Genomic DNA, 72,089 nt, shown 5'->3' on the forward strand with positions numbered 1-72,089 from the left:
ACATTATCCATAATTTATAGATGATCCAAATCTGCTGCCCCGAGGCTTCCTCCATTGGCAGATCTTGGTGATTGTGCATGCTGGATCTGTTAGCGGCTTCTCCTCTCCCCATAGCGGCACACTCAGAACGCACGCCTGGTGAGATGTTAGTGGAGGTGGAGGACCACCGTCCTGAAAATTAAAGTGGTTTCCCCAAAGATTTAAAGGGGTTTTCTGTGATTTTTTTATACTGATGACCTATCCTCAGGATAGGACATCAGTATCTGATCGGTGGGGGTCTGACACCCGGGACTCCTGCCGATCAGCTGTTTGAGAAGGCGCTGACTTCTCTCTGCTCGCCAAGCACAGCGCCGTACATTGTATAGTGGCTGTGCTTGGTATCACGCTCAGCCCTATTCACTTCTATGGGGCTGCGCTGCTCCTAGGCTATATGATCAATGAACGTGACGCCTCTGGCCTATGGAAAGCTGAGGTGCTGCAGCGAGTGCCGCTGCTTTCTCAAACAGCTGATCAGCAGGGGTCCCTGGTGTCGGACCCTCGCCAATCAGATAGCGATGACCTATCCTGAACCGAGGAACCATCAAGTGTGGAGCGTCTGCGATGGTTTGGTACAGTGAGGATTCCTCCTTGCTGCTATTTTATACCCTCAGCTTTGTCAAAATGTTAATGGGGTTGGAAACTGTTGAATGTGTCTGAACAACCACATCCAATTTCTGCTTCCAGAGACAAGAAGGCCCAGAAGAACCGCAGCTGGAAAGCGACATTTACAGACTATTACGTGGATCTGGGAAGGTATATTCATCACTATGCCAAGCTGAAGGCGGCCTGGGATGCCCTGAAGGCTTATCTGGGTGAACACTGCCCCAGAATGATCACCTCTCTTAAAGGTAATGAGTTTCTGGCATTAGTAATGTGTTAAATTATCTTACTTTATAGTCACATCCAGAGCTGCATTCAGACTTCTGCTGTAATCAATCTGCACAGTCTGTGCAGCGGATGTCGATGACTGTTGTATAGCGCCTGGTGTCCACCTTCCGTCCTCACTGCACCACAGCGGAGAATGCTTCTTCCAGACTGATCAGCAAAGTTTTAGTAGGCTATAACTGGCAGAATGCTGAACGCAGCTCTGGATGTGAATAGTGGCTGTAACCCAAGATGATCAGGTAGCAGATGGAGACCTCCCTGCTATTATTCAGAGGGGAGGAACCATCCCTTTAAGCTGGCCTCTGATGTTCTTGTGGTTTACGCAGCCGGCGTGCAGGAGGAAGATCTTAACGCCATAGAAGAAAGAATCGGCGCCAAGCTGCCTGACGATTATCGCTGTTCCTTGCGTATTCACAATGGACAGAAGCTTGTGCTACCTGGGTAAGACCTGACACTTGATGGCACCCGCTGGTGTCATTTAGGCCTCATGCGCACTACATGAATGGGTCCGCATTTTTTGCGGATCGGATGTGGACTCATTCATTTCAATGGGGCCGCAAAAGATACAGACAGCACGCTGTGTGTTGTCCACATCTGTCTGTCCGTTCCATCTCCCCGCAAAAAAAGATAGAACATTTGCTATTCTTGTCCGTTTTGCAGACAAGGATAGGAAATTTCTACAGTTTTGGTGAAAAAAAAAAAAAATGGCAGCATGCACACAGCCGGGATCCATGTTTTGCGATTTTTGCGGACCGCAAATCATTTGTGTGAGCAGTCGTAAGTCTCCTACCCCATCCATTGTCTTTGCTCCTTAGGCTGATGGGCAGCATGGCGTTATCCAACCACTACCGGTCTGAGAACCTGCTGGACGTAGACACAGCAGCCGGCGGCTTCCAGCGCAGGATTGGGCTCAATCGGTGCCTTCCAGTCACCTTCTGCATCCACACTGGTCTCAGTCAGTACTTGGCTCTGGCTGACGTTGAAGGGAGGTGTCGCAATGAGATATTCTATCAGTGTCCGGTAAGGCTTGGTCATGTCTCCTCCTACAGCAAGGGTGGTGAAGAGACTACAAGTTCCAGCATGCCAAGAGCGTTGTAGCTCTTATGGCATGCTGAGTCTTGTAGTTTCACAACAGCCACAGGTTGCAGATCACTGATGCAAGAGATAAGCCCCTTAAAGGGGTTGTGCACTAAATTGTAGACCACTCAGCCTGGCAGGACCCGCATTGGTGATCATACTTACCTGATCCTCCACACTAGGTCCTGATTCTTTCACTCCGCGGCCTCTGCTGCATGTCTTGGGTCACTCCATATAAACTTCCTGTTTGATGCCGCTGCAGCCAATCACTGGCCGCTGTCCCTTTGTGTCATGTCAAATGGTCACGTGACACAAGAGGAGCAGGTCGCCGCTGCAGCGGCATCAAATCAGAGGTTTACGCGGAGGGACCCGAAATGAGCAGCAGAGGCCGGAGAGTGAACGAGCCATGGCCGGGAATGATCACCACTGTGGGTCCCAAGAGAGGTCTGCAAATTAGTGCACAGCCCCTTAAGCAGGGGCGAATTGGCCATAGACCCTACAGGGAAATTTCCTGGTGGGCCGATGCCCCAGGGGGCCACCTAAGTCCACTTAACGGTAACGATGTGTGAATTAGGTTCTCTTCAACTGCTGTGGCCCTCGCCTTCTAAGCCCCTTCTCTATATGATCCTTCCCAGGTGAACAGTGCTCAGGGAATATATTTCGGAGAAGTGTTCTTTTTAGGTGATATTTTTTGGGACGTGTGTTAGGAAAGTTTTCAGATGCTTCTCCTAGATAACGAGGTCTTTCGTTTGTGTTTTAGGACCAGACAACACATAACCCTGCTGCACTGGACATGTTTATTACAGGTAGGACCTGTGAGTGGCGGACCGGCCATACACGTTGGATAGCTCTCGGCTGTATACGTGGCCAAGCATGCATGTGACGGGAGGGGGGGAGAAAGCTGGTGCCAGCAGACTCCTTATCTTCCTGACACCAGAAGGATTGGGCAATTGAAATCTAGCCACCAGATCCTTATCTCCCAAGACATCTGCAGCCGTCAGGATTGGGAGGCCCCTGTACACATTAGACAGTCTGCTGGTTCCACCGAAATGAGTGGGTTCAGATAACTTTTATCTGTGGCTACTTTCACACTGGGGTTTTTTGGCTTTCCGTTTGTGATCAGTTTTGCCCTAATGCATTCTGAATGGAAAAGGATCCGCTCAGAATCCCTCAGTTTGCCTCCGTTCCGTCTCGTCTCCTTTCCGCTTTGGAATGACGAAACTACCGATCCGCACCAAACGCGAGTGTGAAAGTAGCCTAATGTGTGTGGCCAGCTTTAGATTGTTCAGCCTTGACCCTCCCATTACCTTATAGCTTTGGCTCTGCGTAACTTCAGGTTGTGATATCTGTAGGGGGCTCTGGGATGGGACTGGTAAAAATTCAGCCCATTAGAGACTCGAGGCCCTTTACACGGACCAAGAATCCTAAAGTTAATCGGTAATGAGCGTTCATAGGAGTGCTAGTTCGCGATTATCTGGCAGTGGAGATGTATTACTGATTTCCCGATGAATGAGTAAAACGCTCGTTAATCTGATCGATTGTGCGTACACAAAAATCGATGTTTGCCTTCGGCAGATTGTGGTGTGTAATCACACGACGAGTCCTTATGGGGAAGAGCGATGGCATTAGTGATCGCCCCTCCCCATACTCTGCATGTAAATGCAGCGATCTCCTCCACCAGCGAGCAGCAGATTGTCCGTAAAGAAGCGTTTCTTCCCGACAATCTGCTGCTCTGTTGTCCCATGTAAAGGGACCTTTATTTCCATATACGTTGAGTCCCTATAGACATTAGAATATTGGAAGATCCCTCTGAAATCTGTGACGACCCGACCATACACATGAGATGAACTTAAATAAGTCTTAAGGTTATGAGCACTTTCTCTGATATTGGGGAAGAGGGATCAGCCATGTTGGATTTTAACATGCCCAATCCTTTGTACCCACAGAAGATAAGCAGCTGCCTGAGAAGGTCATAAATCTCTAGTGCCGACCCTCACATTTTACTTTCTTGTGTTTCCTCTGTCTCAGGTACCTCTTTCACCCAGTGGTTTACGTCGTATGTGCAGCATGTTGTCTCAGGTGACTATCCCATCATCAGGGACCAGATTTTCAGGTAGCGTGGACTGAACACATCACTACTGTAGAGGTGTAAGTGTGTGCAGGTGTTTGCATGCCTGTGTGTGTTTTTTAATTTAGTGTTTTTCCTGATGAGAGATTATTTTTATATATATATATATATATATATATATATATATATATATATATCTCAACACCTCTGCTTGCTGTCAGCCAATGGATGTGTTCTTGTGTACATCCAGAGGCTGAAAATCCTGATCATTTCCTGCAGGTGCCTAGAGTACTGTTAGCGTCCATGCCAATGTCGCCTGGCTACTTCCAGAAGCCGCTTTGAGTTGCGTGGCTTGTGCAGGTGAAAAACATGATTTTAATGTGAATGACCCCCAATCAGACCTCAGATTAGAGCCCCAATATAAATAAGACCCCCCCCCCCCATTCAGACCTCAGATCAGCTTCTCATGCCCCCTCCTGCTCTGGACCCTGGGGACTTCCAGGATCAAGCTCTCTTCTTCTTCCTGCCATCGGCTGTGCTGTGACCTGACGCGCACAGGGTCAGGTCACACAGTGTCCTCACACTGTGCGCAGTCACATCACAGCCGACAGCAGAGAACCAGGAAGCGGTGAGTACAGAGCCCGAGGAGCGCTGCATTTACCTCTCCATGGTCCTCTGGTACTAATGAGCGCTTCCATAATGGAAGCGCTCATTAGTATTTTCCAGATAAGATGCAATTACATTTTTCCGCCACTGAATACGGTAAGTACGGTGATACATTTCCTGCTTCATTAAAACGTCATACGTTTCCTATACGAGCTGTATGGCCTAGGGGTGCACCGAAATTCCGGCAGCTGAAAATATCGGCCGAAATTGCACCTAATCCATTTCGGCCGATATTGTTACATATCGGCCGAAAATATGGGGTGTGGGATTTGTCACCCACCAAGTAGCTCACCATCTGCGGGCGGGCGGTTTACTTTAAGTCACTGCATCTTTATTTTACCTTACAATCGTGACGCTCCAGTAACAACTCTGCAGGCAGAGCGGAGGCCGGCGTAACGTCACTTACTCACATGACGCGCCTGCTCCGCCTCCTTCATTCATAAAGTGGGCGGAGCAGGTGCGTCACGTGAGTAAGTGAAGTTACGCCGCCCTCAGCTCTGCATGCAGAGTTGTTACTGGAGCGTCACGATTGTAAGGTAAAATAAAGATGCAGTGAGTGATTAGTCTGCTGTGAGCAACAGGGCCGGGGCTGTTATGGGTAGGGGGATCGGTCTATGGCACTGCTATGGGGAGGGGGGGGATCTGTGCACTGCTATGGGGAGGGGGGGGGATCTGTGCACTGTTATGGGGAAAGGGATCTGTGCACTGTTATGGGGAAAGGGATCTGTGCACTGTTATGGGGAAAGGGATCTGTGCACTGTTATGGGGAAAGGGATCTGTGCACTGTTATGGGGAAAGGGATCTGTGCACTGTTATGGGGAAAGGGATCTGTGCACTGTTATGGGGAAAGGGATCTGTGCACTGTTATGGGGAAAGGGATCTGTGCACTGTTATGGGGAAAGGGATCTGTGCACTGTTATGGGGAAAGGGATCTGTGCACTGTTATGGGGAAAGGGATCTGTGCACTGTTATGGGGAAAGGGATCTGTGCACTGTTATGGGGAAAGGGATCTGTGCACTGTTATGGGGAAAGGGATCTGTGCACATATCCCCTTTCCATAACAGTGCACAGATCCCCCTCTCCATAACAGCGCCGCCCACAGATCCCCCTCTCCATAACAGCGCCGCCCACAGATCCCCCTCTCCATAACAGCGCCGCCCACAGATCCCCCTCTCCATAACAGCGCCGCCCACAGATCCCCCTCTCCATAACAGCGCCGCCCACAGATCCCCCTCTCCATAACAGCGCCGCCCACAGATCCCCCTCTCCATAACAGCGCCGCCCACAGATCCCCCTCTCCATAACAGCGCCGCCCACAGATCCCCCTCTCCATAACAGCGCCACCCACAGATCCCCCTCTCCATAACAGCGCCGCCCACAGATCCCCCTCTCCATAACAGCGCCGCCCACAGATCCCCCTCTCCATAACAGCGCCGCCCACAGATCCCCCTCTCCATAACAGCGCCGCCCACAGATCCCCCTCTCCATAACAGCGCCGCCCACAGATCCCCCTCTCCATAACAGCGCCGCCCACAGATCCCCCTCTCCATAACAGCGCCGCCCACAGATCCCCCTCTCCATAACAGCGCCGCCCACAGATCCCCCTCTCCATAACAGCGCCGCCCACAGATGAATTTCATTCATGAAAAAGAATTATTAATAAAATCATTAAAAAAAAAGTATTTGGGCAAAAAGGCAGTTTCGGTATCGGTTTTCGGTCAAGGGCATCCTGAATTTTCGTTTTCGGTTTCGGACCAGAATTTTCATTTCGATGCACCCCTAGTATGGCCAAACCGGAGCAGTTTGCTGTGGTATTTGCCTGTGCGGCTGCTGCGTGGACTGGCAGCAAATGAGCTGTGCATCGGTGGCAGTTAGACATAATCAAGATGGGATTTCAGCCTCTGGATGTGCAAAAAAAAAAAAAAGAGGTTTCCATTCATTGACAGCAAGCAAAGGATTGTGAAAATGATGAAGAATTGAAATGCCAAATATATTGCGAAGTTTTACCACTTATAGTTGCAGCCACCTGTCCATTTAGGGCTTATGCACACAGCCGTGCTCAGTCCGGGAAATACGGCGGCTCTTCTGACCCGAACTGACTGCATCACAAATCACTGTGATGCAGGCAGTTTGGGTCAGGGGAGCCACCGTCGGTCTGAAAGATGTGGCCGCCACATGGTCCGTGTTCCCTGGACCGAGAGTATGGTTATTTGCATTGGCCCGATTCACACAACTGTATCCCTTTTGCGATCAGCAAATTGCGGATCCACAAAATACAAATTTTGCGGACAGGTATCAGACATTTTCTATTTTCAGAACGGACATAAGGATGCAGAAAGCACTCGGATCATCTGTGTTCTTTCAGCATCCATATGTCCGTTCCACAAAAAGATAGAATATGTCCGCAAAATGCAGACCACTGAACCATTGAAAACAAAGGGACTGCAAATAAAAGGAGGACGGCACACGGGCCACATTCGTATTTTGTGACTTGACTGCAAAACGGATACGGTCGTGTGCATGGGGCCTAAGCCTTTACTCTCAGCTTGGACACAGCAGCCACCTCGCTTGGCAGTTTAGAGGTCCATAGACCCTGTTCTGACATGCATGTCTCAAAGCTACCTCCACCTTTTAGACAGGGCTTGTGTGGGGAGAAAACCCTTTATATTCTGGTTCATCAAAAAAAATTGCAGTTTTTGCTTTAATACGGGGATCGTCAACCTTCGGCACTACAGCTGCTGTGAAACTACAGTTCCCAGCATTTTCTATGAGAGTTCTTAGAAGAGCAGAGCAAGTGTGCATGCTGGGAGTTGTAGTTTCACAACACCTGGAGTTTGCCTACCCCTGCTCTAATGGCAGATGTCCGATCCTTGACCCCTGTGAGGGTGGAAACCTGAAAGATTGTGGGATGCTATAAAGGGATTATCCGGATTTTTCAAATTGACCTGCCCTTAGGATAGACCATCAATACTTCATTATTGGGGGTCTGTCTCTCGCCACCCGCAGTGATCAGCTGTTGGATGGCACCATAGCGCTCATAGTAGCTCCACGTCCTCTCCATGGTCTACAACACTCTGCACAGCGCCATATGTTTAGTAGTGGCTGACCCTGGCATTGCAGCATTGTCCAAGCACAGTCACTACTAAGGCTACTTTCACACTCGCGTTTGGTGCGGATCTGTCATGGGTCTGCGCACAGGCGGATCCGTTCAGATAATACAACTGTCTGCATCCGTTCAGAACGGATCTGTTTGTATTATCTTTAACATAGCCAAGACTGATCCGTCTTGAACACCATTGAAAGTCAATGGAGGACGGATCGGTTTTCTATTGTGCCATTGAAAACTGATCCGTTCTGACACACAATGTGGCTCAGTTTCTTCAGACGGACACCAAAACGCTGTCCGCCTCCAAAGCGGAATGGAGACGGAACGGAGACAAACTGATGCATTCTGAGCGGATCCTTTTCCATTCAGAATGCATTAGGGCAAAACTGATCCGTTTTGGAACCACTTGTGAGAGCCCCGAACGGATCTCACAAACGGAACGCCAATGTATGTATGTGATATAGTAATGGTCATATCTTCTAGGCATCCATGTCTTATCTAATAGCTCTTCTCTGTACCAGGTATGAGCATGACAAGGACTGTGTGGCCATTACTGATGAGGTCACCACATCAGTCTCCACTTCCTTTCTGCCCGAGTTGAGCTCTATCCACCCTCCACATTACTTCTTCACCTACAGAATCAGGTGAGTACTCCACAGCCCAATCTGAACGTATACGGCCATAGACCTGGTATATGGCGTAAAATGCTTTTCTCAAAATTAAGAAATATGAGTTTCAGTCTTGTCCGTCCCCCCCCCCAAATCTATAATCGGAGAAGCAAAGGTTCAGACATGTTGGATATTAACCTGCTTGAACCTCTGTATCTTTCGTCTGTCAAGCGTATATGGCACCAATTATCAGCCAAGCCCACGTAATGCAAAATGAGCATATGTGGAGCGCTGTCCGTGGCCAGCTGCTTTGGACAGAATGCTGCACAGCGATCCATTTTCTGTGGTCTTCCTTCATGGAAAACAGACCTACAGCATCAGTGGTGATCCTAACATTAGAGGCTGATGGCCCTACAGGTAGAGTGGATGCCGTGTTTTTAGAGGATCTGTACCCAGGTGGTTGTAAGGAGTCACAGAAGCTGGCACATTTGGGGTTCATTTGTTTTTTTGCTCCTATTTCCTAGGATGGAGATGGCCAAAAACGCTTTGCCAGAAAAAGCATGCCAGCTCGATAGCCGCTACTGGAAAATCACAAATGCAAAGGGAAACGTGGAGGAGGTACAAGGCCCGGGAGTGGTGGGTAAGTCACCAGAATGCACATATCGTATCAGGCGTTCATTTCCTAACGGGAGACCAAGTTATTAGTTCTAGATCTCCGAGCCGTGTTGTCATTCTCTTTTTGAGAACCACTGCAGTCAAGGTAAAGCTAGTATAATGCTAAGTAGAGCTGTGGTGTTCAGATCCGTGGATGCCCCGGCATTCAGGATCCCTACAGATATGCACAGACCCTGGGATGTATAAATAAGGTGTAGTCCACATTGCATCTTCTTTATCCCAATCGGTCAGTGGTTGGCCCAGGAGAACTTGCTCCAGAAGCAATATGGACAGCCGGCTTCTGTGGTGGGGGTGAGAATCGTCTGTGTAGCACCGCTCATCTCTTTATAATCGTTTGCCAGGTATGTCAGTGGAAGGCATGTCAACACTCCTGGAAGATCCCTTTGAATGGGGTTGTCCTTTCTGGACATTTGTGGCATTTCGATAGAACGCAAATGTCCGATGGGAGTGTCCAGAGGTGGCTTCTGTTTCACGAACAGGACCCCGCTGTGAATGCTGAACATATGCAGCATCCTCTCCGATCACTGCTATGGGGCTTCCAAAAATAGCTGACTATAAGTCCTATAGCAGTGAATGGAGAGGAAGAGGCACATATGCGGCCCCCCTGTCATTTGTCTCCATGGCTCTTCTGATAATAGCCGAGCAAGGTCCCATAAAGGTGAATGGAGAAAGCCGCGCATGCTCTTTTCACAGCGGGGCCCTGTTCTTGATCTAGGAACAGGTTCCACAGGTGGGACCCGCACCTATCGATAGGTCATAAATGTCCAGATGGGACAACCCCTTTTAAGGTCTGCTTCATCGGTGCGGTCCACTTCATGTCTTCCTTTTATTCTTTTAGGAGATTACCCCCAGCTGAGGGCGGGTAGAGTGTACGAATACACCAGCTGCACTACATTCTCCACAACCTCGGGATACATGGAGGGGAGTTATACGTTCCACCGGCTTGACAACAAGAACGAGGTCTTCAATGTCACCATCCCTCGCTTTCACATGAAATGCCCCACATTTCGAGTGTCCGACGTTGCTACAGTAGGTAACATTATGGCTCCTGCTCATCTCAAACAGCTGATCGGTGGGGGTCCCGGGTGTCAGACTGATAGGTCATCAGTATCAAAATCTCAGAAAACCCCTTTAAAGGGGTTTTTCAGTCCCTTTAATATTGATAGTCTATCCTCAGGATAGGCCATCAACATCTGATCGGTGGGAGTCCAGCACCCCACACCTCTGCCGATCAGGTGGTCTGCAGTAGCTCCAGAGCCGGACCTTTGTGTGTAGTGGACTCGGTATACCCCTAATTGGGCCAGAGCAGAGAACCTCAAGAATAAGTGGCTCCTACTCTGGTGGACCTGGCCCTGATGGTCATTCCTTTGAATAGCCTGTATATCAGGGATCAGCAAACTTTGGCACCTCAGCTGTGGTGAAACCACGACTCCCAAAAAGCACACTTGCTTAGCTGTTTGCAGAACTCCCATAGAAGTGAATGGAGCATGCTGGGAGTTGTAGTTTCACCACATCTGGAGTGCCGAAGGTTGCTGACCGCTGCTCTATATAATTTAATACTGCATTTTCCACTGCTGCAGAGATGTCTAGCGGCAACTTCCTCTCCAACAACAGTTGTTCGTTGGAGCTTTCACAAGATGGACGTGGCGTAATCGGCTAAATTGGGCAGTTTGCTTAAAGGGGTTGGCCACTATATAAGTACGTTCCACTATATAGTGGGAGGTAGGGTGAAATAGTTTCCTAATATACTTTTATAAAAAAAATCTGAATGGTAATGTTTTTATAATGAGCCCTGCTCTGCATGCAGCCAGTTCGTCCATAGCTGCACGCGACATGGAAGAGCTTTAGAGAAAGCTCGTCCATGGCTTTATTCTAACTGCACATGCGCCGCTTTTCCTAATGAGAGCAGCGCATGCCCAGTCTGGGATGAGGCGCGCTCTTACTTTTGTTCCTGCTCCGAACTCTGACAGGAATAAGCCGTTTGTAGAGACCGAGTCGGAGCAGGGAGCGCGCCAGTGGCAGGGGCAGACTGGGCATACGCTGCTCCTGTTAGGAAAAGCGGCGCATGTGCAGTTAGAATTGCGCCATGGACGAGCTTTCTCTAATGCTCCTCTATGTCGCGTGCATCCATGGATGAACTGGCTGCACGCAGAGCGGGGCTCAGGTGGCAGGGCTCATTATAAAAAACATTACCATTCAGATTTTTTTTAATAAAGTAGAAACTCTTTTTCACCCTACCTCCCACTATATAGTGGAAAGTACTTATATAGTGGCCAACCCCTTTAATTTCAAGAAGCCAGTCATAAACATGAAGACCACTTTAGCCAGGCATTTATCATGTAGGTAGTTAAAACAAGTGATTCTGGCTTAATTCATTTTTCCATCACATTATACACTGCTCGTTTTTATGGTTACGACCTCCCTCTAATCCAGCATTGGTGGTCGTGCTTGCACACTATAAAAAAAATTAAAAGCCAAAATCTCTGGTGGACAGGACCGTGGGAGTGAGCATAGGCCGATGTTCTTTCCTATAGTGTGCAAGCACGACCACCGCTGCTGCATTGCAGTATGGTCGTAACCATGGAAACGAGCAGTGATGGAAAAAGGAATAAACAGCCAGCAGAGGAGGCAATATGGAGAATCACAATACATTAGTAAGTGCCTTGTATTAACTTTCTCTACATCATAAATGCTATTTGCTGAAGTGAGAGAACCCCTTTAAGGGTATGACCACTTGGGACAAAAGTTCTACTGCAGAATTTGTCACTTTTTTTTTTTTATGCAGCAAAATCCACCCTTGTTAGGCTACATGCACACGAACGTTGTTTGTTTCCGTGTTCGTTCCGTTTTTGGTTTTTTTTGCGGATTGGATGCGGACCTATTTATTTCAATGGGTCCGCAAAAAATGCGGACAGCACTCCATCAGTATGTCCGTTCCGTAGCCCCGCAAAAAAAATAGAACGTGTCCTATTCTTGTCCGTTTTAGGCATTGTTACAATGGATCCGCAAAAAAACAAAAACAAATGGCATACGGATGTTTTGTTTTTTTTGTGTGCATGTAGCCTTACATGCGGATTTTGCAGCAGATTTCAGCCCAGCCATTTTAAATAATGTAATCCACGGTGGAAAGCCGCAGCATAAATTGATATGGTGCGAGTTAAAAACCCTCACCGCAGGTCAATTTTCGCTGCAAATTTTTATATATTTTTTTGAGCGCGAGGATAAGATTTCCTACAATCTCACCGCTCTGCTGGTACTGTACAACACATGCAAATCCGCAGTGATATAGCATCATACCTATCCTGTGTGGCCGTATCCAAAAGTAGACGGAAACCTACTTCCTGCCTCACCTGTGGTTCAGCCTGCTGTCCTTTCTTCCCCCCTCGTTACCCACTTGTGACGCCCCCCCATTACTGACAGGACCTGTAAGATGGGGGGGCAGCACCTGACGGCATGTTTCTGCATTGTCTATCGTACAGGAAGAGAGCTGCAATGATTGCTTTCTACACGACGACGACTCCACAGACACGGATGAATATGAAGAGAGGAGGAGAGTGCTGGACATGCCGAATCCTCCTGTCCATTGCCCACGCTTCACCTGAGTGCCACCGCCTGCATCTGCAGAAGACCAGCGGGGTCGTCCTGCCAGGATCCTTTTTTATTTGCATTCTTCTGCTCTTGGCGCTGGCCCGGGCTCCTTGCCTGCCGCCCGCTGCCTGTATCCGCGCTGCGACATCCTGTTTGTGTATCTGTCACTTGCCGCCACGAAGGGAGAGGTTGCCGCCTGTTGCAAGCCGTCAGCGCTCCCATTGGCTTGTCCTGAGCTGGCAATCATGGCTTCACAGCGGTCCTTATTTTTATAATTTACATACAAATCTTACGACGACCGCAGCGTTGGCGCAATCTTCAGCGGAAAGAGACTGAGTATCTGGGCATTTTCTTTTTTTTTTTTTTTAAGAATCTTCATTATTCAGGGGAGTTTATCGTGCGTGCAGGACGCTGGGTTTGAGACTTTGATAAGACCTATGTATCGGCATGGCCATTTGGGTTTGTGGAGGCAGCCATTTTGTGGACTAGGCCATAATTCTTAAAGGGGGATGTCCAACAAGGCCACCCTCTTATGTTGCCACTGTCTGATATTGGGAGACCATGTAAGACAGTATTTACACCTGCGTCTGACGCAGATTCTGTCACATTTGACTGAACAAAATAGCCTTTCATGCAGCGCCAACAGTTAAAAAGTCAAAATCGTGATGCGCCCCAAAACAACCACTTTTGGGTGCGGTTTCTATAAGCCCCCCCCCCCCCCTTCCTTTTTGCAACCCTAAACATGAAATTATAGTGACAAAATCAGGACTGTTCAATAAAATGCGCACTATTTTTCCTGTCAAAATGGTAGACACCTTAGCAGAACCTGATCTAAGTCAATGGGGTCCATCAGGCAATGCTGGCGTCCATTATGTGACGCGTCTCTCACAGCGTTGTGGCTTCCAGATTTTGAGACTGTCTTCATAGCAACCAATCACAGCACAGCTTACATCTCTGTCAGTGCTGTTGAAAAAATGAAAGCTGCGCTGTGATTTGTTGCTGTGGGCAGTAACTGAGGCAGACATATGTAAACTGACTAAAGGGAAAAAAAATCTGCTTGTTGCCCACAGCAACCAATCGGAGCACAGATTTCAGTTGTCGAGAGCCCTAGAAGAAATGAAAGCTGTGCTGTGATTGGTTGCTGGGGCAGATATATGAAAACAGTCTAAAGGGAAACCTGTTTGTTGCCAATAGCAACTAAGCGCAGCTTTCAATTTTCAAGAGCTCTAGAAGAAATGAAAGCTGCACTGTGATTGGTTGCCATGGGAAATCTCCCCCAATTTAATTGTTTTCTATCTTCTGTTATCCCTAATTTCAGGAAAGCTGGGTGACCACTAATTTATACTGACGGAATAAAAAAAGAGACTGTAAATATTCCCTTTTTCTCCTTTTAGACCCCAATTTTTTGGTTTTGACACACGCCCATTGCGCACTGTGTAAGGCTGTGTCCGCAACACATCACGTGACCAAAGATCGCCGTTGATCTGAATGGTTCTGCGACCGTGACCCCAGAATCGCCAAATAATCCAGAAGTTCTGGGGTCACAGTCGCGGCAACTTGAAAATCGGATCGTCGTGGTCACTGATCACAGCCAAGACCAGGCCTTGCAGTCTTCACCCAGCTTTCCTGGACTCCTGAATGGCAAGAATGCCCACACATGCAGTGACTGGGGAGGGATGGGCTACATCACTGCTGGGGGAGAACCATTATTGCTGCCGTAGAGCTTTTGCCAAATCTCAAGCAGCAAATGCACTTAAAGGGGTTGTCCAAGGATTAGAAGAACATGATTGCTTTCTTTCAAGAACAGCGCCACACCTGCCCACATGCTCTGTGCGGTATGGCTGCTCAGCCCCTTTCACATCTGTGGCTAAACTGCAATACCACTATTGGCCTGTAGACTAGTGAGGCGCTGTTTTATATTATAGATCTTCTGCAAAAGCCACTCTCTGTGAACTGAATCAGCGTCACTCTCAGGAATGAATGGTCCAGCCCTCAAAATGGCCGTTCTGCTGTTGGTAGGACATGGCAGTGCATCGCTGCAGTGTCCCCCCGTCCCCCCCCCCCCCCCTAATATATGTATTTAGCTATGGAATCTGTGTCTTGTAGCAGCACCGGTCGGCTCATGCAGTTTTCATTCGGGTTAGACCCGCTCGCTTTGTTTCCTCCGTCTTTACATAATTTATATGGTATAATTTTATGATGCGTATGATATAATAATTTTGGTAAAAGGAAATAAACAGCGAATTGGGGTTAAAAACGCTGTGTCCGTCTCTAGTGTCCTATTTTATATAGTAGAAAAAGGAATGAAAGCAGCACACGCGGTCTCATCGGATCACCAGAATGCATCAGCCGCCAAAAAAACGCGGATCCACAGCGGTCATGCCAGAAGGTTGAAGTAGAAGAGTCACAGCAGCAGCTCCGTTTTTTTTTCTTTTTTCTTGCAAAAGCTTCACAACATGTATAAAAATAAAGTGCGACGTTTCGGCTGTAACCAGCCTTTATCAAGCATAATCCAACTGTGACATCTACCAACATTAAATAGGATGACCCCCACCCTCCTCACATGACATCAGCCAATAATATGCGTTCACCTGCCACACAAAACCAATCCTGATTGGTCACAATAGTAATCCCTCTTTTGCTTAAATCAATTGTCTCACCTGGGTAGATTACGCCCTAGAAACACTTACTCCCGCCCGACAATCGCGTCCCCGCCTCTGTACTGCGCAGACTCGCGCTACTCACTGTTTACATGTCCCCACGGCAACCGTGATGCAGATCTCGCGGAAGTCCCGCGTGAGCACGGCGCGCTGCGTAACTATACAAGCTGCAGGCACCAGGATAAACAGTCGTGCGCAAATGTGACATCACACTGCGTCACCGTTGCCAAGGTAACATATAAGGCTTTGCGGACGTAGCGAAAACTGAGCGCCGGGAGCAAGGGTCCATCTATCCAATAGTACATAACCTATACATTACCACCTCCAACAAATTGGGGCAGAACACATATATGACAGTGATCACATAATATATCTAGAACAAGCTGATCACACGTATCATTATAGAGGATATAACAAACGTATACATATTTATTTATTTTAATCTCTAGGATTATACAGAATACGGAGGATGACCTCAATAAAGTTCTTATACACTGCTCAAAAAAATAAAGGGAACACAAAAATAACACATCCTACATCTGAGTTAATTAAATATTCTTCTGAAATACTTTGTTCTTTACATAGTTGAATGTGCTGACAACAAAAATAAAAAAATGGAAATCTAATTTTTCAGCCCGTGGAGGTCTGGATTTGGAGTCACACTCAAAATTAAAGTGGAAAAACACACTACAGGCTGATCCAACTTTGATGTAATGTCCTTAAAACAAGTCAAAATGAGGCTCAGTAGTGTGTGTGGCCTCCACGTGCCTGTATGACCTCCCTACAACGCCTGTGCATGCTCCTGATGAGGTGGCGGACGGTCCCCTGAGGGATCTCCTTCCAGACCTGGACTAAAGCATCGGCCAACTCCTGGACAGTCTGTGGTGCAACGTGACGTTGGTGGATAGAGCGAGACATGATGTCCCAGATGTGCTCAATTGGATTCAGGTCTGGGGAACGGGCGGGCCAGTCCATAGCATCAATGCCTTCGTCTTGCAGGAACTGCTGACACACTCCAGCCACATGAGGTCTAGCATTGTCTTGCATTAGGAGGAACCCAGGGCCAACCGCACCAGCATATGGTCTCACAAGGGGTCTGAGGATCTCATCTCGGTACCTAATGGCAGTCAGGCTACCTCTGGCGAGCACATGGAGGGCTGTGCGGCCCTCCAAAGAAATGCCACCCCACACCATTACTGACCCAATGCCAAACCGGTCATGCTGGAGGATGTTGCAGGCAGCAGAACGTTCTCCACGGCGTCTCCAGACTCTGTCACATGTGCTCAGTGTGAACCTGCTTTCATCTGTGAAGAGCACAGGGCGCCAGTGGCGAATTTGCCAATCTTGGTGTTCTCTGGCAAATGCCAAACGTCCTGCACGGTGTTGGGCTGTAAGCACAACCCCCACCTGTGGACGTCGGGCCCTCATATCACCCTCATGGAGTCTGTTTCTGACCGTTTGAGCAGACACATGCACATTTGTGGCCTGCTGGAGGTCATTTTGCAGGGCTCTGGCAGTGCTCCTCCTGTTCCTCCATGCACAAAGGCGGAGGTAGCGGTCCTGATGCTGGGTTGTTGCCCTCCTACAGCCTCCTCCACGTCTCCTGATGTACTGGCCTGTCTCCTGGTAGCGCCTCCATGCTCTGGACACTACGCTGACAGACACAGCAAACCTTCTTGCCACAGCTCGCATTGATGTGCCATCCTGGATAAGCTGCACTACCTGAGCCACTTGTGTGGGTTGTAGACTCCGTCTCATGCTACCACTAGAGTGAAAGCACTGCCAGCATTCAAAAGTGACCAAAACATCAGCCAGGAAGCATAGGAACTGAGATGTGGTCTGTGGTCACCACATGCAGAACCACTCCTTTATTGGGGGTGTCTTGCTAATTGCCTATAATTTCCACCTGTTGTCTATCCCATTTGCACAACAGCATGTGAAATTGATTGTCACTCAGTGTTGCTTCCTAAGTGGACAGTTTGATTTCACAGAAGTGTGATTGACTTGGAGTTACATTGTGTTGTTTAAGTGCTTCCTTTATTTTTTTGAGCAGTGTAGATCTCCTAACTGGGGGATCATCTTAATCGATCCCTGCCACACTAAAATCCAAATGAAGACCATGTGGTTGTAGGGATCGCAGGGTATATATCCGCTTCAGTTCTTTTTTCCTTAGGATTTTTTCTCTATCTCCCCCCCCTTCTAAGGGAACCCACTGCATCGATGACTCTAAACCGCAGCTGATTGATAGAATGTCCGCGCGACCGGTTTATCCAGCGCACCTTTCCTTATTCTGCTCTTATGTTTGTTGATCCTTTCTCTCACCTCCATTGTAGTCTCACCCACATAGATGAGACTACAAGGGCACTGGATCATATAGAGAACATCTTTTGATTGACAGGTAAAAAAAAACATTAATTTTAAACGTCTTCCCACTATAGGGGTGTGTAAATGTATCACCCTTCATTAAATTAAATGTATCACCCTTCATTAAATTGCTACAATTGCAGCATGACAGGTCATTCTTTTTAGGGGCCAGATATAATTGTCGATCCACCTTTGGACCACCCACAACACATTTCACCAGCTTATCCCGTAGATTGGCATTCCTTCTGTAGGCCATAATTGGAGGGACAGAAAATTCCTTAATCTCGGGTAACCCCCGTTGTAGAATATGCCAATCCTTTCTCAGGATATTGGCAATCACACCACTGTCCTGTCCAAAAATGGAAACAAAAGGGATCCTTCCCATAGTCCTGTCACCAGATGTCTCAATGAGTGTGGACTCTATCAATTCCCATGATCTTTTTCTTTGTTTTCAATAGCAATTGTCTAGGGTCGCCTCAATCAACAAACTTATTGCACATTTCATCAACTCTCCTAGAGAAGTTCCCTTCTTGTGAGACAATCCTTCTAACTCTCAATAGCTGACTCCACGGCAGGGAGTCAACCATGCGTCGCGGATGATAACTATCATAAGCCAACAAGTTGTTTCTGTCTGTCGGCTTTTGGTAGATATCTGTATGTATGACTCAGTCAGTGATGTGTACTATAACATCAAGGAATTGTAATTAATTTCCTGATGCCGTAACCGTAAAACGTAATCCCGGCACCCCATTATTAAGCGGAGTATGAAACTGCTGCAATTCCTCCCTAGAACCACCCCATATCATGAAAATGTTGTCGATGTAGCGCAGCCAGCACAGGACCCTCCCAAAGAATGCCGATTGGTATACCAGCCTGTCCTCCACCTCCGCTATGAACATGTTGGCGTAAGTTGGGGCCACATTGGACCCCATGGCCACGCCACGCTTCTGTTGGTAAAAGGTGTCCTCAAAGAGAAAATCATTTCTCCTCAGGACAACCTCCAAGAGGCGAGGACAAGCCGGCAAGCATCCAGGGAGAGTCCGGTGCTGGCCAACGCCATATCGACGACATTTAACCCACAAGTATGGTCAATTGATGTGTTCAACGAGACAACATCAAAACTGACAAGCAAAAATTGTGAAGGCAATTGGATCTGCCTTAGTTTGGCCAGAAAAAATCCAGTGTCTTTGACATAGGAGGGTGCCGTGGTTGCGTGGACCCGCAACAACCTGTCAAGGAAGATCGAGATTGTGTTGAAGATGGATCGGTCTGCCAGGCGGATCTTCCAAGCCTTTATGTATCTTAGGGAGTGTATATATCATGGGGGTGATTGGATGGGCAATCCTTAGATAACTGTTTAAGTCATCATCTATGACAGCTTTAAGTAGGGCCTCATCCAAGATTCCACCAATTTCCCGTATGATATCCCACTTGGGATCACCCCCCAATACTTCATATACCTCAACCTCATTCAGTTGTCTCATGATCTCCTTGATCTACCTGGGGGTATCCATCACAACCACGGCACCCCCCTTATCAGCTGGCTTAATAGTAATGGATTTCATTCACAAGAACTTCTCTAGGAGAGTTGATGAAATGTGCAATAAGTTTGTTGATCGAGGCGACCCTAGACAATTGCTATTGAAAACAAAGAAAAAGATCATGGGAATTGATAGAGAGTCCATGCTCATTAAGACATCTGGTGACAGGACTATGGGAAGGATCCCTTTTGTTTCCATTTTTGGACAGGACAGTGGTGTGATTGCCAATATCCTGAGAAAGGATTGGCATATTCTACAACGGGGGTTACTTGAGATTAAGGAATTTTCTGTCCCTCCAATTATGGCCTACAGAAGGAATGCCAATCTACGGGATAAGCTGGTGAAATGTGATGTCGATCCACCTTTGGACCACCCACAATTATATCTGGCCCCTAAAAAGAATGGCAATTTCCTGTGCCTGTCATGCTGCAATTGTAGCAATTTAATGAAGGGTGATACATTTACACACCCCTATAGTGGGAAGACGTTTAAAATTAATGGTTTTTTTACCCGTCGATCAAAAGATGTTATCTATATGATCCAGTGCCCTTGTAGTCTCATCTATGTGGGTGAGACTACAATGGAGGTGAGATAAAGGATCAACAAACATAAGAGCAGAATAAGGAAAGGTGCGCTGGATAAACCGGTCGCCAGACATTTCATTGAGCGCGGACATTGTATCAATCAGCTGCGGTTTAGAGTCATCGATGCAGTGGGTTCCCTTAGAAGGGGGGGAGATAGAGAAAAAATCCTAAGGAAAAAAGAACTGAAGTGGATCTATACCCTGCGATCCCTACAACCACATGGTCCTAATTTGGATTTCAGTGTGGCAGGGATCGATTAAGATGATCCCCCAGTTAGGAGATGTATAAGCACTTTATTGAGGTCATCCTCCGTATTCTGTATAATCCTAGTGATTTTTTTTAAATACGTTTGTTATATCCTCTATAATGATACGTGTGATCAGCTTGTTCTAGATATATTATGTGATCACTGTCATATATGTGTTCTGCCCCAATTCGTTGGAGGTGGTAATGTATAGGTTATGTACTATTGGATAGATGGACCCTTGCTCCCGGCGCTCAGTTTTCGCTACGTCCGCAAAGCCTTATATATGTTACCTTGGCAACGGTGACGCAGCGTGATGTCACATTTACGCGCGACTGTTTATCCTGGTGCCGGCGCTGCAGCTTGTATAGTTACGCAGCGTGCCGTGCTCACGAGGGACTTCCGCGAGATCTGCATCGCGGTTGCCGTGGGGACATGTAAACAGTGAGTAGCGCGAGTCTGCGCCGTACAGAGGCGGGGACGCGATTGTCGGACGGGAGTAAGTGTTTCTAGGGCGTAATCTACCCAGGTGAGACAATTGATTTATGCAAAAGAGGGATTACTATTGTGACCAATCAGGATTGGTTTTGTGTGGCAGGTGAACGCATATTATTGGCTGATGTCATGTGAGGAGGGTGGGGGTCATCCTATTTAATGTTGGTAGATGTCACAGTTGGATTATGCTTGATAAAGGCTGGTTACAGCCGAAACGTCGCACTTTATTTGTATAGATGTTGTGAAGCTTTTGCAATAAAAAAGAAAAAAAAACGGAGATGCTGCTGTCACTCTTCTACTTCAACCTATTTTATATAGTGTCAGCCATAGTATTAAATACTGATTCTGGATAGGTCATCAGGATGGGTGGGGGTTCGACGCCTGGCACCACCGCTGATCAGTTGTTTGAAGAGGTTGAGGCGGCCGGCCTGCAGCTTACCAAGCACAGCGCCTTCCATTAAATAGTGGCTGTGCTTGGTATTGCAGCTCAAGCCCATTCACTTGAACGGGACTGAGCTGCACCTAGGCCACGTGACCGATGAATGTGACATCACTCTCCTGAATCCGAAAATGACCTCCATTTTGTCATAGGACATCACGTTTCCTGACCATTTAGGTAACTATGTTAAATAAGGCAATACCTCAAAATAAATGGAAATAGACTTATAAAATTAAAGTTTTATTACAATTTTTTTATAAAAATCCTTTATTGAACTGAAATGAGCTCACCTACACACACTAAACTCGATTCTTCTTCCCTGTGAGGCTCCTCTTGGTGCATTTACGCTTGTGAGTAGCATCTGGAATGTCCCTCTGAAGCCTCCAACAATAGTCTGCCATCATCGTAATGCTCCATTTTCCCTGGTATCTTCTTTCCATCTCTTTAATGTCTTGGTGGAATCGTTCACCTCGTTCCTCACTCACAGCTCTCAGATTTTAAGCAAAGTAGTCAAGGTGGGACAACTGGTTACACCCCTCTGTACCCTTACTGCAGGCTGCTAGCAATACAGCCATAACTTCTAGTAGAAATAATAAAGGAACGGCACAACATAGATCCGTAAGAATAGATGCTTCAGAATCGTTATTGGGGTACTTTCACAATGGCGTTACTCTTTTCCGGCATTGAGTTCCGTCCTAGGGGCTCAATACCGGAAAAGAACTGATCAGTTTTATCCCCATGCATTCTGAATGGAGAACAATCCGTTCAGGATGCATCAGGATGTCTTCAGTTCAGTCTTTTTGCCTTTTCAGGACGGAGATAATACCGCAGCATGCTACGGTTTTATCTCCGTCCGAAAGTCCAGAACACTTGCCGGAATGCCGGATCCGGCATTTTTTCCCATTGACATGCATTAATGCCGTTTCCGGCAAAACAGATCCGGCATTGCGGTCTGCGCATGCTCAGAGCGAAAAAAATAATAAAAAAAATAAATGCTAGATCCGTTTTTCCGGATGACACCGGAGAGACGGATCCGGCAGTTCAATGCATTTGTCAGACGGATCAGGATCCTGATCCGTCTGACAAATGCCATCAGTTTGCATACGTTTTGACGGAACTGCCTGCCGAAATCCTCTGCCGCAAGTGTGAAAGTAGCCTTACATGGGGAATGCATGAAGCTATTGAAACAGGCATGTCAGGAGCGGTGAAAGGTCCTCTTTAATGCCCCCTAATAGTGCCCGCTTCACATATAATTTCCCCAGTAATGGCTACTTTAAACATGGTGCCCCCCCCCCCCATTAGTGGTCACTTTAAATATAGCACCCCCCCCCACCCCCACCTCTCCAAAATACATAATGCACTTTACCCCTCCCCCATAGTGCTCACAAACAAACAAAAAAAAAAGAACGGCATCCTCCCCACCGATGTCTGCCTCTTCCGGCCGGCTGCCTATGTTATGGTACAGGCAGTAGTGAACGTCATTGCGACCTCCTGTGCCAGGTTTCTGGTGGCGTGATGATGTCATCGCGACGACCCCGCACCGTAGCACTATCTCATAGGCCTTCATACTGCATAATGGGGGCGGATTTACCATTTTTATCTAATTATACTTGGCTCTTTTCGGTATTCACTCAAGCAGACTTGAGACGCACACTTGACACCCGGTTCGTCAGGTGCAATCTGGGGGCAGAAGGTGCCGTCGTGAAGTATTCGGAGAATATATACATTACCCTCAAGGCGAACTTCACACGCGCCAATATTACCGCAGTCTGTACGGTACAGCAATGTTAGAGGGCTTGTCCCGCAAACAATATTCTACTTTTCATACCAGCACCTGGATCTGGAGAATACTTTAATGAAATCCATCGCTATAGCGACACCTAATGTTTGCTCTTTTTCTAATTTCTCCGTCCTGCTCGCTGAGATGGACGCACGTGCTCAGTTCCACCAGCCGCAACATACAGGACCCCCAAACTGCCAGACTGAAATAAATTTACCTGAAGAATTGGAGTTAGAAAGCGGCTGTCATGTACTATATGATGTGTAATTTTAATTTTTTTTACATTATAATGTAATAAATGAAAATCAGACATCACAGAGTGCATGACAACCGCTTTCTAACAAAGCTAGAACCGGCCCTGCACCTCACATGGGTCCAGAGATCTCTCCCCATTCATTGCTCCAACTGCTCTACTAGACTTATTTCAAGCTGGCACCTCAGGGGACGTGTCCTTTCTGCTGCAGCTGAAGGATGGAACTCAGCATGTGCTTCCATCTCAGTGAGCAGGACAGAGAAATTAGAAAAGGAGCAAACAGCAGGTGGCGCTAAACATAGATGTCATTGAATATGACTCAGTAGCTATAATACATTTTTATTTACATGCAATTACAAAAGTAGTCAGATCCAGGTGCTGATTTGAAAAATATAGAATATTTTTTTTGTGGGACAACCCCTTTAAAGAGGACCTCTCACCCCCTCCTGACATGTCAGTTTTAGTAACTACTTGCATTCCCCATGTAATAACTATTCTGGAGCATCTATACTTATGACTCTATGCTGTGCCATACCGGTATTATTCCTGCTAGAAGTTTACAAATAAACAGCCAGCAGTCTGCAGAAAAGGTACTGTGGGGGGTTACCAGTAGTGGGTGTGTCAGACTGTGCAGGGACCCCCCCCCCCCCTCAACTGGTAACACCCATCTGGACCTTTACTGCAAGCTGCTGGCAATTCACTCATAACTTCTAGCAGGAATAATAAAGGAATGGTACATCACCGAGGCAAGAATAGATGTAAGTAGTTACTAAACCAGACATGTCTGGAGAGGTGACAGGTGCTCTTTAATAGGGATGAGCGAATCAACTTCGGATGAAACCTCCAAAGTCGATTCGCATAAAACGTTGTTTCAATACTGTACGGAACGAGCGCTCCATACAGTATTAGAATGTATTGGCTCCGATGAGCCGAAGTTATTACTTTGCGAGACTTCACATAATAACTTTAAATATTAATTTGTACTGTAAGAAACCATTTCCCGAACTCTGGTTTGGTTCCAAGTGGTACCTTGGAACCGAACCCGAGTTCGGGAAATAGCTTTTTAAAATATACCGTAAGTCAATTTCTGAAGTTTTTATGCGAAGTCTCGCGAAGTAATATATTCGGCTCATCTGAGCCAATACATTCTAATACTGTACGGAGTGCTCTCTCCGTACAGTATTGAGACAAAGTTTTATGCGAATCGACTTCTGATGTTTCATCCGAAGTCGATTCGCTCATCCCTGCTCTTTCGGCGAGGCGCAGCAGCCATCATGTTGACCTTGCTTGGCTGCTGCCAAAGGCTGAAGATGCAGTAGAAATTGTAGAGAACTCGTTCCTCTGGATTCCTGCGCTTCTGGGGCTATGAAAACAAACCTACAGAATGTGAGCCGCGCCGAGATTTCTAAGCACCGCGTGCGTCAAGGGCAGCGCTTCGTATAAGCGGAGGACAGTAGGACGAACTTCAGGGGCCGCCTTAAAATACCTGCCGGCTGATGAATCCTATGAGTCAAGGATCTAAACTTCCTAAAAGCATGACGTAATCCTAGAGATGTGAGGAAAGTTGGCCGATTTTGGTGGGACCGGCTTTCTATCTCATGGGTCTATGCTGTAGGACAGGGCTCAGCAACCAACGGCGCTCCAGCTGCTGGGAAACTACAATTCCCAGCATTCACACAGGCTCAGCTGTGAATGGAGCATTCTGGGAGTTGTAGTTTCATTTACAGCTGAAGTTGCCAAAGGTTGCTGATCCCTGCTGTAGGATGATGTTAGGGAAAAGAAGGATCAGACATGTTGAATCCCCCCCTCCGCATTGAGAACACATGCTTAGTAAGGCCTCTTTCACACGAGCGAGTTCTCCGCTCGGGTGCAATGCGTGACGTGAACGCATTGCACCCGCACTGCATCCTGACCCATTCATTTCAATGGGTCTGTGTACAGGACCGTTTTTTTTTTCACGCATCAGTTCTGCGTTGCGTGAAAAACGCAGCATGCTCTATATTCTGCTTTTTTCACGCAGCCCTGGCCCCATAGAAATGAATAGGGCTTTATTGAAAAACGCATCGCATCCGGAAGCAAGTGCGTATGAAATGCGTTTTTCACTGATGGTTGCTGAGAGATATTGTTGGTAAACCTTCAGTTTTTTTTATCACGCGCGCGAAAAACGCATTGCGGAAAAAACAGAACCACTGAACGCAATCGCAGACAAAACTGACTGAACTTGCTTGCAAAATGGTGAGAGTTTCACCGAACGCATCCGGACCTAATCCGTCACGCTCGTGTGAATGAGACCTAGGTGTTTCATTTCCCTGCAGCGCCACCGCAGGGAAAACTGAGTATTACACCATGCCCATTGAAATCAATGGGTTGTCTTTGTAATGGAGGACAGGACAGGTCCTCCAGAGCGAGAGACGAGGATCCTGAATACGGGATCCTCCTTTATTAGCACAGATCTCCCTTTAAGCTGATGGCAGGGATTCCCGCCGCTTGGCTCTATGGCGGTATAATACAGTGACGGGCAAGAATGGGATAAAGGGACAGAATGACGCTTATGACACAGCTGCAGGTGCGTTCTCACGTCACAGCCCTGAATGTAGCCCCAGGGGTGGAGGCCGGTCTGTGTCACAAGGTTTGGCTCCAGATCCTCCCTCCAGAGTCAGAAGACGCTCGGCACAGACCTCTGGGACCGTGAGTGGAGACAGTCAGCATGATGCCTCAAACCTTACGCCTCTCTCTGCTCCTCTCCATCGTTGGCATCTCATGTTCTACGGATCCTATACAAGGTAAGTGTCATTTATGTGCGATCGTCTACTGTCCTTTTTTCACCCCATTTTGGCCCCTGTCGTTTTAAGAAAGGGCCTGAGCTATATGGAGTACAGAGGTCGCAGGTGCATCGGACACCAGCATTAAGATGGCACACAGGGGGCGCTGTTATAGATTTTGCAATTGAGGCCTAAAGGTCCGCCTCTGCTTTAACGGTATAGCCCAGGTCGTATATTTCAGAGTACGCTGCGTATAACGCCCCGTCCATGGCGGTGTTGTTGGGGCTTGTGTCTATAGTAGGGTTAGCAGATCTTCATGTCGTAGAACAGCTTGCCCCACTGACTATAGTGCAAGTCTGGTTAGGTCCACTACTAGTAAGTGCAACTAATCAGCGAGTTACTGACTTAAAGGGGTACTCCGGTTTTAATCATTACAGTTATTTATTTACAGAATAGGATGTTGAACAATATAACAATATACATTATTTTAAAAAAAAAAAGTTCGGCTCATTTTAGTCCTGTAAAATAGGACCGCTAGATAGGACTAATCATGGCGTCAGTCAGTTGCGTAACTAGAGTGTTATGGGCCCGAGTGCAAACTTTGGATTGGGGGCCCAGGTAAATGGCGCACACCCACCTGGCCGTCCAGATGATGTAATGTGATTCTTCAGACCAGACCGCCTTCTTCCATTGCTTCATGGTCCAGTTCTGTTGCTCACCCGGCCATTGTTGGCGGTGGACAGGGGTCCGTATGTGCGCGGTGACCGGTCTGCAGCTACATACCCTCTTACATAGCCAGCTGTGATGCCCTGTGTTTCCTGACACCTTTCTATCAGGAACGTTGTCAGCCATTTCTGCTGCATTAGCTCTTTTCTGAGATTGGACCAGACGGGCTAGTCAGCACTTCCCTCGCCCCGCACTCAACAATGAGCCTTGGGAGCCATGATCCTGTCACCAGTTGTCTTTTCTTGGACCACTTTTGGTAGGTGCTAGCCACTACGTACTAGGAACCCTGGCGTTTATGCAATAGAAGTAGCCCATGCGACTGCTATGGGGCCTGGAAGGAACTTGTTCTTCTCTCCCCCACTTGAAAACACAGCAATTTCACACAGCGGCCACTAGAGGGAGCTCAAAGCAAAAAAGACTATTACAGCTTCCATGGTAGTTATATGGTAGAGCTCCCTCTAGTGGTGGCTGCAGGCAGCTAGCTTTGTGATAGAACAGAAGCAGGAGATTTATCAATGTATTTTGCCAGTTTTCTGGTGTGTGTGAATACATTGAGAAATATTGTGTTCAGAATGAGCGCCATATATTTGAAGCACACAAAATTCGGATAAAGTGGGTGAGGCCAAAGGCAAATTTTTGATTACAATTTATATTTAAATTAAAATTTCTTCCACTTGATTTAAAAAATAAAATAAAATGCAAATTCATCAGAATTCTGTGGCATTGCACATGTTCTGCATTGTGTGGGAGTAACTGATGCACGTACACTGAGAAACTGGGTGCAGGGGGCCCATGCTAAGTATTACATGGGGCCCTATGAGATCTGTGTGCGCCCCTGGCCCTGACCCAGCTGTCCAGCCAGATGCTTACATTTGCTCATGTTTCCTGCTTCCAACACGTCAGTAGTAAACAGTGGTGGATTACAATAGGGACATTCGAGTCGGCTGCCCCGGGCCCAGCACCGCTGGGGGGCCCAACGCCGACCCGAACGCCCACATACTGCGGCGGGGCACGGGAGCGCATAGCTCCCTGTCCCGTCGCCGATCACCGCCATAGGCTTCAGGCCAAGTAGGCCTGAAGCCTATGCTGTAGTGAAATCCCGGAGCAGGCGGGCGTGATGACGCCATCGCGCGCCTGTGCCGGGACGCAGCACTGTGCACGCCTGCCTCATCCCGCCTTCCTCTGAGAGCAAGCGCCTGGCCCTGGACATAGGCGAGTATTTAGCTTTTTAATTTTTTTTTATTTTTTATTTTTTTATTTCATGTGCCTACTTTGGGGGACATGTGGGGGGGGGGACACACTAGGACATCTTAGTGAAGAGACATAGAGTACATCGGGGGCAGAATGTGGGGCCAAATTATTATGGGAGGGACTACTATGTGGGGGCACTATATGGGGCAGAGTGGGGACAAATTACTATGTGGGGGCAGTGTGGGGGAAATTGCTATGTGGGGACAATGTGGGGGGAAATTGCTATGTGGGGACAGTGTGGGGTAATTGCTATGTGGGGACAGTGTGGGGTAATTGCTATGTGGGGACAGTGTGGGGTAATTGCTATGTGGGGACAGTGTGGGGTAATTGCTATGTGGGGACAGTGTGGGGGCAAATTACTATGGGAGGGACTACTATGTGGGGGCAAATTACTATATGGGGGCAGTGTGGGGGAAATTGCTATGTGGGGACATTGTGGGGGAAATTGCTATGTGGGGACAGTGTGGGGTAATTGCTATGTGGGGACAGTGTGGGGTAATTGCTATGTGGGGACAGTGTGGGGTAATTGCTATGTGGGGACAGTGTGGGGTAATTGCTATGTGGGGACAGTGTGGGGTAATTGCTATGTGGGGACATTGTGGGGGAAATTGCTATGTGGGGACAGTGTGGGGAAATTGCTATGTGGGGACAGTGTGGGGAAATTGCTATGTGGGGACAGTGTGGGGGAAATTGCTATGTGGGGACAGTGTGGGGGAAATTGCTATGTGGGGACAGTGTGGGGGAAATTGCTATGTGGGGACAGTGTGGGGGAAATTGCTATGTGGGGACAGTGTGGGGGAAATTGCTATGTGGGGACAGTGTGGGGGAAATTGCTATGTGGGGACAGTGTGGGGAAATTGCTATGTAGGGGAAATTACTGTGTGGGGACAAATTACTATATGGGGGCAGTTTGGGGTAAATTACTGTGTGGGGACAAATTACTATGGGGGGATTACTACGTGGGGGCAGTGTGGTGGAAATTACTATATGGGGGACGTTGCTATTGGGGAGGCACTGTAGGGGGCAATTCTATTATTTCTGGGGACACTATACAGGGATTATTGCCTGGAGCACAATAGAGGGTGTTATTACTGGGGGCACTCTAGGGGACATTATAGCTGCTGTGGACACTATAGGGACATTTGGGGTAATTTATCAAACTGGTGTAAAGTAGAACTGGCTTAGTTGCCCATAGCAACCAATCAGATTCCACCTTTCATATTTGACAGCTCCTTTGGAAATCCAGTTCTACTTTACACCAGTTTGATAAATGACTCTAATTATGTCTATTAGGCTACATGCACACGACCGTATGTGTTTTGCGGTCCGCAAATTCCGGATCCGCAAAAAAAAAAAAATGGATGACGTTCCGTATGGCATCCGTTTTTTTTTTGCGGATCCATTGTAATAATGCCTATCCTTGTCCGCAAACTAGAAAAAAATAGGACATGCACTATTTATTTTGCAGAGCAACAGAACGGACATACTGATGCGGACAGCACACGGTGTGCTGTCCGCGTTTTTTGCGGACCCATTGAAATGAATGGGTCCGCATCCTATCCGCTAAAAAAACTGATCGGAAACGGAAACAAAATACGGTCGTGTGCATGAGGCCTTAGGGTCACTATTTTTTCAGCAGTATAGTACCTGGGACATTGGGGAGCACAACGGGCACAGAATTGGGGGTGGCAGCAGGATGACACTGTGGGGACACCAGCATGAGGAGGTTGATGGAAAAATTTAGAAATCTAACATGTCTGTGTTACAAACTGTAGAGACGAAATGTGGCTAAAAGAATTTGCCATGGCGGTCTGGGTCAAATGGAGGAGAAGAGGAAAGAGAAGGTCTACATGACAGGAGAGGTCACTGGATGTAAGAGGTATGTGGTGCTGTATTCTCCTCCATGTCTTTTTTATTATAATTATATGTATTTTAAATTTGGCGACCAAATTTTTCAATTTAGGACTCAATTTTGGTCCGCAGCCTCTTCATTCGCTCTGGTAGGCAGGTTAGTGGAGGCAATGGACCAGGTTTTAAATCAATCTTTAGTGTTTATTCACACTCATAATATAACAGAACAGTCCCTTTTCAGGCTTGAAAAAACAAAATAACATTCACCTGGTATCCTGGGTGTCAGTTCACACCCAGCAGAATGCTCAGCCTCAGAAAGTCCACTTGCAGGCTGTAAGGCGGCCTGCTCGCCTGACACACGGCCTTCAGACCTCAGCGCAGAGCTTCACTGTGAAGTGGAGGATAATCCACACAGCTGAGACTGCTGGCTGGGTTTTTATATCCCAGCCAAAACCCGGCCTGGAGTGTAGGGAGCAGCCACCCACCCTGCACTTTGGCTGCTCCCAGTAAGAGCTGGCCCGGATCGGCTCTACAGCCATACTAACTAACAAATAGTGTCAGTCAGCACTAACTGCTGCTGACACTTAAAATGACCGGCTCTTACCTCACCGAGGCCAGGAATCTCGGTGACACAAACCTTCCGTCAATGACGTACCCTTGCGCCTTCCTACAGGTGCTAAAGAGCCTCTTGACCAAAATAAAAAAACGTACAAGTGCTCATGATGCACAGAGCCATATCCATTTGGTGGTCTGTGTCGGACAAGTATAGGACATGCTCTTTGTGCAGAACGGACATACGGATGCAGAAAGCACATGGATCATCCATATGTCCGTTCCTCATAAAGATAGAATATGTCTGCACCATGAACCCATTGAAGACAATAAACCTGCAAGTAAAATACAGGCTGCTTCCGTATTTTGCAGATCCGCGATTTGCAGACCGCAAAATATATACGATCGTGTGCATGAGGCCTTAGTATTCTGAATATTTTACTTGTTACAGCAGCTGTTTGTGCTCCAGAGCTGTTGTTCCTTAACTGGGAAAAGAAGGTGCAAAATAGTCAGCCATTTTGATTTATGGAGCTGATCGCCCACTAAAAGGCTCTCTCTCACTTACCTGTCTCATCCACGCTTTACTCATACAGCCCAATATTTCACTTCTCCTGCGGAGGCGCTGCAGGGAAATTGAACGCTTGCAGGTGACAGCAGGGATTATAAAAAGTGGACATCCCCTTTTAAGTAATATCTGTTTATGTATCAGATTAATTTATTAGGGTCTTCTTTTTTCTCTACCAGTTATTTCGGGGGTCTTTATGCCAAATAATCTCACCGTGGATTATGACGGAGCCAAAGTTGCCTGCGCCATGCAGTTCAGCAGACTGGCGACACTGGAGAATATCACCTTTGCATTTACAAATGGCTATGAGTTCTGCAAGTAAGTATGGCAGACGCTGTGATATAGCCCGCAAAATATTGAAACCCAAATTTGCGCAATAAAAAAAAATATATATATAAAAATTTGGGATAATTTTGACCGTTCCTTTTCTATTCCTCCTGGAATTGTATAAATAAACTATAATGAGAATAGCGGGGAAGGTCTTGTAGGGCCACTTATAGCGATGCGTTGTTTTGTTCACCCAGATGGGGCTGGATCGAGGAGAAGCGCGTGGTCATGCTGCGTCTGACGCCATTTGAAGCTTGTTCTGACTACAACCTCGGGATCTTGATGAGAGACTGTCCAAATATCAGATCCGCATTCTGTGTGAATGGCTCCTCAGGTGAGTTCGCACCTGCAGACATCTCATTTGGCAGGCCTGCCCATCAGAGATCTGTCACCTCTCCTATCCGTGTCATGAACCGGGTCCGAACCCCCAATGCCAATTTCTTAACCTAACCCCTTCCCTTCAGCCGTACTGTTAAAGACATACTTGGAAAACATTACATACAGAGCTACAAAACATACAGGGTAGAAGAAGGGTATGAAACTACGATGGGGAACAGTCGGAGATGCTATCTACTTGACCCTCTAATACCATGGAGAGGAATATTTGGGTGCTTGGCCCTTATTCCAGGTGCCCCCTAGCAGCGTCACGGACTGCTTCTGTGATACACGTACCCAGGGCCCCCCTAATATCTGACCACATTGTTCAGCAATGCAGGGGTGTTCCTGGTTCATGGAGGACCTCAAAACAAGTTGAGAATGGGGCCTTGAGCAGAACATCCTGCCAAGGATAGGAGCGAGATCAGCAGGGTTGGCGCCCCCTTGCCCAAGGACCACTAGGGACTGTAATAGTGGTGCGGTGTGCCTAGATCACGGATCAGCAACCTCCGGCACTCCAGCTGTTCTGAAACTACAACTCCCAGCATGCTCCATTCACTTCTTTGGGAGGTACAAGAACAACCAAGCAAGTGCTGTAGCGCGCCGATGGTTGCTGACCCCTGGTCTATAAAGTAGGCAAGACTTTACATATGTCTACCAGGAGGTAATAATGAGCTAGTCACACATAGCAGAGCAGGTCATGTATGACGTACTGATGAAGTACTGCCATTCTGTGCTCTCAGGGGCTGTGCTCCAGCTTCCTATACCGCTACGTCTTTTCCCATCATATGAAAACGCCAGCAATACCTGCGAAGGGAAAGGATTGACTATAGCCACAAAGGAGCAAATAGAAATGAATGCAAGCACCATAGCAGACCAAAGGTAAGATCTACCGATCTCTGTATTATTATTCAGATCAGTTCATCCTGATCTCCCTGATTCATGACTGCCAGTGAGGATCACACTCCCCTATGGGCACTAAAAATGGCTGCCGGTAGTGTTTGCCAACCAGTGCTCGCTTGTTATGTAAGTGTGTGAGTGTAACGTCAAAACATCTGGAAAAGTTTAAGAGGTTTGAAAACTTTTTCAAGGCCTTAGGGTACTCCTCCCCCAGCCTCTTCCTTTGCCTGCCCTCCTATTCCCTTGTATCATCCCTAGGTCCGGCCGAGATGCAATGCCCATTTTGGGTACGGCATCAATTGAACTAGTGCGCATGCGCCAGCCGGCGAAGCCGTGCGCAGGCGCGGGATCTCGGCCGGACCTAGGTGACAGACTCCCTTTAAGAACCCCTGCCGATCAGCTTTTGAGAAGACAGTGGTGCTCGCAGTAGCGCCGCAGACTTCTCTCAGCTTTTCCTAGGCCAGTGACGTCACGTTCATCGGTCACATGACCTAGGAGCAGCTCAGCCCGATAGAAGTGAATGGGACTGAGCTGCGATACCAAGCACAGCCGCTATACAATGTACTGCGGCTGCGCTGTGCTTGGTGAGCGGAGGAAGGCCGTGGCGCTACTGTGAGTGCCGATGCCTTCTCAAACAGCTGATCAGGGGACCCCCACTGATCAGATACTGATGAACTATCCAGAGGATAGATCATCAGTATTAAAATCCTGGAAAAACCCTTTTAAACCTTACAAACTATGTCACTTTATTATTATATTACTATATTGAGTCACAGAAGCTAAAAGAAGGGAAATCGCATCATAGGAAGGACCGCATGTGATATACAAAGACACTGTCGGGTTATACCCGCTCACCTTAAGGCCTCGTTCACACGGGCGTCACGGTTTTGGGCCGGATAAGATGCGGGTGCGTCGCGGGAAAACATTTTAATGCGTTTTGCACGCGCGTGAGAAAAATCAGCATGTTTGGTACCCAAACACGAACTTCTTCACAGAAGTTCAGGTTTGGGTTAGGTGTTGTGTAGATTGTATTATTTTCCCTTATAACATGGTTATAAGGTGGCAGGAATCGCATTTGAACACAGATTTGGACATCTCGCCTGCTCCCCTTCCCATTTGAAAAACAACGACTTAGTTCAAATGTGGCAGCTTCTAGAATGGCTGCCAAGTTGGACATCACCGCTCACCAATTTGCCCCCTTCCCCTAAGGCGTCTTGCACATGACCGTATGGCTTTTTCAGTATTTTGCGGTCTGTTTTTAATGGATCCGTTGTTCAGTTTTTTGTTTCCGTTTCCGCTCCGTAGTTCCGCAAAAAAAATCTCTGTATGGTTTCCGTATGCGATACGTTGTTTGCGGATCGCAAACAGAAACATAACATTTTTAATCATTAATGTAATGTACAGTAATGTGTTTTAACAGTATACACATGGGCAAAGTGGGCATGGATCCGCAAAAAACGGATGACATACGGATGTATTCCGTATGCATTCCGTATTTTTTGCGGACCCATTGACTTGAATGGAGCCACAGATCGTTAATTGCGGGCAATAATAGGATAAGTTGTATCTTTCAGCGGAACATATATACGGAAACGGAATGCATACGTTTTTTTTGCGGAACTATTGAATTGAATGGTTCCGCATACGGACGGCAAATGGAACCCGCAAAATCAGAACGGAAATGGAAACAAAAAACATTTGTGTGCAAGAGGCCTAAGCAGCATGCCACACACAGGGCGGCATAACCAACCATATTCAGCTGTCTCCATACTTTTGGAACACCCTGAATAATGTTACAATATTGTTATAATGATATCACTATATTACTATGTTGTGGTTACTATATTACTACAATACTATGTAATGGTTACTATATTACTATCTTGTGGTTACTATATTACTATATCACTATATTACTATGTTGTGGTTACTATATTACTATATCACTATATTACTATGTTGTGGTTACTATATTACTACAATACTATGTAATGGTTACTATATTACTATCTTGTGGTTACTATATTACTATATCACTATATTACTATGTTATGGTTACTATATCACTATATCACTATATTACTATGTTGTGGTTACTATATTACTACAATACTATGTAATGGTTACTATATTACTATCTTGTGGTTACTAAATTACTATATCACTATATTACTATGTTATGGTTACTATATCACTATATTACTATGTTATGGTTACTATATTACTATCTTGTGGTTACTATATTACTATATCACTATATTACTATGTTGTGGTTACTATATTACTACAATACTATGTAATGGTTACTATATTACTATCTTGTGGTTACTATATTACTATATCACTATATTACTATGTTATGGTTACTATATTACTATGTTGTGGTTACTATATTACTATATCACTATATTACTATGTTATGGTTACTATATTGCTATATCACTATATTACTATGTTGTGGTTACTATATTACTATATCACTATATTACTATGTTGTGGTTACTATATTACTATATCACTATATTACTATGTTGTGGTTACTATATTACTATATCACTATATTACTATGTTATGGTTACTATATTACTATGTTGTGGTTACTATATTACTATGTTATGGTTACTATATTGCTATATTACTATCTTGTGGTTACTATATTACTATATCACTATATTACTATGTTATAGTTACTATATTGCTATATTACTATCTTGTGGTTACTATATTACTATGTTGTGGTTACTATATTACTATATCGCTATATTACTATGTTATGGTTACTATATTACTATATCACTATATTACTATGTTGTGGTTACTATATTACTATATTGCTATATTACTATCTTGTGGTTACTATATTACTATATCACTATATTACTATGTTATAGTTACTATACTGCTATATTACTATCTTGTGGTTACTATATTACTATATCACTATATTACTATGTTATGGTTACTATATTACTATGTTGTGGTTACTATATTACTATATCACTATATTACTATGTTATAGTTACTATATTGCTATATTACTATCTTGTGGTTACTATATTACTATGTTGTGGTTACTATATTACTATATCGCTATATTACTATGTTATGGTTACTATATTACTATATCACTATATTACTATGTTGTGGTTACTATATTACTATATTGCTATATTACTATCTTGTGGTTACTATATTACTATATCACTATGTTATAGTTACTATATTGCTATATTACTATCTTGTGGTTACTATATTACTATGTTGTGGTTACTATATTACTATATCGCTATATTACTATCTTGTGGTTACTATATTACTATATCACTATATTACTATGTTATAGTTACTATATTGCTATATTACTATCTTGTGGTTACTATATTACTATCTTGTGGTTACTATATTACTATATCGCTATATTACTATGTTGTGGTTACTATATTACTACAATACTATGTAATGGTTACTATATTACTATCTTGTGGTTACTATATTACTATATCACTATATTACTATGTTGTGGTTACTATATTACTATATCACTATATTACTATGTTGTGGTTACTATATTACTACAATACTATGTAATGGTTACTATATTACTATCTTGTGGTTACTATATTACTATATCACTATATTACTATGTTATGGTTACTATATCACTATATCACTATATTACTATGTTGTGGTTACTATATTACTACAATACTATGTAATGGTTACTATATTACTATCTTGTGGTTACTATATTACTATATCACTATATTACTATGTTATGGTTACTATATCACTATATTACTATGTTATAGTTACTATATTACTATCTTGTGGTTACTATATTACTATATCACTATATTACTATGTTGTGGTTACTATATTACTACAATACTATGTAATGGTTACTATATTACTATCTTGTGGTTACTATATTACTATATCACTATATTACTATGTTATGGTTACTATATTACTATGTTGTGGTTACTATATTACTATATCACTATATTACTATGTTATGGTTACTATATTGCTATATCACTATATTACTATGTTGTGGTTACTATATTACTATATCACTATATTACTATGTTGTGGTTACTATATTACTATATCACTATATTACTATGTTGTGGTTACTATATTACTATATCACTGTATTACTATGTTATGGTTACTATATTACTATGTTGTGGTTACTATATTACTATGTTATGGTTACTATATTGCTATATTACTATCTTGTGGTTACTATATTACTATATCACTATATTACTATGTTATAGTTACTATATTGCTATATTACTATGTTGTGGTTACTATATTACTATGTTGTGGTTACTATATTACTATATCGCTATATTACTATGTTATGGTTACTATATTACTATATCACTATATTACTATGTTGTGGTTACTATATTACTATATTGCTATATTACTATCTTGTGGTTACTATATTACTATATCACTATATTACTATGTTATAGTTACTATACTGCTATATTACTATCTTGTGGTTACTATATTACTATATCACTATATTACTATGTTATGGTTACTATATTACTATGTTGTGGTTACTATATTACTATATCACTATATTACTATGTTATAGTTACTATATTGCTATATTACTATCTTGTGGTTACTATATTACTATGTTGTGGTTACTATATTACTATATCGCTATATTACTATGTTATGGTTACTATATTACTATATCACTATATTACTATGTTGTGGTTACTATATTACTATATTGCTATATTACTATCTTGTGGTTACTATATTACTATATCACTATATTACTATGTTATAGTTACTATATTGCTATATTACTATGTTGTGGTTACTATATTACTATGTTGTGGTTACTATATTACTATATCGCTATATTACTATCTTGTGGTTACTATATTACTATATCACTATATTACTATGTTATAGTTACTATATTGCTATATTACTATCTTGTGGTTACTATATTACTATCTTGTGGTTACTATATTACTATATCGCTATATTACTATGTTGTGGTTACTATATTACTATATCACTATATTACTATGTTGTGGTTACTATATTACTATATCACTATATTACTATGTTGTGGTTACTATATTACTATATTACTATGTTGTGGTTACTATATTACTATATCACTATATTACTATGTTGTGGTACTATATTACTATATCACTATATTACTATGTTATGGTTACTATATTACTACAATACTATGTAATGGTTACTATATTACTATATTACTATGTTGTGGTTACTATATTACTATATCACTATATTACTATCTTGTGGTTACTATATTACTATATCACTATATTACTATGTTATGGTTACTATATTACTATAATACTATGTAATGGTTACTATATTACTATGTTGTGGTTACTATATTACTATATCACTATATTACTATGTTGTGGTTACTATATTACTATGTTGTGGTTACTATATTACTATATCACTATATTACTATGTTGTGGTTACTATATTACTATATCACTATATTACTATGTTATGGTTACTATATTACTATGTTGTGGTTACTATATTACTATGTTGTGGTTACTATATTACTGTATCGCTATATTACTATGTTGTGGTTACTATATTACTATATCACTATGTTGTCGTTACTATAGTGCTATATCACTATATTACTATGTTATGGTTACTATATTACTATATTACTATCTTGTGGTTACTATATTACTATATCGCTATATTATTACTATCTTGTGGATACTATATTACTATATCGCTATATTACTATGTTATGGTTACTATATTACTATATCGCTATATTACTATGTTATGGTTACTATATTACTATATCACTATATTACTATGTTGTAGTTACTATATTACTATATTACTATGTTGTGGTTACTATATCACTATATTACTATGTTGTGGTTACTATATTACTATATCACTATATCACTATATTACTATGTTGTAGTTACTATATTACTATATCACTATATTACTATGTTGTGGTTACTATATTACTATATCACTATATTACTATGTTATGGTTACTATATTACTATGTTGTGGTTACTATATCACTATATTACTATGTTGTGGTTACTATATTACTATATCACTATATTACTATGTTGTGGTTACTATATTACTATATCACTATATTACTATGTTGTAGTTACTATATTACTATATTACTATGTTGTGGTTACTATATTACTATATCACTATATTACTATGTTATGGTTACTATATCACTATATTACTATGTTGTGGTTACTATATTACTATATCACTATATTACTATGTTGTAGTTACTATATTACTATATTACTATGTTGTGGTTACTATATTACTATATCACTATATTACTATGTTATGGTTACTATATCACTATATTACTATGTTATGGTTACTATATTACTATGTTGTGGTTACTATATTACTATATCACTATATTACTATGTTGTGGTTACTATATCACTATATTACTATGTTGTGGTTACTATATTACTATATCACTATATTACTATATCACTATATTACTATATTATGGTTACTATATCACTATATTACTATGTTATGGGTACTATATTACTATCTTGTGGTTACTATATTACTATATCGCTATATTATTACTATCTTGTGGATACTATATCGCTATATTACTATGTTATGGTTACTATATTACTATATCGCTATATTACTATGTTATGGTTACTATATTACTATATCACTATATTACTATGTTGTAGTTACTATATTACTATATTACTATGTTGTGGTTACTATATTACTATATCACTATATTACTATGTTGTGGTTACTATATTACTATATTACTATGTTGTGGTTACTATATTACTGTATCGCTATATTACTATGTTGTGGTTACTATATTACTATATCACTATATTACTATGTTGTCGTTACTATATTGCTATATCACTATATTACTATGTTATGGTTACTATATTACTATCTTGTGATTACTATATTGCTATATTACTATGTTGTGGTTAATATATTACTATATCACTATATTACTATGTTGTGGTTACTATATTACTATATCACTATATTACTATGTTGTCGTTACTATATTGCTATATCACTATATTACTATGTTATGGTTACTATATTACTATATTACTATCTTGTGGTTACTATATTACTATATCACTATATTACTATGTTGTGGTTACTATATCACTATATTACTATGTTGTGGTTACTATATTACTATATCACTATATTACTATGTTATGGTTACTATATCACTATATTACTATGTTATGGGTACTATATTACTATCTTGTGGTTACTATATTACTATATCGCTATATTATTACTATCTTGTGGATACTATATTACTATATCGCTATATTACTATGTTATGGTTACTATATTACTATATCGCTATATTACTATGTTATGGTTACTATATTACTATATCACTATATTACTATGTTGTGGTTACTATATTACTATATCACTATATTACTATGTTGTGGTTACTATATTACTATATCACTATATTACTATGTTGTAGTTACTATATTACTATATTACTATGTTGTGGTTACTATATTACTATATCACTATATTACTATGTTGTGGTTACTATATTACTATATCACTATATTACTATGTTATGGTTACTATATTACTATGTTGTGGTTACTATATTACTATATCACTATATTACTATGTTGTGGTTACTATATTACTATATCACTATATTACTATGTTGTGGTTACTATATTACTATATCACTATATTAATATGTTGTGGTTACTATATTACTATATTACTATGTTGTGGTTACTATATTACTATATCACTATGTTGTGGTTACTATATTACTATATCACTATATTACTATGTTGTGGTTACTATATTACTATATCACTATATTACTATGTTATGGTTACTATATTACTATGTTGTGGTTACTATATTACTATATTACTATGTTGTGGTTACTATATTACTGTATCGCTATATTACTATGTTGTGGTTACTATATCACTATATTACTATGTTGTCGTTACTATATTGCTATATCACTATATTACTATGTTATGGTTACTATATTACTATATTACTATCTTGTGATTACTATATTACTATATCGCTATATTACTATATCACTATATTACTATCTTGTGGTTACTATATTACTATATCGCTATATTATTACTATCTTGTGGATACTATATTACTATATCGCTATATTACTATGTTATGGTTACTATATTACTATATCGCTATATTACTATGTTATGGTTACTATATTACTATATCACTATATTACTATGTTGTAGTTACTATATTACTATATTACTATGTTGTGGTTACTATATTACTATATCACTATGTTGTGGTTACTATATTACTATGTTGTGGTTACTATATTACTATATCACTATATTACTATGTTGTCATTACTATATTGCTATATCACTATATTACTATGTTATGGTTACTATATTACTATATTACTATCTTGTGGTTACTATATTACTATATCACTATATTACTATGTTATGGTTACTATATCACTATGTTATGGGTACTATATTACTATCTTGTGGTTACTATATTACTATATCGCTATATTATTACTATCTTGTGGATACTATATTACTATATCGCTATATTACTATGTTATGGTTACTATATTACTATATCGCTATATTACTATGTTATGGTTACTATATTACTATCTTGTGGTTACTATATTACTATATCGCTATATTATTACTATCTTGTGGTTACTATATTACTATATCGCTATATTACTATGTTGTGGTTACTATATTACTATATCACTATATTACTATGCTATGGTTACTATATTACTATCTTGTGGTTACTATATTACTATATCGCTATATTACTATGTTATGGTTACTATATTACTATATCGCTATATTACTATGTTGTGGTTACTATAGTACTATATCACTATGTTATGGTTACTATAGTACTAAATCACTATATTACTATGTTGTCGTTACTATATTGCTATATCACTATATTACTATGTTATGGTTACTATATTACTATATTACTATCTTGTGGTTACTATATTACTATATCACTATATTACTATGTTATGGTTACTATATCACTATGTTATGGGTACTATATTACTATCTTGTGGTTACTATATTACTATATCGCTAGATTATTACTATCTTGTGGATACTATATTACTATATCGCTATATTACTATGTTATGGTTACTATATTACTATCTTGTGGTTACTATATTACTATATCGCTATATTATTACTATCTTGTGGTTACTATATTACTATATCGCTATATTACTATGTTGTGGTTACTATATTACTATATCACTATATTACTATGCTATGGTTACTATATTACTATCTTGTGGTTACTATATTACTATATCGCTATATTACTATGTTATGGTTACTATATTACTATATCGCTATATTACTATGTTGTGGTTACTATAGTACTATATCACTATATTACTATGTTATGGTTACTATAGTACTATATCACTATATTACTATGTTATGGTTACTATATTACTATGTTGTGGTTACTATATTACTATGTTGTGGTTACTATATTACTGTATCGCTATATTACTATGTTGTGGTTACTATATTACTATATCACTATATTACTATGTTGTCGTTACTATATTGCTATATCACTATATTACTATGTTATGGTTACTATATTACTATATTACTATCTTGTGATTACTATATTACTATATCGCTATATTACTATATCACTATATTACTATCTTGTGGTTACTATATTACTATATCGCTATATTATTACTATCTTGTGGATACTATATTACTATATCGCTATATTACTATGTTATGGTTACTATATTACTATATCGCTATATTACTATGTTATGGTTACTATATTACTATATCACTATATTACTATGTTGTAGTTACTATATTACTATATTACTATGTTGTGGTTACTATATTACTATATCACTATGTTGTGGTTACTATATTACTATGTTGTGGTTACTATATTACTATATCACTATATTACTATGTTGTCATTACTATATTGCTATATCACTATATTACTATGTTATGGTTACTATATTACTATATTACTATCTTGTGGTTACTATATTACTATATCACTATATTACTATGTTATGGTTACTATATCACTATGTTATGGGTACTATATTACTATCTTGTGGTTACTATATTACTATATCGCTATATTATTACTATCTTGTGGATACTATATTACTATATCGCTATATTACTATGTTATGGTTACTATATTACTATCTTGTGGTTACTATATTACTATATCGCTATATTATTACTATCTTGTGGTTACTATATTACTATATCGCTATATTACTATGTTGTGGTTACTATATTACTATATCACTATATTACTATGCTATGGTTACTATATTACTATCTTGTGGTTACTATATTACTATATCGCTATATTACTATGTTATGGTTACTATATTACTATATCGCTATATTACTATGTTGTGGTTACTATAGTACTATATCACTATGTTATGGTTACTATAGTACTAAATCACTATATTACTATGTTGTCGTTACTATATTGCTATATCACTATATTACTATGTTATGGTTACTATATTACTATATTACTATCTTGTGGTTACTATATTACTATATCACTATATTACTATGTTATGGTTACTATATCACTATGTTATGGGTACTATATTACTATCTTGTGGTTACTATATTACTATATCGCTAGATTATTACTATCTTGTGGATACTATATTACTATATCGCTATATTACTATGTTATGGTTACTATATTACTATCTTGTGGTTACTATATTATTATATCGCTATATTATTACTATCTTGTGGTTTCTATATTACTATATCGCTATATTACTATGTTGTGGTTACTATATTACTATATCGCTATATTACTATGTTATGGTTACTATATTACTATATCGCTATATTACTATGTTGTGGTTACTATAGTACTATATCACTATATTACTATGTTATGGTTACTATAGTACTATATCACTATATTACTATGTTGTCGTTACTATATTGCTATATCACTATATTACTATGTTATGGTTACTATATTACTATATTACTATCTTGTGGTTACTATATTACTATATCACTATATTACTATGTTATGGTTACTATATCACTATGTTATGGGTACTATATTACTATCTTGTGGTTACTATATTACTATATCGCTAGATTATTACTATCTTGTGGATACTATATTACTATATTGCTATATTACTATGTTATGGTTACTATATTACTATATCGCTATATTACTATGTTATGGTTACTATATTACTATCTTGTGGTTACTATATTACTATATCGCTATATTATTACTATCTTGTGGTTACTATATTACTATATCGCTATATTACTATGTTGTGGTTACTATATTACTATATCACTATATTACTATGCTATGGTTACTATATTACTATCTTGTGGTTACTATATTACTATATCGCTATATTACTATGTTGTGGTTACTATATTACTATGTTGTGGTTACTATAGTACTATATCACTATATTACTATGTTATGGTTACTATAGTACTATATCACTATATTACTATGTTGTGGTTACTATATTACTATATTACTATGTTATGGTTACTATATTACTATATCACTATATTACTATGTTGTGGTTACTATATTACTATGTTATGGTTACTATATTACTATATCACTATATTACTATGTTGTGGTTACTTTATTACTATATTACTATGTTGTGGTTACTATATTACTATGCCATAAATCTACATGTGTCTTGTTATTTTAGGTGTAGTAACACTGTGCTATATACAATGTGTGATTATGTATCAAATAGTAAAATGCATGTTATCACCCGTGTTTTTGCTCCCATCAGTCTCGCATGGTATAACTGGGGAGTTGGACAGATTAACAATGGCACCTTTGAACAGGATACCTGTAATGATACGTTAAGCCAAGCTTCTGCCTTCTGTTATAACCCGGCCTGTAAGTATCTTCCAGACATAGAAGAGCTCTGGAAATCATTCAGTCTTAGGACGTCCTCACACGCGGCAGATTTCGTGGCAGAAAATTCTGCAACTGAAAATCAGTTCCATTCATTTGAATGAGGCAGCAAGCGCATGGATTTCTGCAAGCTCCATTGAGGTGAATGGAACTGATTTTCAGTCTCTGAATTTTCTGCCACAAAATCTGCCGCATGTGAAGGTACCCTTAAAAACCCCTTTAAGGGTAGCGATATGCCCCCATTGTCCATGATGAGAAAACCCAGTCTCATCATGGACAATGGGGGCATATCGCTAGAATATGCCCCCATTGTCTTATAGGTGCGGGTCCCACCTATATTGAGAACGGAGCCCCGCAAGGTGGTGGCTGGAGGACTCCGGTCTGGCCACCACCAAGCCGGCTCCCCATAGAAGTGAATGGGAGCGTACCGCGCATGCACGGCCCCCGCGCTCCCATTCATTTCTATGGGGCAGACGAAAATAGCCGAGCCAGCCCCATGGAAAATGAATGGAGGGCCCTCCTTTACTTGCGGGGCCCCGTTCTTCCTCATGCACATGACTGTATTTTTGGTTTGTGTCCGATCTGCATCTTTCCACAAAGACCTATTCATCCGTGTGGCTGGGCCTCAAATTATAGAGCCTGTCCTATTCTAGTCTGTTTTGCGGACAAGAATAGGCTTCTTGACGGCAGGTCCCGTGAAAATTGCGGGATGCACATGGACTGCATACGTATTTTGTGGATCCGCAATTTGTGGACTGCAAGACGAATGCAGTCAGGGGCAGAATGCCTTAGGGTATATGCACGTGAAGTGTATTACATGTGGATTTTAGTGCAGAAAATCCTCAGCGTTAGGCCTCATGCACACGACCGTTGTTTTGGTCCGCATCCGAGCTGCAGTTTTTGCGGCTCGGATGCGGACCCATTCACTTTAATGGCCCCCAAAAGATGCAGACAGCACTCCGTGTGCTGTCCGCATTCGTTGCTCCGTTCTGTGGCCCGGCAAAAAAAATATAACCTGTCCTATTCTTGTCCGTTTTGCGGACAAGAATAGGCAGTTATATCAATGGCTGTCCGCGCCGTTCCACAAATTGCAGAATGCACACGTACACCATCCGTGTTTTGCAATTAAGGCTCATGCACGTGGCCGTTGCAGTTTTTGCCGTCCGCAATTGCAGATCTGCAAAATACGGATACCGGCCGTGTGTGTCCTGCATTTTGCGGAATAGAAGGTCCTGCCCAGTGGCGTAACTAAAGTTCTATGGGCCCCAGGGCAAACTTTGGATCGGATGCTGAGATGCGGATAAAAAGAATACGTTTGTGTGCATGAGCCCTTAGACAGCCCCGGTAGGTGAGATTTTCATAGTCTCATGTAAACGGTGCAGAAACTTTCCCCAGGGAAACTGATCTGCGGTGAGGATTTAAAAAAATCTGCAGTGTGTCAATTGTTTGTGCGGATTTTCAGCGCAGATCTCATCCTTTGCAAGTACAAGGTGATATCTGGGGGGCAAATCTGCAAGTACAAGGTGAGATCTGGGGGGCAAATCTGCAAGTACAAGGTGAGATCTGGGGGGCAAATCTGCAAGTACAAGGTGAGATCTGGGGGGCAAATCTGCAAGTACAAGGTGAGATCTGGGGGGCAAATCTGCAAGTACAAGGTGAGATCTGGGGGGCAAATCTGCAAGTACAAGGTGAGATCTGGGGGGCAAATCTGCAAGTACAAGGTGAGATCTGGGGGGCAAATCTGCATCAAAATCCACAAGTAGCACAAGCAGATTTTGGAGCCGATTTGGTTCGGAAATGCAGCGAACTCTGCATGAAAATACACTTGGAAGATGCGCATAAACTACACGACTGTGTGCATGTAACCTAAGTGTATCTCGGGGGGGGGGTTCTCTCTGTCTTGATAGAAGAGTCCGTTAACTGACGACACGTGTAGTACTTAGCGCATCATGTAACTTTTGTATTTTATTTCATTCTCTTATAGTGTCTGATGTCCTTTTAGTAAAGGATACCCAAAGTAAGTCCCTATTGTTAACCCTTTTGGTACCATTTCTTTGTGACTAGTCCTGGATTTTGCATATACGTACTTCGCTTGACCGCTTTTTTTAAACTGATTTTGAGCTTTCTCCCGTGTCTTCTGCATCCATATACAGTACATATCCCCTTGACTAGATTAACTCTTCGCTGCCTGTTTCTTGTTATTCTACAGCCTGGAAGATAATCTCTATCGGTTCCATCATTGCCTTTATTTTTTTGATTTTATTGATGGCCGCTGTATTCATGAGAGGGTGAGTAGCAGAAAATCTCCGTCATGCACCCTCCAGTATTAGGGTATTATGCTGCAATTTTGGCCTCAATATGTGTCATGCACCCATGTATCACTGTGTTGCACGCAGGGCCCGTGCAAGGATTTTTGCCAACACAAGCGAAGCTACATTTTGGCACCCCCTTCCCCCGCAGCTCACCTGGCCCTGGTCCCGTCTGCAGCAGCTGGCTTCTCCTCTGTGTGGTTCTGGTATCTTCGCTCTGCTTCAGACAATCGCTAGTTTGAGGACCGTATTTTTCGCCCTATAAGACGCACCTAGGTTTTAGAGTAGTATAATAAGAAAAATATATTTTCCATTACACCTCAGGTCAGACCAGCAATCAGACCCCCAATGCCTCAGATCAGCCCCCCATGTCAGCCATCAGCCCCCATTCATCAGCCCCCCATGTCAGCCATCAGCCCCCCATGTCAGCCATCAGCCCCCCATGTCACATTTCTCCCCCTCTATGTCACATTTCACCCCCTCCATGTCAAATCCCCTATGTCACATCAGCCCTCACATTTCTCCCCCCTCCATCCATGTTGTCACATTTCTGTCCCCCTCCATCCATGTTGTCACATTTCTCTCCCTCCATCCATGTTGTCACATTTCTCCCCCCCTCCATCATGTTGTCACATTTCTCTCCCCCTCCATCCATGTTGTCACATTTCTCGCCCTCCATCATATCCATTTCACCCCCACCCCATGCCACACACATTTCTCCCCCTCCATCCATGTTGTCACATTTCTCCCCCTCCATCCATGTTGTCACATTTCTCTCCCCCTCCATCCATGTTGTCACATTTCTGTCCCCCTCCATCCATGTTGTCACATTTCTCCCCCTCCATCCATGTTGTCACATTTCTCTCCCCCTCCATCCATGTTGTCACATTTCTCCCCCTCCATCCATGTTGTCACATTTCTCCCCCTCCATCCATGTTGTCACATTTCTCTCCCCCTCCATCCATGTTGTCACATTTCTCCCCCTCCATCCATGTTGTCACATTTCTCTCCCCCTCCATCCATGTTGTCACATTTCTCTCCCCCTCCATCCATGTTGTCACATTTCTCCCCCCTCCATCCATGTTGTCACATTTCTCCCCCTCCATCCATGTTGTCACATTTCTCCCCCTCCATCATATCCATTTCACCCCCACCCCATGCCACACACATTTCTCCCCCTCCATCCATGTTGTCACATTTCTCCCCCTCCATCCATGTTGTCACATTTCTCTCCCCCTCCATCCATGTTGTCACATTTCTCCCCCTCCATCCATGTTGTCACATTTCTCGCCCTCCATCATATCCATTTCACCCCCACCCCATGCCACACACATTTCTCCCCCTCCATCCATGTTGTCACATTTCTCCCCCCTCCATCCATATTGTCACATTTCTCCCCCCTCCATCCATGTTGTCACATTTCTCCCCCCTCCATCCATGTTGTCACATTTCTCCCCCTCCATCCATGTTGTCACATTTCTCTCCCCCTCCATCCATATTGTCACATTTCTCCCCCCTCCATCCATATTGTCACATTTCTCCCCCCTCCATCCATATTGTCACATTTCTCCCCCCTCCATCCATGTTGTCACATTTCTCCCCCCTCCATCCATGTTGTCACATTTCTCCCCCCTCCATCCATGTTGTCACATTTCTCCCCCCTCCATCCATGTTGTCACATTTCTCCCCCCTCCATCCATGTTGTCACATTTCTCCCCCCTCCATCCATGTTGTCACATTTCTCTCCCCCCTCCATCCATGTTGTCACATTTCTCTCCCCCCTCCATCCATGTTGTCACATTTCTCTCCCCCCTCCATCCATGTTGTTACATTTCTCTCCCCCCTCCATCCATGTTGTCACATTTCTCTCCCCCCTCCATCCATGTTGTCACATTTCTCCCCCTCCATCTATGTTGTCACATTTCTCCCCCTCCATCCATGTTGTCACATTTCTCCCCCTCCATCATATCCATTTCACCCCCACCCCATGCCACACACATTTCTCCCTGCGGGCCGCACAGACAGACTACTCAGAGACATTTGACCACACAGTTACTCACCACCAACAGCTGCTCCTCCAGTCTCCAGACCTCCGCTCCCCAGTCTACACCAGTTGCTGCTGCCTGCCGCCCCCGCCGCAGCGCCGCTCGGCAGTCACACCCCCCGGACCCTGTGACTGTCTGTGTTGCCGATGCCGTGCTGTTGCTGAGCCTGCGTGCCGCTCTGTGAGGAGGTGAGGGTCGGGGCCACACGGCACACCTGCAGGCTGGGGTGGGCAGCTGGGCCCGGCGGGGCAAGTCCGCAAGTTATGTATTTAAAAAATATATATAAATTTCCGTCTCTGCGCCCTCAAGCAGCCGCTTGGTCGGCTTTATTATAGAGCCGGCCCTGGTTGCACGGCCAGGGGTGCACCTAGCCTTTCTGCAGCCTGAGACAAAAACTGAAATGACACCCCCCCCCCATGCCAATTTCCTAACCTAATCCCTTTGCCACAATGAAAGCGCTTATTGCCCATGGCCCTTCCGCTGCCCCCTCTTGCCCCTACCTGGTGCTGCCTGAGGCGATCGCCTCACCTGGCCTCATTGGTGGTGCACTCCTGTGCATGGCAGCCATAGAAATGAATGGGGTCATAGGGGTAACCCCTGAATCACAAAAAATCCATTATTTCTATGGCTGCCCTGACACTGCGTGTTTAGTAGCCATAAGATCCAGAAAGCCATGACTGTGTCGTGTGCATTGCTAATGGCGCAGCACGGAATCTGTAATCATTGTTTGCCTTCCCATTGCATTTAGGCTGAAATGGCTGATAACAGGGAACAATAGGTCGTTTTCGCCTGCACAGCAAATAGAACTCAGATTTTAGAATATTTTTTTATAAGCAGATATATCACAAACGGCATGTGTCCTCCGGAGGATGCAATGATGCCAGTGGTTGCCCCTAAGTTGTGCTTCGTAATGCGGTTACTTGAAAAAGGACCCGTCCCCTCTCCTGACGTGTCTGTTTTAGTAACTACTTGTATTCCCCATGTAAGTTCTGGAGCATCTGTTCTTATGGCTCAATGTTGTGCCATTCCTTTATTATTCCTGCTAGAAGTTATGAATGAATTGCTAGCGGTTTGCAGTGTAGGTCCAGCTGGGTGTTACCAGTTATCCAATCAGCACTTGCAGTGTCAGACTGTGCAGGGACACACCCAAACTGGTAACACCCTGCTGGACCTTCACTGCAAATTGCTAGTAATTGATTCATAACTTCTAGAAGGAATAATAGAGGAATGGCACAACATTTGATGCTCCACAATTGTTATTTCATGGGGAGTGCAAGTAGTTACTGAAACAGACATGTCAGGAGAGTGGACGGGTCCTCTATAATGGGAGTCATCAGCCAGAAACTTGCTGATAAATCAGACACAATGCCTTGTGGGGCTTATAAAAAAGAGAGCGAATGGGGGGCCGGAGGGGATGAGATTGGGTTGAAAGGTGCCTAGACAGCCCTAAGATATAAGTACTATCACGGCCCTAGCGTCCTATTTACGGAGCACCCGTTCTGATAAGAACGACCCCGTCCGGAACCTGGCCCTTTCGCTACTTGGCCCTATTGTGCCCTAGTGTAGCTAGTCCCTACACGCATGTTTCGTTTTTCGGAACTCATCAGGGGAATTTAGGCACACACAGGGGGGCAATATGATATGGTGACGTAACGTGTTGATATCTTTAGTTAGTCAACACATACATCACTATAGTTATGATAATGACACAATTGATACTTCAAAGTGGCAGCCTACTATCGGGGCTCCACTCCTGTATCAGGGCTGGGTACTTGCCTAATGATGTAGAGACAAGATGGAAGGGGTCGCTTGATGATGGCCCGATCCCTCGTGTGGAGCTCAGCGGCGTGTCCAGAGGCTGTGATGAAGGCTTCATCACAGCCTCTGGACACGCCGCTGAGCTCCACACGAGGGATCGGGCCATCATCAAGCGACCCCTTCCATCTTGTCTCTACATCATTAGGCAAGTACCCAGCCCTGATACAGGAGTGGAGCCCCGATAGTAGGCTGCCACTTTGAAGTATCAATTGTGTCATTATCATAACTATAGTGATGTATGTGTTGACTAACTAAAGATATCAACACGTTACGTCACCATATCATATTGCCCCCCTGTGTGTGCCTAAATTCCCCTGATGAGTTCCGAAAAACGAAACATGCGTGTAGGGACTAGCTACACTAGGGCACAATAGGGCCAAGTAGCGAAAGGGCCAGGTTCCGGACGGGGTCGTTCTTATCAGAACGGGTGCTCCGTAAATAGGACGCTAGGGCCGTGATAGTACTTATATCTTAGGGCTGTCTAGGCACCTTTCAACCCAATCTCATCCCCTCCGGCCCCCCATTCGCTCTCTTTTTTCCACAGCATACCTGCTTGCGCTGGTCATAGGATTGTAATTATTCCTTTAACTTGGCGATCCGTTGCTTCATTCTTGAGCAGCTAAGTCCAAGCCACTCAGGGTGCCCTTATTTCAGTTTGCTCCTCTGACAGCCCCTCCCTATCCTTCTTAATTCCTGCATAGTCATCTCACCTGGCCCTGTCAATCAAGAAGGAGAGGGAGGGGCTGATACAGGGGGAAGGAGAAGCAAGGATGCACAAACTGACCTGGACCCGCCCTCGGTGCACTTAACATATGGATTAAAATAACCTTTTCTCTAGAATGAAGCAAAGGATCGCTAAGTGAAAGGCCTTATTACGGTACATTCAGCAGGCACTGCTGACCCACTCCCTATAAATAAGCTAAGCTGCATTACCAGACACGGCTCAAAGGTGGCGCTGTTTCTGGGGGAAAGAAAAAAGTTATTCAGATAGTTCTGTTTTTTTTTTCTACTGGATCTATAGGAATAAATTCATATGCTGCATGGGAGAGACGCACACTCACGCACCAGAGACCGAGCAAGCTCCTGTACCCACCTGGAATACCACCAGCGTTTACCGGCGCGTTAGTCATGCGAACAGGGGTGCAATGTATGACAGCGCCATTATCAGAGAGAAGCGTCCCTCTGTGATCCGACCGGAAATGAGCCATTTCAAGACCCACTACAGTAACATGGCTTTCGACACCACCGGGGAAGTTTGAGGACAACGTGTGGGATGATGGTGAAGAATTAGGGTTGGGTATTTAACCTGCCTTCAAACATGACCTCTCGATAAAAACCTCTGCGACCAACGCACAGTAGGTCTGTGCATTATGGGTGCAAATATATATCGATCACTCACAAAAGACATATGGTTCAGGACTGACGACAAAGTAGGGACCATTCCTCCATTTAATAAATAAATGATTATATTACTATTGTATTGATTGGAAGGTGTTGTATATAAGATGGCCTGTAGGTGTCACTGTTTGGACTGCAATATTACACTCATTGTGGAAAAGTAGCGAGTGCCTTTACATTCATATAATCTGCATTATTGGGGTCATTTGGTCTTCATACCCCTTGCACTGGCGCATGTTGCGCCTAAGTTATGTAGAGGTGCCAGTCTCAACATACTGTAGGCGCATCCACCGCCTGCCTAAATCTACACCAGCTACCTTGCTGGTGTAGATTTAGATCATTTTCGAAGCCTAAGGGCTCATGCACACGAACGTTTTCTGCGTTCCGTATACGGGGCGTATTTTGATTCCGTAAACGGTCCGTATATACGGAACCATTCATTTCAATGGGTCCGCAAAAGATGCGGACAGCACTCTGTGTGCTGTCCGCCTCCGTTGCTCCGTTCCGTGGCCCCGCAAAAATTATGAGGCATGTCCTATTCTTGTCCGTTTTGCGGACAAGAATAGGCATTTCTATAATGGGTCTCCTGTTTCGTTCCACAAATTGTGGAAGGCACACGGGCGGCATCTGTTTTTTGTGGTTCCGCAATTTGCAGATCGCAAAAAACAGCAGAGCTCTAAAACAGGCGTAGAAAATGATAAATGAGATACACGTCCCCTCTCCTGAGAGGTCTGTTTTAGTAACTACTGGCATTCCCCATGTAAAAACAATTCTGGAGCATCTATTGTCATGACTCTATGTTGTGCCATTCTTCTATTATCCCTACTAGAACTTATAAATTAATTGCCAGCAGTTTGCAGTGAAGGTTCAGCTGGGTGTAAGCAGTTTGCGGTGTGTCCCTGCACAGTCTGACACTATCCACCCAGTGCTGCCAGTGTCAGACTGCGCGGGACGCACTCCTACCTGGTAACACCCAGCTGGACCTTCATTGCAAACTGCTAGCAATTCATTCATAAACTACTAGCAGGAATAATAGAGGAATGGCACAACATAGAGTCATAAGAATAGATGATTTGGAATTGGTATTACATGGGGAATGTAGAAAGGTTAGGAGTCATCATTAAGCCTCATGCACACGTCCGTGAAACACGGTCCGTGTGATACCGGCCTGGATTTCTTCTAAATGCAGAAGCGCACAGCATCATTGGTTGCTATGACGCCGTGCACTTCCTGCTGCCGCCGCAGTACAGTAATACACTGGTATAGATCATACCAGTGTATTACTGTACTGCGGCGGCAGCAGGAAGCGCACGGCGTCATAGCAACCAAGGACGCCGTGCGCTTCTGCACTCAGAAGAAATCCAGGCCGGTATCACACAGACCGTGTTTCACGGACGTGTGCATGAGGCTTTAATATGTACAGCACCATGGAAGATGATGGCGCTATATCAATCAATAATAATGGCAGTAGTAATCATTGTAGGGATTCCATTGTCCTTGTTCTCCCTGTAGTTTGAAATCTCTACCTGTAAATACTGGGTGTACATCATCGTCCCTTTAATTATTAGGGTCTTTTACAACTTACAAAAAGAAGGCATACCTCCATGCAGGGCCGGCACCTTTCTTGTGAAAATACAGTCCTCCAACCCTGAGAAATGATTTTTTACAAATGCATTTTTTGGTGCACTATGGGCGCCATTTGGTGCACTACTGCTATACCATAACGTCACCAGCAGCCTCCCCCTCTTTTTTTTTTTGTAATTTCCTGAAATTTCAGACCTGGTAGTGATGATGCCAGGTGCACCAAATAAAGCAGCCCCGCCCACAGTGCACTTAAAAAAAAGCATTTCTCAGGATTAGAGGACTAGATTCAAAGACACTTAGGGCTCATGCCCACGAACGTAAGGGCTCCGTGCCAGTGCTGCAGACCGTATACGGAACCATTCATTTCAATGGGTCGGCAAAAACAAAGGAAGCTACTCCGTGTGCATTCCGTTTCCGTAGGTCCGTATTTCCGTTCCGCAAAAAAATAGAACATGTCCTATTATTGTCCTAAGGGGCCAGCTTTTCCGTTCCGCAAAATACAGAATGCACACGGACGTCATCCGTATTTTTCGTGTGCATGAGGCCTTACTTTGAAACTGATTTGGGATGTGACAAATGTTTGGGTTTAATTTCTTTTTTTTTTATGTGCTAATAAAATGTATTTTTATAGGATTTATACAATCTGGTGCATTTTTGTGTTTTTTACCCCGTGTTATTTCATTGGTTCTGTTCTTTACATATTATCTGCCTGATTATGCATGGATCTCTTTTGCATTGCATTGATTTTGTAGAGATAGGTCAATGAGGCGAGCATCTAGGATGGAGGTGATACAGTAGCCTGGATCAGGCTATAGATGCATGCAAATAAACTGGGATATATGGCCTGTATTCACCATAGCAATACGGTATAACATTATCTGAAAGACCCCTGCAAAGACAAACCTATCTCTGTACGCCCAGGAAAGGCCGTGCACAGCATACCGCCATACAGTGCCCATATACTGTCTGCCACCAAACAGGGTCTGAAAAACTGTGTGATAAAGATCCCATGTATCGCTCTAATACCTCCAAGATAATGGGTCACAAAAAAATGTCCCCACCTCGAAATGTATATACAAATTTATTCTTGCGATGCCTCAAACTTATTTATGGGCTAAGTGTATGTCGAGTGTCCTCTGCGGGCTTACAGAGAGGGGGGCATTACTATTACTGTGGGGCACTACTGGGTGCATTGGTATTACTGGAGGCTTCAATGGCAGCATTATTAATTCTGGGGGGGCACTAATGGAGGCATTACTATTACTGGGGGGCACTAATGGAGGCATTACTATTACTGGGGGCACTATTAATTCTGGGGGGCACTAATAGAGGCATTACTATTACAGGGGGCACTACCGGAGCATAATATTACTGGGGGGGCTCTAATGGGAGCATTAATATTACTGGGGGGCTCTAATTGGGGCATTATTAATCCTTGGGGGCACTAATGGGGGCATTATTAATCCTGGGGGGCATTATTAATCCTGGGGGGGCACTAATGGGTGCATTAATATTATTAGGGGGCACCAATGGGGACATTTATCATTCTGGGGGGCATTATTATTACTGGGGGCACTATTAATTCTGGGGGTCACTAATTGGGGCATTAGTATTACTGGGGACAAAATGGGGGCATTAATTCTGGGGGGCACTAATGGAGGCATTATTACTACTGGGGGGCACTAATGGGGGCATTATTAATTCTGGGCGGCTGTCTTCTGGGACTGCTAGAAGTTGATGAGGGGGATACTAACTCATCTATATGTAAGCAGAGAACGCCCACCTCTCGGGAATACCTTAATAGAATGAACACCATCCTAAGATATGAAAGGGGAATATACTTGAAAAGGAAGTGTCCCAATAAGTTTCTATCTATTTGGCAGGGATGGTTAAGTGCTCCGGGTCTTGTGTCAGGGACCCTCGCTGCGGAATGCATAAGAGACCAAATTTCTGGGACTGGGGGACTGCGGTAGGTTGGCTTGGTATAGTGGGAACGCTGGGCATCATGGCTGCGCACTAGTGTTTCGCAATGGACAGTGCTGCAACACCGAAGAGATACTGCTTTTGTAGGGCTCGGTCGTCTCACAGGTTTGAAATGCTTGAGAGTGTTGGGAGGTGGGCAGGGGAGTTTGGTTTAATGATCGGGTTTTATTATGATGTGTGTACGCCCTGGATACATTGTGATTAATGTGTACTCCTTGGAAATAATAAGCTGACACAACAACATTGTATTTATATTTAAAAATGGGCACAAATTTCTTTTATTATACATGCCATTGTATGTTGAATTATACAGTATGTGTATATGTCGTACACTGTGTTTTACTCTTTCAATAAAAACTATCTTGATTTAAAAAATACTGGGCGGCACTAATGGAAATATTATTAATTCTGGGGGACACTAATGGAGGCATTAATATTACTGGGGGGCACTAATGGGGGCATTATTAATTCTGGGGGGCACTAATGGAGGCATTATTATTACTGGGGGGCACTAATGGGGCATTACTAATTCTGAGGGGCACTAATAGAGGCATTACTATTACTGGGGGAACTAATGGGGGCATTATTAATTCTGGGGGGCCCAAATGGGGTCACTATTAATTCTGGAGGGGAGCGCTAATGGGGGCATTATTAATTCTGGGGGGCATTAATGGAGGCATTAATATTACTGGGGGGCACTAATGGGGGCATTATTAATTCTGGGGGGCACTATTGGAGGCATTATTACTGGGGGGCACTAATGGGGGCATTATTAATTCTGGGGGCCACTACACGAGGTATTACTGTTACAGGGGGCACTAATGGGAGCATTATTAATTCTGGGGGGGCACTAATGGAGGCATTATTAATTCTGGGGGGCACTAATGGAGACATTATTATTACTGGGGGGCACTAATGGGGGCATTATTAATTCTGGGGGGCACTAATGGAGGCATTATTATTACTGGGGGGCACTAATGGGGCATTACTAATTCTGGGGGGCACTAATGGAGGCATTACTATTACTGGGGGAACTAATGGGGGCATTATTAATTCTGGGGGGCCCAAATGGGGTCACTATTAATTCTGGGGGGCATTAATGGAGGCATTGATATTACTGGGGGGCACTAATGGGGGCATTATTAATTCTGGGGGCCACTATACGAGGTATTACTGTTACAGGGGGCACTAATGGGAGCATTATTAATTCTGGGGGGGCACTAATGGAGGCATTATTAATTCTGGGGGGCACTAATGGAGACATTATTATTACTGGGGGGCACTAATGGGGGCATTATTAATTCTGGGGGGCACTAAAAGAGGCAAAACAGGGGCATTATTAATTCTGGGGTGCACTAATGGAGCCATTGATATTACTGGGGGGCACTAATAGGGGCATTATTAATTCTGGGGGGCACTAATGGAGGCATTATTAATTCTGGGGGGCACTAAAGGAGGCATTATTACTGGGGGGCACTAATGGGGGCATTATTAATTCTGGGGGGCACTAAACGAGGTATTACTGTTACAGGGGGCACTAATGGGAGCATTATTAATTCTGGGGGGGCACTAATGGAGGCATTATTAATTTGGGGGGGCACTAATAGGGTCACTATTAATTCTGGAGGAGAGCGCTAACAGGGGCATTATTAATTCTGGGGGGTACTAATGGAGGCATTATTATTACTGGGGGGCACTAATGGGGGCATTATTATTACTGGGGGGCACTAATGGGGGCATTATTAATTCTGGGCGGCTGTCTTCTGGGACTGCTAGAAGTTGATGAGGGGGATACTAACTCATCTATATGTATGCAGAGAATGCTGTTCCAGGCCCGAATAGTAATAGCTAAACACTGGACCAATCAGGAACCGCCCACCTCTCGGGAATACCTTCATAGAATGAACACCATCCTAAGATATGAAAGGGGAATATACTTGAAAAGGAAGTGTCCCAATAAGTTGCTATCTATTTGGCAGGGATGGTTAAGTGCTCCGGGTCTTGTGTCAGGGACCCTCGCTGCGGAATGCATAAGAGACCAAATTTCTGGGACTGGGGGACTGCGACTGCGGTAGGTTGGCTTGGTATAGTGGGAACGCTGGGCATCGTGGCTTCGCACTAGTGTTTCGCAATGGACAGTGCTGCAACACCGAAGAGATACTGCTTTTGTAGGGCTCGGTCGTCTCACAGGTTTGAAATGCTTAAGGGTGTTGGGGGGTAGGGGGGGGGGAGTTTGGTTTAATGATCAGGTTTTATTATGATGTGTGTACGCCCTGGATACATTGTGATTAATGTGTACTCCTTGGAAATAATAAGCTGACACAACAACATTGTATTTATATTTAAAAATGGGCACAAATTTATTTTATTATACATGCCATTGTATGTTGAATTATACAGTATGTGTATATGTGTTTTACTCTTTCAATAAAAACTATCTTGATTAAAAAAATTCTGGGCGGCACTAATGGAAATATTATTAATTCTGGGGGACACTAATGGAGGCATTATTATTACTGGGGGGCACTAATGGGGGCATTATTAATTCTGGGGGGCACTAATGGAGGCATTATTATTACTGGGGGGCACTAATGGGGCATTACTAATTCTGGGGGGCACTAATGGAGGCATTACTATTACTGGGGGAACTAATGGGGGCATTATTAATTCTGGGGGGCCCAAATGGGGTCACTATTAATTCTGGAGGATAGCGCTAATGGGGGCATTATTAATTCTGGGGGGCATTAATGGAGGCATTGATATTACTGGGGGGCACTAATGGGGGCATTATTAATTCTGGGGGGCACTATTGGAGGCATTATTACTGGGGGGCATTAATGGGGGCATTATTAATTCTGGGGGGCACTATTGGAGGCATTATTACTGGGGGGCATTAATAATTCTGGGGGGAACTAAACGAGGTATTACTGTTACAGGGGGCACTAATGGGAGCATTATTAATTCTGGGGGGGCACTAATGGAGGCATTATTAATTTTTGGGGGCACTAATGGGGTCACTTAATTCTGGAGGAGAGCGCTAACAAGGGCATTATTAATTCTGGGGGGCACTAATGGAGGCATTGATATTACTGGGGGGCACTAATAGGGGCATTATTAATTCTGGGGGGCACTAATGGAGGCATTATTAATTCTGGGGGGCACTAATGGAGACATTATTATTACTGGGGGGCACTAATGGGGGCATTATTAATTCTGGGGGGCACTAAAAGAGGCATTACTATTACAGGGGGCACTAATGGGGGCATTATTAATTCTGGGGGGCACTAATGGAGGCATTATTAATTTTGGGGGGCACTAATGGGGTCACTATTAATTCTGGAGGAGAGCGCTAACAGGGGCATTATTAATTCTGGGGGGCACTAATGGAGGCATTGATATTTCTGGGGGGCACTAATAATAATGGGAGCCACATTATGACATAGCGACTTAACGCCCATGTAAAGCCACGCCCCAACAACCACACCACCTTTGGGGTGTGGCTTAACATGGCCGGTATTTTTTGTTGGGAAAGGTGCAGTGGCGTATCCAAGGTATGGCAGCCATGGCTAGTGCCATAGGCGCCAAGCGGGGGGGGCGACCAGGGCCGATCCTACACGGGGTGCAGTGGGTGCCCGGGCCCCGCACCCCAGCGCTGCGGCCCTGGTGACAAGTGGGGGCGGCCGCGGCCGGCGGCAGGGCAGAGCAGGAGATGAGCGCCTCCATTGCGGAAGCGCTCATCTCCATAGTCATCTGTATTGCCGTCCTCAGGACGGCAATACAGATGCCTGTCTGTGCTGCGGCAGAGGAGGGAGAGGTGTGTCCCCTCCTGTTCCTCTGATAGGCTGCCGGCTTAGTGCTGGCAGCCTATCAGAGGCCGGTGATGGCGCGATGACGTCATCGCGTCGTCGCCTGAGCCGTATAGCGAGGGACACACAGACGGAAGAGGTGGCCTGCATCGCATCGCATTGCTGGAGGTAAGTATAAGTGTATTATTTTTTTTAATTTTTTTATATAGGTACAATACTGGGCTGGCACATGATAAGGGGGGCTACTGGGCTGGCACATAAGGGGGGCTACTGGGCTGGCACATAAGGGGGGACTACTGGGCTGGGCTGGCACATGATAAGGGGGGCTACTGGGCTGGCACATGATAAGGGGGGACTACTGGGCTGGCACATGATAAGGGGGGACTACTGGGCTGGCACATGATAAGGGGGGACTACTGGGCTGGCACATGATAAGGGGGGCTACTGGCACATGATATGGGGGGCTACTGGCACATGATATGGGGGCACTCTGGCTACTGGCACATGATATGGGGGCACTCTGGCTACTGACACATGATATGGGGGGGCTCTGGCTACTGGCACATGATGGTGGGGGGGGGCTCTGGCTACTGGCACATGATATGGGGGGGGCTCTGGCTACTGGCACATGATATGGGGGGCTACTGGCACATGATAAGGGGGGCTACTGGCACATGATAAGGGGGGCTACTGGCACATGATAAGGGGGCTACTGGCACATGATAAGGGGGGCTACTGGCACATGATAAGGAGGGCTACTGGCACATAGGGGGGCTACTGGCACATAAGGGGGGCTACTGGCACATGATATGGGGGGGCTCTGGCTACTGGCATATGATATGGGGGGCTCTGGCTACTGGCACATGATGGTGGGGGGGCTCTTATTTCTGGCACATGATTGGGGGCACTCTGGCTACTGGCACATGATATGGGGGGCTCTGGCTACTGACACATGATATGGGGGGGCTCTGGCTACTGACATGATATGGGGGGGCTCTGGCTACTGGCACATGATGGTGGGGGGGCTCTTATTACTGGCACATGATTGGGGGCATCTATGGGGGCACATCTTACTGCAGATTATTGGGGGGCACTATAGGGGCATCTACTGAGGCTAAAAAAGAAGATATTTTATATGGGGGCTCTGTATAGGGGCATTTTATACTGGGACACATTATGGTGGGTACTATGGGGAAGGGGGGGGCACTATGGGGGTCATCTACGGGGGCACTGAGAAGGGGTATTTTATATTGGCACATTATGGGAACATTAGCTCAAATAGGGGCATTACAAGGGGGTATGTTTTGCACATTATAAGGAGAATTATTATTACTGGGGGGGCATTATGGTGGGCTTTATTACTCCCCATGGTATGACCCCCTAGTAGCAGCACCAGCCTCTCCCTGCTCTGCTATCCCTCTGCCCTTTCTCCAAATCCTTATTATGAAATCTTTCTCATTAGGTTAAAGCACAACATCAGCTCCGCCGAGCCCCCGGCCAAAGTGTTGAAGTGGCGTCCGAGATCCCCAAGGGCCAAGTCAAGTAACTGTAAGTTTTTATGGGGGTTCTACAAAAGAGCTATCGTGTTTTTTTTTTTTGTTAAGGTTATCTGAAAGATGGGTTTAAAATATTTTGACAGGGGCGCAGTTTCAGTGCTTGCCATAGGCGCCATTTTCACTAGATACGCCTCTGGAAAGGTGGCAACCCTAGTGGTGGGCCATTCCAAAACTGTACGAATGAATGCCATTTTTACATACTTTTATTTCTGAAATTTACCAACAGAAGTAATGGAAAATACATATAAAACCCCATGTTCTTTGGGCCTCATACACATGACTGTATCTGTGTTGCAGTCTGCAAACCGTGGATCCCCCTGGGTATGTGCATATCTCCATTTTTTTTTCTTAAACTTCAGAAGAAATGTCTTATCCTAAAAAACTGACAAAAATAGGACATGTTCTATCTTTTTTGTGGGGCCGCGGACTGGACATGCGAATGTGGACAGCGCATATTATGCTGCCCCATTGAAATGAATGGGTCCGCATCCGATCCGCAAAAAAAACTGATCGGATGCGGACCGAACATATGGTCATGTGCATGATGCCTGACACTGTATGAAAGTAGCTTTACCTGCACTAGACTGGCATTGACACTCATAGAGGACCCCAGGGTATAGCCTTATTATCATGAAGGACTAAAATGGGGTCATCAAACTGGTGTAAAGTAGAACTGGCTTAGTTGCCCATAGCGACCAATCAGATTCCACCTTTCATTTTTGACAGCTCCTATGGAAAATGAAATGTGAAATCTGATTGGTTGCTATGGGCAACTAAGCCAGTTCTACTTTACACCAGTTATCTCACCAGGACAATTGTGAGGCGCAAATTGCGGAAATTATTCACATCAATGGGGCCGCAAAAAAAAACAGAAATGACTCCGGGTGCATTCCATGTCTGTATGTCCTCATGGCCGCAGGTTTTGGGCCTTAGAAGGCTTCCACCAATCAGCTGAAGATCATCTTCCCGCTGCTGGACATCTGAAACAATGGACATCTGACCCAAGAGAACTTGTCACCGGGCAGAAACAGAAACTGGACCAGCTGTAACCAGATTTTCACTCCAGGTAAGCCCTTTAGCAAATAACAAGGGGGACGGGGGGAACTCCACATACCACAACACAGACCAAAACAATAAAACCACCAACCATAACCACCCAAAAACCAAAGTGACTGTGTCACCATGCGTCCCCCAAGCTAAACGCTCCGGGGGGCCCCTTCCATTCATTTCAATCGGGCCACAAAAAATGCAGGCAGCACAGCGCTGTATGTCCACATTTCCGTCCTGCAAATGAGCAGAATATGCCGTATTCTTCTCCATTTTACAAACAAAAATAGGTACCGTTACAATGAAGCCCGTGGAAATTGCGACTATCTGTAGTTTGCAGATCGCAAAACACATACGGTCATGTGCATGTAGCCTAATCTTTACCTGCACACGTGGGAGAGTGAACGCACATAAGATCAGCACAAATTCCTAGCGTTGAGCGAACTTGTGTTTTAAGTTTGGCGTCTAAAGTTCGAGTTATCAAAGAATCGCGTCATGGATTCCGCTACCACGAACCATAACGGAATTTAGAATCCATAACGGGATACTTCGATAACCCGAACCCGAACTTTAGACGCCGAACTTAAAACACAAGTTCGATCAACATTACAAATTTCCATGTGGATTCATGTGCGTTTCTGCCGCATATCCTCACCAAAATCCGCAATTTCCAACACTGTTTTTTGGTTCGGTTTTGATGTGGTTTTGCCGCAGATCTCACCCTTCTATTGAAAAGGGTGAAATCCGCAGCGAAAACCGCAAAGGTAATTGACATGTTATTTATTTGGAAGTCCGCACAGCAGGTCAATGCCAGCACAGGAAAAATCCGTACATGAGATTTGTGTCATTTTTTTTGTTTTTAAACGGCCCTATCGAAGTCTATGGGGAAACCACAACACATCAGCCGCGGTTCCGCACAAACAATGGACGTGCTCTAAAAGCCGCAGCACAGATCAGTGTCCGCGTTTACAAAACGCGCACCGTGTACATGGGATTCTGCAAATCTCATTCACTTTGCTGGAACTGTATTACGCTGCCGATTTTCTGCACGTAATATTCACCGTGTGCACAGAGCCAAAGGATCCCAAATGCTGCCAAGTGCACCGACTCTCATTCATTTCTATGGAGGGCTGTCGTCGTCGTCTCACCGCGTGAGTGGGATTTTTTTCTTTTGAGGATCAAATTCACTGAATATTGGATTTTATAGACACAAGCAATGTTTTTCTTCCCTGTTGGTATAATGCAGGCATGCTCAACCTGCGGCACTCCGGCTGTTGCAAAACTACAACTCCCAGCATGCCCAAACAGCCTACAGCAAGGATGCTCAACCTGCGGCCCTCCAGCTGTTGCAAAACTACAACTCCCATCATGCCCTGCTGTGGGCTGATAGCTGTAGGCTGTCCGGGCATGCTGGGAGTTGTAGTTTTGCAACAGCTGGAGGGCCGCAGGTTGGGCATCCCTGGCCTACAGCTATCAGCCTACAGCAGGGCATTGTGGGAGTTGTAGTTTTGCAACAGCTGGAGGGCTGCAGGTTGGGCATCCCTGGCCTACAGCTATCAGCCTACAGCAGGGCATTGTGGGAGTTGTAGTTTTGCAACAGCTGGAGGGCTGCAGGTTGGGCATCCCTGGCCTACAGCTATCAGCCTACAGCAGGGCATTGTGGGAGTTGTAGTTTTGCAACAGCTGGAGGGCCGCAGGTTGGGCATCCCTGGCCTACAGCTATCAGCCTACAGCAGGGCATTGTGGGAGTTGTAGTTTTACAACAGCTGGAGGGCCGCAGGTTGATAATTGGATTTAGCTGCTGTCTGTCAGTGAAGGGGTTAACCCGAAGCCCCTCCTACAGTGTGGAGGGAGGTGGAGGGGGGGCTGGATTAGTCCAGAATAGAGAACTGCTGCTCCGGCTGCATGCACGCAGTATACAGACCCAGCAGGTAAGGCGTCTCCTCTACATACTGGTCCTGCAGCATGGATGTACTCAGTGTGATCAGTCGCAGTGCATGCATGTACTGCTATAGTGGGTTCACACTGGGGGATGGGTGGGAGGGCTATACTTGTCTGGGATTATACTGGGAGGGTGTAGGAATAAGCATGAACTTGTGCCTTGGGATATACTGTAATTGCAGAGTGGTTTGGCAGTGTTGTAATGCATGTAGGCTCTGCACCCTTTAATGGGGTTTGTCAGGACGTTGCGATGCACTGTACGTTGAGCCTCATGTGATCGGCGTCTTATCTTGGTTGCAGAAGTGACATTTTCTTCCCATAAATGATAAGCATTCTTGTGCTAGCACTGTGTGTGACATTTATAAAAGCGTCTGTTGTTTTTAGGGATGAGCGAATCGACTTCGGATGACACTTCAGTATTAGAATCTATTGGCTCCGATGAGCCGAAGTTATTGCTTCGTGAAATCTCACGAGACTTCGTGCAATAACTTCATAAATTGTACTGTAGAAAAACATTTCCCGAAGTGAACCCGAGTTCGGGAAATTGTTTTTTACAGTACAAATTAATTTATGAAGTTATTGCGTGAGACTTCGCGAAGCAATAACTTCGGCTCATCGGAGCCAATACATTCTAATACTGTACTGTAATACAGTATTAAAACGAAGTTTTATGTGAATCGACTTGGGATGTTTCATCCGAAGTCGATTCGCTCATCCCTAGTTGTTTTCCAGAAACAGCGCCACTCTTAGGCCATGCTAGTTGGATGTTCACTTTTTAATGAGCTAGGCTGTCCTGGGTAGTCTAAGAATAAAAATGGATCAGGCTACTTGTTGACTGTTTCCACATAGCACTGCTAAGCTTTAACAACCCCATGTATCAAGTGAGTGTTAAGTCAACTGAGGCGTGTCCTGCAATCTTGCCAGCAATACCCCGCCTTAGGATATGTGTGGCAGGCGCAGCACTAAAGTGCCTTTTGCGTTGTGGCATTAGAAGAATTTTGATATCTCTGACTTTTAGTCTAACCAGACTGTCTATTAGGACTCATGCACACGACCGTTGTTTTGGTCCGCATCCGAGCCGCAGTTTTTTTTTGCGGCTCGGATGCACACCCATTCACTTCAATGGGGCCGCAAAATATGCGGACAGCACTCCGTGTGCTGTCCGCATCCGTTGCTCCGTTCCGTGGCCCCGCGAAAAAAATATAACATGTCCTATTCTTGTCCGTTTTGCGGACAAGAATAGGCATTATTACAATGGGCCGCCCGTTTCGTTCCGTAAATTGCGGAAGGCACACGGGCGGCTTCAGTTTTTTTGCGGATCCGCGACTTGCGGACCGAAAAAAACAGAACGGTCGTGTGCATGAGGCCTTACTCTGTAATTCCTATAGCGCAGTTATATGGAAACAGTAGGTTTAAAGAGCACACCAAATGCTTAAAATAACTTCTTTATTAACTTCAACTTTTCTTCATATGTAACACTGCCGTCTCCGCAGCAGATAGTCCATGTACATAACACGTGTTTAAAAAAATACCACAATATGGCGGTATGCATAAGATGGTGGTTCAACTGTTCAATCTTGTCATTCAAAATAAAATGGTGGATATATTTCTCTTTTTGAGTATCTGTACTCTCACTTTAAGTTATTTAAGCCCTTTATGATCTCTCTGAGAGGTATATCTGAGGTCTAACTAATAGTTCTACTTGCTGAATTTGGTCGCAATTTGCAGTATGCAGTTAGCAGTAACTATTTGCAGATTGGTTGAGTACGATCTGGTATGGTTGTATGCAATTTTGGATTGCAATATGGAATTTGAATTTGTATTGTGAACTTTGTAGTTTGCAATTGGTGGAACTGTAAGTAAACACACATATAACTGGTTCAGTATACAGTTCTAATCACTACATTAACAGTAGGAACATTATATAACTGTTTTAAATACCTATTTTGGCCTCTCTGCTTCCATAAAACACAGCTCTTAGTGGAGCGAATGTCTGTTCAGCTTCTCTCTCTGGTGAATAATGATTTCTAACAGCTCCTGCTAGGGGAATTTCCCACACAGGCTGTGTGTGAGGCTAGCTGTAATTGGTCAAAACTCCTGGGCTGTGTGAGGCTGGCTGTGATTGGTCAAGACTCCTGCCCAGCAACAACAGTTTAACTCTCTGCTTTCTGTTGTTTCTGTTGTGTCATTGAGCTTACCTTACATTATATAATGAATCTTAAAGGCATATTATCTTTTCTGCTTCTGTGAACACAATATATATAACAGTTATATGACATCCAAACATGTCATTGTAAATAACTCTGCTTTTTACTTTAACACACAAACATAGGAACTGTATTAAGGTTATTGGCAGGTTTAGCTTTATAAACATATAAACTATATTAGCAACCTAGGACAGGTCTTAGCTGGCCAGCTACAATATGCCCCTGTTGTCTTATAGGTGCGTGTCCCAAAAAATACTCAAAATGTGTCCTAGAATTTGTCAGAGTTGTCACCCATGTCCGGAAAAAGACGACTATGAATGTGTGACCACCTCTCCATTCATTTCCTTCAAAAATTGGATGCACAGTACCAAAACCCAGGACATCGGTGGTCGACCCAGCTCCCGGACCATCCCCCCACTGACTCATACTATCAGAATACCCCTTTAAGAACTATGTGGCTGACATGTTGATCTTTCTCCCATTAAACAGGCATTATGAGAAGTACTGGGATTTGCTGGGTTGTCCTCACTGTAGGCCTGGTCTTCCTCGCACTATGTTCTACCGGTAAGTTTTACCCTTTCTGTGTGTACGTCTTCTAGAGAGTCTTCTACACCTATATGGAATAATGTACCTTGGATACATCACATTGTGAGAGGAAGGGCAGTATTTCTCATGTACAGAGCAGTTTTTGTGGTCTGGGCTTGGCAGCTTGCTTCATTTATCGTAAATACCTGTTTTGCAGGTTCAGGCCCCCATGGGATGTTAACGTAATTAGGGATGTGTAACACCCCAGAGTTGTTACTACACGCCTCTACCCCGCTACTATCTTCTAAGAGCCTTTATACTGTCATGATCAGATATAATTTACATTATGTCCTCCACAAATGTGCATACAAAACCATGCTAAATGCAATTGTTTTTGTAATTAGCCTGGTTGCCAGTAGGTGGCAGCAACCCATTGGCAAGTACATTTTAGTGTTTAGTGTATCTGAGCTGGAATGGATGATTCCAGCTTAGCTCCCCCTCTGTGGAGAGGTGGGCTGGACCCACATACTGCAGTATGGGTGGAGAAGGAAGTTAGAGTCAGTGTGCCAGCCACCCCTGTTGGGGAAGGCTGTGTAATAGTGTCCAGGAGAACCCCTGCATAGGGAAGACAACTAGGACGTAGTCTCGGCTGAGACATGTCCATATATATCCCAGCTAGAGCACTTTCAGCTCTGCTGGATGAAGAAAGCAGAAACTACAGACAAACTCCAGAGTTCCAGGAAGAAAGCATCCCCTGAGAATCCATCTGTAAGATAAGTCCAGAGTCCTAGGAGAAGCCTCCTCAGCTAGTCTGTCCCCACACAGCAGAATGTACCAGATAAGTGCAGAAGCTAATCCTGCCACAGTTACAGAGCTACCAAGCAGACGTTTTATCCTGCAAGCTCCACATTTAAAGCAGAAGTACTCAATCCTGCCAAGAATTGACAAAACCTGCTGGGAGCAAGAGACCAAAGCTGTATACCGCTTGGATGCAAGTTATTTCAAGTAAAGAAACGTTTGAACTTCATCTAAAGGTCTGGACATCATTTATTCTGCCAAGTTCCTCTATTACTCCTACTATCACTACACACAAATTAATTGCAAGTGAGCCAGGAGCCAGGAGTCCGGCCGTACCCAGGTAGGAGACACCGTGACACAACAAACATCAAGCTATAGAGACATTATAGACCATTACAGCACTCTGGCATTCCTAATCTGGGACGTGCATTATAACACCTTGGAAGGGCCCTGGGATAGTACCCTGCACACGGTGTAATTGGCGTCACGAACAAATTCAGGATATATTATCCACCTGACCTAGCCACTCCACTAAAAGTGGTGTCAGCGAACCTGTTCCTGGTCACTGCACTAAAACAGGTGAAATAACATTCATGTGTCGCACACTTGGTTTGTTTTTCTTTTTTGGCCCCCCTAAGTGTACCTGCAAATACAAATTGTTCCTGCTGGCTTTTCTCCAGTAAAAACAAAAAATGCCACAAATACCGCTAGTGTTTTTTCCATACCTCAAGCGCCACGACCTCTGAGGAGCCAGAGCAGAGGATGGGAGTGGTAGTGGACTGTGCTACAGTCAATCATGTTGGCTTTCCTCATACCGTCATTCCATAAACGCCCTTTCTTCCCTCAGGGCACCCCCTGATGTTGTGGCCCCTGCGTGATGGTGGTCGGTGGTGCCCGTGATGTTAGGTGTTTAGATGGGTAAAGTGTAATGGCTGGATTATGGTACAGGAGTCAGTAACCAAGCCGGATGTAACAGAATAAACATCTGTCTTTACTGTAGTGCAAAATGGGAGTGGTAGTACATCCAACGAACGCAGTTCCAAATGTACACAGTGAATTCCCTTCCAGATAATGATGTTTGGATTTAGGCAAAGATGGGAGTTGTGGTCCTCTTCCCTTTTTCTCTCTCGAGTTTCTTCCTGCAGAATTGATGGCGGCCAGTTGTACTTTTTCTATTGTGACTGTAATGTCCACGAAGGGATACAGGGTTTTAGAGATACGACTGGCCAGGTCATGTCTAGGTGTGAAGGGTGTCTTAACAGTGTCCCTCACAGCAGTAAAGTTTTAGCAGTTTTTGGTAGCAGGTTACCTTACTAACTCCACTGCTCAGCCATGCTGTCACGGTTCCTTCATTGTCAGTGAATAGAAGATCTGAGAGACTTGGTGCCCGTGGGGTTAACTGACAGTCTCTGGATGTTGTTGTTTGGTAATGACCACACCTCCTTGCAGGTGCAGCTTGTGTTCATTACTGCATTCCCTATTTAGTTTGGTCTCACACCTTATACCATGCAGTTGATATTCTATGCTTGGATTTGGAAGAGTTGGTGTGTGGACCATTCCTGTTTTCCTGCTCATCCATTTTCTTTAAGATAAGTTGTACTGCTCTTTGTATTTGGTTGTTCCCTTATGCTGGTTGTTACTCTGCCTCGGGGAGATGCTGGTTCATTCACCTGGGATAGAACCAGTTGTTTCTTTCCCTGTCACTACCTTTAGGGCATTTCAGGGCTCCTAGGGTTTAGGTTCCGGTGTATGTATTTTCCCACCTTCAGGGTCTATACATGCTGATGGGAATCAGGGCCAGCTTTAGGGGTTTCCAAGGAGGTGACCATTCCCCTCTCCCTAGCCTTGAGGCCTAGTTCTTTGTCTTTCCCCCTCCTGTTGTTATTGTAGTGTCCCTCCCCTCCCCTTTATTCGTGACACATGCAGACTCTAGGTTCTGTAGCCCTCTGCTCTGTCATTCTCCTTCTCTACTTCTGTAGCTCATGCAGAGATCACAAGACACAGCTTCCTCTCTCTCTGAACTCATCTATACTTACTTAAAGGGGTATTCCCATCTCAGAAAATGGGGGCATATTGCTAGGATATGCCCCCATTGTCTGAGAGTTGCAGGTCCCACCTCTGGGACCCGCACCTACATCGAGAACGGATCCCTTAAGGTTGTGGAGTGCGCACTGCAAATGCGCAGCCGCCCTCCATTAATTTTTTATGGTGCCGCCGAAAATAGCCAAGTGCTGGCTCGGCTTTTTCCGTCAGACCTATAGAAATGAATTGGAGCGGTGGCCGTAAAAGTGCGGTGGGCTACAATTAACTTCTACGGGGAAAGCGCTTGCCGGTGACCAGACCCTGGAAAACCCAGGGTCCTCCCGTCACCACCTTCCCCGCTCTGTTCTCGGTGTAGGTGTGGGTCCCAGAGGTGGGACCCGCACCTATCAGACAATGGGGGCACATCCTAGGATTATGCCCCCATAGTCTGAGATGGGAATACCCCTTTAAGGGTAAGGGCTCATTCAGATGACCGTATCCGTTTTTGCATTCTGCAAATTGCTGTTCCCCAAAACACAGATTTTCGCCGTGTGTGTTCTGCATTTTGCGGAATGGAACGACCAGCCCTATGATAGAAATTGCCTATTCCAATTGCGGACAAGAATAGGACATGTTCTATCTTTTTTGCGGGACCCAAGGAACAGAAGTACAGATGCGGACGGCACACAGTGCGCTGTCCGCAGCATTTGTGGCCCCATTGAAATGAATGGGTCCGCATCCATTCCGCAAAATTGCGGAAAGGATGCAGACACAAATAATATATGGTCATCTGAATGAGGCCTAAGGGTGGGGTCAGCCCGCAACTATCCTCCTATAAGGGCTGAGCCAGGATTATTAACCCTGACCGTGCCATCTATACATCTGTACTACTGGAGATGGCAGCGCGCATGGACGCTGCATCCCGGAGCTCTCCATTTAGATGCCAATTTCTTATTTTTTACATAGTTATTACCTTAATTTTAAGCACAGCGAGCAACTGTATTCAGTTTGCTACAGCACACATGGCATATAGTGTGCAAGAGCTACTGGACATCGGAATGAAAGGTCCTGTTCCACCACCACCCCCTAATATCCCGGATGAGATTCTAAGGACATCGGTGCCTGAGTGGATGATTATACCATCGAAGCGACTGCACAGGAGGAGACGGGAGAGGAAGCAGAAGCGGGGCAAGAGGAGCGGCATCAATACTCGATTAAAGAACCCCCCCCCCCAAACAAGCAAGCACTACCTAGCCTGTTCGTCGCAAATACCCAGTCTATAGTGAACAAGATCGATGAGCTGAGACTGAGGATCTCGTCTTATAGGATGAACACTTGCGCCTCATTTTTAACCGAAACCTGGCTAAATACTAACATCCCGGACGAGGCTATTGAACTTGCGGATCGGACTGTTTATCGAATGGATCGAACTGCTGAGTCTGGTAAGAAGGAAGGTGGAGTGTGTATTTATGTCTATAAGGGTCCATTCACACGTCCGTGTGTGTTTTGTGGATCCGCAAAACACGGACATCGCCGATGTGCGTTCTGCATTTTGCGGACCGCACATCGCCGGCACTTATAGAAAATGCCTATTCTTGTCCGCCATTGCGGACAAGAATAGGACATGTTCTATTTTTTTAGGGAACGGAATTCCGGACCCGGAAGTGCGGATCCGGGCAGCACATCGTGCTGCCCCATAGAAATGAATGGGTCCGCAATTCCGTTCTGCAAAATGCGGAACGAAATTGTGGACATGTGAATGGACCCTAATGCTTGGTGTACCTCCACAGTCATTGCTGAACAATATTGCTCCGCTGATTTAGAACTTATGACACTTAATTGTGGACCGTTCTACTTACGGAGGGAATTCGTGTATCTCACCGTAGTCTATATTCCTCCACAAGCTAATGTTAAGCTGGCACTGTCCAAATTCCATGACCTTACGAACAGTCTGCAAAATATCCATCCAGATGGAGTGTTCATCTTCGCCGGTGATTTTAACCAAGCCAATCTCAAAACTGTGCTCCCCAAATGTTACCAGTTTGTTAAATTCCCAACTAGGGGGAGAAATACATTCGACCGTGTTTATTGCAACATAGCAAATGCTTATACAGCATCACCTGCCCCCCATCTTGGCAGGTCGGATCACATTTTTTTGTTTTTGGCTCCAGCATACAAACCTCTCATCACCAGGATTAAAGAGGACCTTTCACCCATTATGACATTGTGAACTAAGTATAGAGACATGGAGAGCGGCGCCCGGGGATCTCACTGCACTTACTATTATCCCCGGGCGCAGCTCCGTTCTCCTGCTATGCCATCCGGTATCTTCGGTCACAAAGTTATGGTAGGCGGAGATTTCAGTCACTAAGTTATGGTAGGCGGAGTCTGCCCTTGTTCTGCTGTAGCGCTGGCCAATCGCATTGCAGAGCTCGCAGCCTGGGAGAAAATAACCTATGGGTGAAAGGTCCTCTTTAAGCCTACTTTGCATACAATCAGAGTTTGGCCTGAAGAAGCCACAATGAGACTACAGACAAAGGAAAATCACACAGACTTAAACATATATACGCCTCCTCTGTCCT

At 44.1% G+C, this 72,089-nt stretch overlaps 3 protein-coding genes across 4 annotated transcripts in view; all 3 read left to right on the forward strand.

Moving 5' to 3' along the window:
• The window catches only part of FBXO3 (F-box protein 3), an 18,385-nt gene extending 3,416 nt beyond the window's left edge, over positions 1-14,969 (forward strand). Inside the window, exons 3-11 of one of the 2 annotated variants that reach the window (XM_040409311.1) lie at positions 724-887; positions 1,251-1,365; positions 1,740-1,944; positions 2,762-2,807; positions 4,030-4,114; positions 8,363-8,485; positions 8,974-9,089; positions 9,963-10,157; positions 12,604-14,969. In XM_040409311.1, coding sequence (XP_040265245.1) covers positions 724-887; positions 1,251-1,365; positions 1,740-1,944; positions 2,762-2,807; positions 4,030-4,114; positions 8,363-8,485; positions 8,974-9,089; positions 9,963-10,157; positions 12,604-12,620 — 1,066 coding nt within the window. In that variant the 3' untranslated portion in view covers positions 12,621-14,969. The remainder of the gene's footprint in view (positions 1-723; positions 888-1,250; positions 1,366-1,739; positions 1,945-2,761; positions 2,808-4,029; positions 4,115-8,362; positions 8,486-8,973; positions 9,090-9,962; positions 10,158-12,603) is intronic. The other variant, XM_040409310.1, reaches the window with a different exon arrangement.
• A 10,609-nt stretch (positions 14,970-25,578) lies between these two features.
• On the forward strand, positions 25,579-52,009 carry LOC120980691. Its single transcript, XM_040409942.1, has 8 exons — positions 25,579-25,855; positions 30,959-31,097; positions 31,304-31,440; positions 32,225-32,363; positions 44,341-44,450; positions 46,453-46,485; positions 46,678-46,756; positions 51,662-52,009. The coding sequence occupies exons 1-8, from the start codon at positions 25,780-25,782 to the stop codon at positions 51,897-51,899; spliced, it is 951 nt and encodes a 316-aa protein (XP_040265876.1). The 5' UTR covers positions 25,579-25,779; the 3' UTR covers positions 51,900-52,009.
• An 11,855-nt stretch (positions 52,010-63,864) lies between these two features.
• LOC120980652 (CD59 glycoprotein-like) overlaps positions 63,865-72,089 on the forward strand; it is a 16,483-nt gene continuing 8,258 nt past the window's right edge. Inside the window, exons 1-2 of the mRNA XM_040409888.1 lie at positions 63,865-63,945; positions 66,652-66,726. Of these exons, the coding sequence (XP_040265822.1) occupies positions 66,657-66,726 (70 nt within the window). The 5' untranslated portion in view covers positions 63,865-63,945; positions 66,652-66,656. The remainder of the gene's footprint in view (positions 63,946-66,651; positions 66,727-72,089) is intronic.

Source organism: Bufo bufo, chromosome 10, assembly GCF_905171765.1.
Source record: "Bufo bufo chromosome 10, aBufBuf1.1, whole genome shotgun sequence".
In the NCBI taxonomy this organism is placed as follows: Eukaryota; Metazoa; Chordata; class Amphibia; order Anura; family Bufonidae; genus Bufo; species Bufo bufo.

Excerpts from the sequence above, each read along its gene's own strand:
- LOC120980691 (XM_040409942.1), top strand. The coding sequence starts at position 25,780 with ATGATGCCTCAAACCTTACGCCTCTCTCTGCTCCTCTCCATCGTTGGC. Across the intron at positions 31,098-31,303 it reads AATGGCTATGAGTTCTGCAA|ATGGGGCTGGATCGAGGAGA; the intron begins GTAAGTATGGCA and ends TTGTTCACCCAG. Across the intron at positions 44,451-46,452 it reads CTTCTGTTATAACCCGGCCT|TGTCTGATGTCCTTTTAGTA; the intron begins GTAAGTATCTTC and ends ATTCTCTTATAG.